This window comes from Rhopalosiphum maidis, chromosome 4 (assembly GCF_003676215.2).
Source record: "Rhopalosiphum maidis isolate BTI-1 chromosome 4, ASM367621v3, whole genome shotgun sequence".
NCBI lineage: Eukaryota > Metazoa > Arthropoda > Insecta > Hemiptera > Aphididae > Rhopalosiphum > Rhopalosiphum maidis.
Window position 1 is genome coordinate 42630572 of NC_040880.1, and position 72089 is coordinate 42702660.

General features: G+C 26.3%; 2 protein-coding genes, 1 long non-coding RNA gene and 4 other non-coding genes across 11 annotated transcripts in view; 6 read left to right on the forward strand and 1 right to left on the reverse strand.

Moving 5' to 3' along the window:
* The window catches only part of LOC113555895 (uncharacterized protein PFB0765w-like), a 14413-nt gene extending 11424 nt beyond the window's left edge, over positions 1-2989 (forward strand). For 3 of the 4 annotated variants that reach the window (XM_026960503.1, XM_026960506.1, XM_026960505.1), the window contains 5 exons: positions 1-82; positions 1450-1682; positions 1757-1834; positions 1900-1962; positions 2808-2989. The exon at positions 1-82 is cut by the window's left edge and continues 7 nt beyond it. In XM_026960503.1, coding sequence (XP_026816304.1) covers positions 1-82; positions 1450-1682; positions 1757-1834; positions 1900-1962; positions 2808-2918 — 567 coding nt within the window. In that variant the 3' untranslated portion in view covers positions 2919-2989. The remainder of the gene's footprint in view (positions 83-1449; positions 1683-1756; positions 1835-1899; positions 1963-2807) is intronic. The other variant, XM_026960504.1, reaches the window with a different exon arrangement.
* A 2291-nt stretch (positions 2990-5280) lies between these two features.
* On the forward strand, positions 5281-9345 carry LOC113556920 (tRNA selenocysteine 1-associated protein 1). 2 transcript variants are annotated; one of them, XM_026962150.1, is made up of 6 exons: positions 5281-5834; positions 5899-6087; positions 7116-7275; positions 7385-7550; positions 8651-8829; positions 8959-9334. In XM_026962150.1, exons 1-6 carry the CDS (start codon positions 5613-5615, stop codon positions 9078-9080), a joined length of 1038 nt encoding a protein of 345 aa, XP_026817951.1. In that variant the 5' UTR covers positions 5281-5612; the 3' UTR covers positions 9081-9334. The 2 variants fall into 2 exon arrangements, with proteins under 2 accessions (XP_026817951.1, XP_026817952.1); XM_026962151.1 differs by having other exon boundaries at positions 5696-5834; positions 5903-6087; positions 8959-9345.
* A 1963-nt stretch (positions 9346-11308) lies between these two features.
* LOC113559493 lies at positions 11309-11471 on the forward strand. Its single transcript, XR_003405993.1, has one exon. It is a non-coding gene; the product is annotated as a U1 spliceosomal RNA (small nuclear RNA).
* Positions 11472-19011: 7540 nt separating this feature from the next.
* On the reverse strand, positions 19012-19174 carry LOC113559492. The gene has a single exon (XR_003405992.1). It is a non-coding gene; the product is annotated as a U1 spliceosomal RNA (small nuclear RNA).
* On the forward strand, positions 19125-43950 carry LOC113558753. Its single transcript, XR_003405694.1, has 3 exons — positions 19125-19499; positions 29064-29220; positions 43423-43950. It is a non-coding gene; the product is annotated as an uncharacterized LOC113558753 (long non-coding RNA).
* LOC113559494 lies at positions 23431-23593 on the forward strand. The gene has a single exon (XR_003405994.1). It is a non-coding gene; the product is annotated as a U1 spliceosomal RNA (small nuclear RNA).
* LOC113559490 lies at positions 26392-26554 on the forward strand. Its single transcript, XR_003405991.1, has one exon. It is a non-coding gene; the product is annotated as a U1 spliceosomal RNA (small nuclear RNA).
* Positions 43951-72089: the final 28139 nt, after the last annotated feature.

Sequence of the window (72089 nt, forward strand, 5' to 3'; positions counted from 1 at the left end):
GTTGAAGAGAGCACTCGTCCTTACGATAATACTAAACGAAATGTGCCTGCAGGAATCGGTAAAAAATTCAGCTTATCGTCTGGTGCGTTACTAACAAAAATCTAACATTAAAATTTTTGCCTAATTAAAAAAATATTACGTTATATAATAATAATTAATTAATACTAATTATTTCAATATTCATAATATAAGCAAGGCCAAAACTCAGTGGTCTGTGGGACCCTCCCTCCTAATATATTTTTTCAATTACGGCCTTGGGTATAAAAATAGAACTTATATTAAATATTTTATTCACTATCTCAAAACTGATCATTTTTAAATAATATCATTTAAAATTATAATCTATAATCATTAAAAAATGCTTTTAAACTAATAACAAAATTAATTAACAAAACAATTTAAGTTATATAACTTTGAATTTGAACACTGGATTTGTATAATATATTAATTTTATTATAGAAAATGAAGTGATAAAACTGCTTTGCTACTCTCTAATTTATTAATATTCCTATTGAACAAAATTAGTTTAATATATAAACTATTTCTTCATGAACTGAAATAAATTGTAACTAAAAATAATGCTTTGATTAATAGTATTGGTTTACTTGTTATAACTGTTGCTTAATATGCCTTATTCATAAACTAAATATTATATTTTATCTCATATCAATCATTTTGTACAATATGCAAAAGATTCAAATTGTGGAGTTTATTATATATTATCAACATCACAAAATATTTATGGAAAAAAAATAAGTAAACAGTTAATTTTCTGTTGAAATTTAACTACTATTTTTTTAAATTAAATTACTTTTCAATTGATTAATTTACTAGTATTATGTAAAATATCTTCTCTATGTATATTTATACAAATTTGATCATTTTTTTAAAATTCATGTTTTAATTTAGTTGAGAACTTATTATTTTTTCGTTCTTGCTCTCATTTTATTTAATTTAACATTTAAGAACAAAACGTGAACATATTTTTAATTTGATTAGTTAAATCTGTGAATTATTATCATAGTTCTTGATTATTGTTATTTATGAATAATAAATATATTTATCAGTTTTTATACTAGCAGAATATTTAAATATATTTTTGATAAAAATCATTTAATTTAATATATATCAAAGTACTTACAGTTAATGAGATATAATAATATAATTTTGTATATCAATGGACAAAGACCATAATAAATATAATATCCTCTATAATTTTATCAAAAGTTAAAATTTATACATACATTATACACGTACAATTTTTAAACGATTATTTTGTAAATTTTTTTTTTTCAAATAAAAACTATTATATGTAATTATGTAAAAATAGAAGTTACATAATACTAAAAAAAAAATATAAATCAGCTGGTCTTCCAACTGATCTTTTGTCATATAGTCTCAATCATTGAAATTTAGGAAAAAACTTATATTCTTTTAATTTTGCCAAAGGTAAAATATTTCCAAAAGAAGAAGATGAGGAAGGTGAAATGTTCAACCACTCGTGTCTTTCAGATCTAAAACAAGGTAAAGTAAGACTCAATGATGATAAAAAACAACACAATGAAAGACTGTCAGAACTACAAGCCCGCAACTCGCTTTGCCCACCACATTTAAGAAGCTGTTACGCTGCAGAAACCAATTTCTTGCCAAACACTTCATTGGTTACAGAAGAAGACATTAAAGTAATTTATTATCATTTATTTTTCATAGCCAATCATAGTTATATAATAAATTTAATTTAAACCATATATTATAGACAACAGCTAATTTTAGTGATTATGAGACTGAAAACCTTATCCCAAATGATCGTACCAAGAAAAAAGATAGAAATCAGGTACTTATTATACAATAATATTTAATTTTTTTAGTGTGTTATATTTACTTTTATTTTATTTTCAGACATCCTATAAAAAACCAGGACCACCAACTCCAAGCAAAAATGGAGGTCGTGTTTCTTTAACGGTATTTTATTTTATTATTATTTTATTACTCTAATGTTTTTACTAATTCTTAATTTGCAAAAAAAAATATTTAAATTCCAGCATTAATATTTTTACGTTTTTTCATAAATTAATCCACATTGTAATTATCTATCTATAAAATTACATAAATAATATTGTGACTTTTTTTCCTAATGCTACTGACTAATTATTCGTGAGTAAATTAATTTTTTATTTGAGATACCAACTCAAAACTTATGATAAAATAATCATCAAATTTCATTATTATTTAATCATTAAGGTTAATTTTGTATTAATTTTCAAATATTATCTGCACCCATTTTAGATTTTGGACGAAATGATAAGTGTTTTATAATTCTACCGTAATAAAATCAAATTAACTTTTTATAACATAGGATGTTCACTTGCTTAATAATTATTTCTTTTCAAACCATTTTCAAAAGAATATTATTAAACATTTGACTTTTATTTTATTTATTCATTTATATAATTAATTTCGAATTTTCTACACATAATATAATTTCTAAAATATTAGACACTGGGCTATTTGTTGGCCTGAACATTTTTTTCCTATAAATGTCAACTAAAATTAATTTGCTTAGTCAAAATTCTTGTAAACTTATTACAAGATCCCACATGAATTATTCTTATATCTATATAAAAATAATAAAAATAAGTGTGCTCATTTTTTTTTATATAATATATGCATATGAAGTTAAAATTTTTATAATTCTTTAAAATCACAAAAATGTATTAACTGCTTGCTATAAATAAGGTATTCATAAAACTTTATAATGTGGTGTTACCAATAAATAGTTAAATGTAACTATCTTAACATGATTTCAGAGCAATCAAAAAACCACATTAAAAGAATCTAAAGAAACAAATACAAACAAAAGGCGAGCCAGTAGTACACCAAACAAATTATTTAGCTTATTTATGAGCAAAAAGAATTAATTATACGTGTGATGTTAATTCTTATGTTAAATTTTCATTATGTAAATAATAATAAATATTGCACAACTATATTTATGTTTTATTAGTTTATTACACTTTTTTTATGGTATTTTCATTGTCAATATTATTATTAAAATGTATTTACATATTTTTATTACTATAATTATTTGGTTGATTATTATTGATCAAAAAAAAAAACCTTTGGCCATTTTGTGTATATCTAATATCTATACTCCTAATACTTGTTGTAATAGTCAGCAAATTATCTCCCATTTAATAAAACTGTTTTATCCTTATTCTTGAGATGCAACCTTTGACTCTATAAACTATGTCATCAATATTAAAAAAATGATTTAACTTATTTTTTTCTTACACACATTATATAATATTATATTAATGTGTTAGAAGTCTAAAAGAATGCAGAAAAGAATAAATATAAAAATTTAGAGATTAGCCTTTCAATATAGTTGACTAATAATACATTTTTTTAGGACTCTATTCTAGTTGTTCTACTTAATGTAATTTTTTTTTAAACAAACACAGTTTCATTTATTTTGTTTACTGATATAACTTTTTTAATATTTTTTCCAGTCATTCCAAGAAATGTTCATTTTTGTATTTATTTATTAAATTTTCATTTATCCACTAATAACATTGATTTTTTTATTATGAAAATTGACTATTCACCTGATTCTACATCTACATACAATTTTCTAAAACTACTTTTAAAAATGGATTTACAAACTTGTTCTGATTTTTTTTTTCATACATATTCATGTGTAATGCATCAATGTAGAATTCATTTTATCAAATTAATTATTTTCTTACTTTCTAAAATATATATTTTATGCCACTTCTATTCCTTTTCACATTTTAAATTTGTAGTTTTGATTTTCAACTGAGAATGAATTGTTACAGTGAATTGGATTTAATTTGTACTTTAGACCAGTAAAAAATTATCAAGGTAATGTCAAATAATTTATATATTTTAAATTTTGCCCTTAAACATTTTTAAATTATGTAGGTACAAATGAAAATTATTGACAATTTTAATATAATCATAATCACCTTTTTAGTGCCTTAACTATACTATACAATTGATTGAATATGCAATTATGCGGAACAAATACAGTTTAGTTCCCACACGATTTTTTCGATTTTTTTTCTTCCCAAAATATATGTTATAAAACACTGAGTAGTGAATACCAAAGTGTAATTCAAAAATTCTCGCAAATCATTATTTTGGAAGTTATATCTTTCTAAAATTAACGATTTTACGCATTTACACATGCATGCGCAAAACGCTGTATACTTTGCTTTCCTACATTTTCGTATTGGATTGTCACCTCTTGGCTCATTAATTATTTTTTTTTTTTGTTATAATATTATTATCTAAAGAAGTTTTGATGAAAAATTTAGTTCAGCCCTCCCAGAAAAAAAATTCTGGCTTCGCCACTGCAATATCCCTAGGCAGTGACTACACGTGTATCAGCACTCGTCGCTACACTAATCAGCACTGTCGATCCGCTCCGCAAATCGAAAATATCCCTCGACTTGTTATGCATAATCACCTCATGTAGGGTCACAGGGTAAAAACTAAAATATGTACTAATAATCATTAATATTAATACGAAAATGTAGGAAAGCAAAGTATACAGCGTTTCATGCATGCATAAATGCGAAATATCGTAAACTTTGGAAAGGAAGAAGTTCCAAAATAATGATTTGCGAGAATATTTGAATTCGACTTTTGTATTCAGTGTTTTAAAACACACATTTTGAGAAGAAAATAATCGAAAAAATCGAGTGAGAACTAAACTACATATATATATACCAAAAAATCCAATACACAGATAATTTTCTCAAAATTTACTTATAAAATACAATTATAGTTGGATATAATGATTTCATTTTTGTAGAAATTTCATCCATTTCAAAAGGAATGATCAATAAGCAATTGGCTATGCAGGATATGGAAAGTTCATACATATAGAAATTTTATTCGAATTTGTTCAGAATTGTTTCGTATTCAAATAATTAAAAATCATTTACTTTTGCACTAACGTATTTATTTTATTTAGTAGTGTTGAAAATAAGAAAAGTTTTTTTTTTACACAGAACTATGACATAATGCATAAACACAGAATATAAGTAGGGCCCTATAAAGATCTCTACAGTGCTTTAGTATAAGTATATAAGTACGACATTTATTTTAACGCCATCTAGGTACGTATCTGGGTTTAGATCTTGTTGATTGGTGACACAGTATTTCCACAGAATATTATTATTATTATTATATTTTATATTATCTAGTTATCTACATATATCTCTAGTTAGATTATACAACTATTGGTTATCAATATTCAATCGTTTACAAGATTACAAATAATGTTTATTTAATATTTATCGTTTTAGTAGTAACTATAGCAAGCACAAACGCATTACGATGCAACACAATAGTATTTGTTAAATATAATTTTTCCATCACGATTTAAGTACATCGGTACTCGTTTAAAATTCACGTTTCATGTTCCAGTGTTCTAAAACGAACATTCAATGCATTTACATGAAATATAAATAATTTACTATAAGATTTGTATAATTACTTATATATTTGACTTGTGTTTTAGCAAATAATTCATCTCACTGTTCTTCTATTTGTGCTTTATAATCCGAGTTATATTAAAAATCAAAATGTATACAAATCAATACACTCCTCAGTATTCACAATATAATCAACAATATCAACAATATCCGTCTAATTACTACCAAATGTACAATTATAACCAACAACCTGCTTACAACGTTCCACCGCCAACGCAAACAGCTACGACGTTTATAACTCCAAATGTACCTGTTCAACAGCCACAAGTATCAACTCCTGTACAAAATGTTACAAGTTTATGGATGGGAAGTGTATGTCTTGTGAAAGAATCTATAATTTTTATCGTTAATTAACCATGAATTATTATTATTTTAGCTAGAACCTTATATGACAGAGAGTTTTATCACAGGTGCTTTTCAAAAGATGGGAGAATATCCAAAGAATGTTAAGTTGATGCGTAATAAAAATACTGGTGAAACTGCTGGCTATGCATTTGTCGACTTTTATGATCCAGTATCTGTTATGCACAAACTCAATGGAAAATATATTCCTGGTACTAATCCAGTAAGTAGTCATTTTGTTTAAGTCAATAATTTTATAATCTAACAGTAAATTCAAATGTTTTATTTTCTAAAATCAAAAGTAATATTGACCACAAAACTATGTAAAAAAATGTACTTATATTAGATCATTTTTAATTTTATTCCTACTTTTTAATTAGGTTTTAATATTATAATACAAAGCTATACTTTAGTATCTATTATAAAAGTGTTTATTTTCTCTCATTTAAAAATTAATACATAATACATACTGTATATTTATTCCGATTACATTTTTTTTTTATTTAAAGGTATAAATATAATACACATTTATTAGATATTTTACTAATGACATGCACAGACTGCTGAATGATTACCCTATTTTATTATATTATGATAAATAATTTTTAAACAGCAGAATATTTTAATTTGCTAACAAAAAAATATTAAGTTACAATCATTGTTACTGCTAGTTTCAAGTTTGTCAGACCAACCAATAATAACATAATAATATTTATAAATAAATTATTTCTGATAAACATGTTATGTATTTTAATTAGGTGTACTAAATACAGTAGCGTAGCTGGTGCTCAATCTAGGGGGGTTAATTATTTAAAGATTGTTATACACCATAAAATATTATGAGGAATTAAGCTCTAACAGTAATTAAAAAATTCCTCAGCTACGCCAATGACTAAATATGACTAATATGGCTCAAATTATTGATTTATATTTTTACTTTGAATAAAAAAAGTAATATTGTAGGTATTCCAAAATTAACATTCATTGATAAAGAAATATAAACAAGTTATTTCATTAAAAATATTATTGTCATTTTAATTTACTGATGTATAATTATGAATTATACATTACATTTTTGTATCATATATTTATAAGATGAGTTAAATAAAAGTTGATATTCTTATTAAAATGTTAAATAATATACATAACTTAAAAAAAAAAGAAGATAGGTACCTTAAATATTTTTTCTAATAAAGCTTAGCTTATTATATGTTTTAGAATTATTAAATAGTTTTGTATAATTGTTTACAGCCTGTAAGATTTAAACTCAATCATGCTGGAAATCCTGGAAAAATTACTACAAGCGATAGAGATTTTTCTGTTTGGTTAGGCGAACTTAGTTCTGATGTAGATGACTATCAGTTATATAAAACGTTTGCTTGCCGTTATCAATCTATACGTACAGCTAAAGGTAATACTTAAAAATATAAAATATATGTATACTGTCATTAAAAATGATATATTTTATAAGTATCATGTTTACCATAATAGCAGTTTAATATATAGTTAAAACTTTTCAGTGGTTTTAGACAGTGCTGGTTACAGTAAAGGATATGGATTTATTCGTTTTGGCAGTGAAGAAGAACAAAAACACTGTCTCAACAATATGAACGGTTTTCCAGGTCTTGGTTCCAAACCCATAAAAGTTAGCAATGTTATACCAAAATCAGAACGCCATATTGTTGTGTAAGATGATTTTTGTTTTTATTTAATTCACAATTTATTTAAAATATGTATAATAATATAAGTAATTTTACTAAAATTACAAGTAATTATCTTAATTTATTATTATGAAATGTAAACCTATAAATAAAATAAATTTATTAACTAATGGGGTTTTATTCTTTTTATTAGAATAATTACAATACAAATTATATTATAATCTAACTTAATTTATTTATTATTCAATAACTTAATTTTGTTATTTTTTACATGACATATAAAAAGGAAGTTATACTCTAAAAGTTCTTACAATTTATCAAAAAATATCAAAGAGCCTGAATTATCCCTAGAATAATATATAGTAGAAAAATTATAATACCCATACTATCATAATATAGTAACTAAACATTAAAAATTAAACTCAATATTATACAAACAATATTTTTTTTTTATCACTTCAACCAAAAAAAAATTTTTTTCAAATTCATTTCTTAACTAAACTTTTTTAAATGTGGTCAAAGAAGATTAATTAATATTTAATAATTTACATGAGCAAACGTTTATTAGCTATTAACAATATACAATTAGGAATCAACAATTTTATACATAATAAGATTTCCTTCATTGATTTATATAATTTTGATTGTTAAAATCTTGTTAGTAATTTTTGTATGGGATCGTAGAATTTAATAGAATTACTAAATTGATGTTCTTCTGTTTATTAATGTATAATTAAAATTTATACTATATGTACAATAAGAAATTTTAATATCATACAAATGTATTATATATTTTTCTCAAAAAAAAAATATTTTTTTACTATTAATAAAACAATTATGATTTAATTTTTTTTTTTTATTCTATTATAAATAGAGTAATACTCAACTACAAAATTCAATATTGTGCTAATATTTTATTTTATTAATTCTCTTTAATAATTTTATATTAATTATATTATATCATTTTAAAAATACAAAATAATTAAGTATTTTATCTCATAGGTTAGGTTATTTTGAAAAATGTAGAAATCATTTTTTTACTATTTAAATGATATAAAACATTATTAGCCAAATAAAATTCTAGTGTAACTATAATTCAATATAATAATTGATCAATTATTTCAGTGCTTCAAATGAATCTCAAGGATATAAGGCTAGTCAAGATTATGGACAGTATTTTGAAACTAACTATTGGCATCGATACTCAATGTGGAACCAATCTCTAAGTCAGAATTGTATGCTTAAGCCAGAACCAACTATTGATACAACTGCTATTAAAACTAATGGGAATTTAAATTTAGTTGGTACGTTATCATAGCTCAGCATAATATACTTAAATATATTTTAAACTTAAAATAAAGTTAAAAAAAACATACAAAAATATGTATGTATGTAATTTTTAAATATGTTTTTAAAAATTTAAAATTTTGCAGATTACAAAAAGTCAATTGATATAGATGCATTAAACAAAGACCTGGTTACACAAGATTATAATTTATGGGATGCGCTTGAAAGTTCTAAATGGCTACCACTTGATACCATAGAAATTATTTAAATATGAATCAGAACATCAAATATTTAAGACCATTTTTCTAAGTTTATTTGCTCAAATATGTCGTTTCTTGTATAATAATATGATGGTATTATTATGTTAATATACTTATATAATATGATGAATAATGATATTAAAATACTTTCATTTATATTTTTTTTAGAACATAAAAAGTACACTTTTGAGAAATATAACTTACGATAATTTTAAATTAATAAACAACTGATGATATTCTCCAAGTATCAATTTATTATTTTCTTCTTATATGTATATATAAAATATAGTATTGAGTCATGTTTAGATTAAGTACACAAAAATAATATTTTATCTATTTATATATTGTATTTTTAGTGTTACCTATTAAATAGTTTTAATCAGTATCATCATTTATGTTTTATCTAACCCTTGTTTTCTGAAATAATTCATTATTATTTCCATGTATGTTATATACTTGAATGATTAAAGGTCTGATAATTTTAATTGTCAGTTATGTAATTTTGTAAATATTTTTTAATGTATTAAATTACAAATTATTTAAAATATTAAATAACATTTCCATTGTCCATATTATTTTAACTTTTATTCTTTAATTAATATTAATCACTATTACACTAATTTAATAAGTATTTTATTCATAACTTTTTTTTTTATTAAATTACATGGTCAATGAATATAACAACACAAATAACTAAAAGTAATTAAGACTCTAAAATACAATAAAGTACTTAAAAGTATGTATTTTTATTATTATTATTTTTTGAGTAACTATTTTTACAAGACATTTAATCTAAATTTAAGTGCGATTTTATTTTTCATAATTCAAATTCTGATACTAAATCTAGATTCCAATTATATGTTTTACATTAACTATTAAGGTACCATTTTGTCTAAAAATAAGTGACTGAAAAGATCATGTATATTACATTGTTGACTTATACTTAAATAAAAAAAACTACCAATCTTATGTTTTTTTTTATGTGCTAAAATTATTTTGATTATTGTAATAGGTATATTGTGCTTTTGTAATATTACTTATTTGACTAAAATTCTAGGACAATATCTTTGTATTTTAGACTTTAAAAAGACAAATCTGTTTTGTACAAATGTTAAAATTAGCCATTAATATGGGCAAAAAACTCATTAATATTTTAACACGACAATGTATTAAAAACGGAATGTACCTTGAAAAAATTAGAGTTAAACTATCACAAGATGTGATATCAATAAATGTATGTTTCTGACAAGAATTTTTTAGTAAACTAGGTATAAGATGGGCACAACTTTGTGGGTATTTTATGGTGATATGCCCTTCCTCCAAAAAATAAAAAGTAAACACAAATAAAGAATACGTCTTTCAAATTAAATATGGAAATATTCTTTATATAACTAAGTAGTTACTAATTAAAATATTGACCAATCATTTATTTGAAGGTACATATCGTTAATATTTTTTAAGATAACTTTGTAGTACAGGACATTATGATGACTGAAAATTGTTAATTAAACTAGATTTTGAGATTCCATACATTCTCATTTTTTTAGGTACCTATGATATACCCTAATCTTAGTATCGATTATTGCAAGTATTGTAGCAATCACTATTCGTCAATTATGATACATTTCTATAACTTATGAACTTATGTTATTAGTAAGCCCGTGTAACACGAACACAAGAACGTTTCAAATACAAATTCACTTTTCAAATTTAACTAATTTAAGACAAAAATATTTAAAATAAATAGTAAGAAATATGTTTTATTGTTGGTATTCGTACAATTTGAAAACATATATTGGCAGAGGTGTTTTAGGGATCTGTATAATATTATAGTTCTAACACGCCACGAAAAATATTCTATTTGCGCGTGTGTGAAGACGTGTAGAATGAAGAAATTTATAATAGGTTATTGATATGGTGTTCAAATTTAACTACTTTCCTGATACAAGAAACGTCGGTGACAATATCGTGTGCCACAGATGGCGCTGTCCGCGGATTTGCCATCGGTCGGTCGGACGCGAACGTCTTACCGACCAATTTCCGCACAAGACAGACCATTACTGATAGTCAGTAAGGACGCGTAGATATTCTCGTCATTACGTCAACGTCCCGTGATGACCGCAAGACAATCGCCATAGAACTGAAAACCAACGGCGAACCTCACATAGTATCCGACTCGCGTCATGTCGGGTAGACCGCACAACACATATAACCGTTCCCGGGACTCCAAACTAGCATACTTACCTGGCGTGGAGGTTAACCGTGATCACTTTGGCGGTTCCTCCAGGGCGAGGCCGGTTCATTGCACATGGAATCGGTTGACCCCTGCGAGTATCCCTAATGTGGATACCTCGGGCGCAGAATTTTTGGTAGCTGGGACTGCGTACGCGCCGTCCCTCATTAGTCATCATTTTTAATATTCGTGACAATTAAGGAGTATAACTGTATTTTTTAACTCATTTGTGAACGTGATGTATACTTAGAGCAGTATGTTGAAAAAAAGTTTTATCGTGTCTATGATTTGCGTAACATTGTTCTACAATAAATTACTGCGTACATATCACCCCCCCCCTTTGTCCCTTTTAACTTATAATATTTAGATGGTGTAAACGTGTTTTTTACAAGGAGCGTCTAAACACAGGAATGCACCTTATGCACTCTGCGCATGCGCGTAATTTATTCACCACTATCATTGTTAAGCTGTTATCAATACATACCACATATTATATTTGAAAAGTTAATTATTTTGAATTTGTTTCCGTTTACTACATGTTGTATAAATAATATAATAATAACAATTTAAGTGTTAAAATAATTTAATACATATCATTTTTGTATAATTAAATCACCTTTATATTTTATTATAATTAAAAATATATAAATTATATATGTTATATACCTATTAAAATATTAAAATAAATTATTGTTATATTATTAACCTTGTTTTTTGTAATATATAACTGGATTATTTTCTCCTTCTTGTTTCATCTGTTCTACCCAAATATCAACACTTGTAGCATCATTTTTGTGTAATTGACCATCCTGTATGGTGATATTGTACTTTTGTTTGACATTGTGCAAATCGGCTCGTGTAATAATTATTTTTTGATTCATACTCTTTTAACCAGTTGTTAAATTCTAGATTTTAATGAATTATATATTATTAAAAATGATTAAAAGCATATTTTTATTAACTAAACCATTATACATACCAGAGACATTTGAAAAGTTAATAATTTCTTTTTCAATACATGTTCCATGATGATCATTTAAATGATTAATTAATAATACTTTTTTAGAAAATGTTAAATTAGAACAAGTAATACATTTAGATGATTTTTGTTTTACTTCATTTATTATATTATGTTTATTTTTCAAATGCCTTGTAAGTGTGCAAGTAAAATGCAAATTTTATGTTAAAACAAAAAATCATTACACTTTATATCTGTCATTGACAGCAATAACTATCTAATATGCTGAGATGGCTTTTAATAATGTTTATTTATATCTACATTTTACCCAATGTTGTCCAATGATATGTTCTATTTGTAAGTTGTGTGTTCACACATTTCAATGTTCTTGTCCTGATTACCAAATCAAGTCTATGATATGTAAGCACATACATTATGTTGCTCTGAAGACAATGTCAACAGAAAATTCTGAAGATATTGCTATTTTGTCAGCAGCAGATACAGAAAATATAAATTTTGATGCAACTTCAAACAAAGATGATGAAATACAAGTTCATATTAAGACACTTGAAAAAAAAAAAACAGAAAATATGCAAGAACAATTTAAAGAAAAGGCCATTAGTCTAGCCAATAAAATAAACAATATAAAAAACAGTGAACATCTTAAACAAGCATTAAAACAATTAAACTCTTTAGAAGCATTCATTGATGCAACATCAAATAATGACGAGACACATGAAGATTTTAGTAAGATAGTAAATGAACCACCAAATAAAAAACTTAAAACTCAAGACACATTCTTCTCTACAAAAAAAAAAAACAGGAAAAACCTAACGAATTAATAAAACCAACGAGAGTTGAAACTGAACAGCTCAATACTATACTACTAAAAAAAAAAAAATATATTTTAAGTTGTGACGAAACTGAACATTCTTATTTTAAGAAGTAAAATTAATAGATGTTTTTTGATTTTTTTTTAGCACTTTAAATATTATTATTATACTTTATACATTTGACATGTTTTTTAACAACTAAAATGAAATGACAAACTGTAAATTATTTTAACACTTAAATTGTTATTATTATATTATTTATACAACATGTAGTAAACGGAAACAAATTCAAAATAATTAACTTTTCAAATATAATATGTGGTATGTATTGATAACAGCTTAACAATGATAGTGGTGAATAAATTACGCGCATGCGCAGTGTGCATAAGGTGCATTCCTGTGTTTAGACGCTCCTTTTTTACATATTTTATCAGTAGATGGTGAGATACTGGGACATTATGTCTTAATAAATATTATGAATATTTTAATCGTATCTCCCCTTCCCTCAAAATCGATATCCGCCATGTTGACTATTTTGTGGTAGTATAAGTATACTAAAGTACAAGATTACGCATATTTTATTTTAAAAATGTATTGTGATTCTATTGATTCGTGGTAAGTCTATTTTACATTTGCACAATAACAATACAACCATCAAAATAATTTGACCTCAGAAACATTCAGTAAACTATGATATAAACCGTGAGAATTAACATTGATATATTACTATGGCAGGACCACACAACTAGTCTTAATCAGTGATCTTTCTTAGACTTTTAAATTTGGTAAGATAATGTGACATAGTATTATGTACCTATATTCTGTTAAAATACATTAAATATTATTATTATTATTATTATTATTTTTATATAGTAGTCATTAAAGATGAATAATCGTGTATATTAGTTTTATTACAAGGTGGTCAGGTCATTGCATTTTAACATTTATCTTTTAATGAGATATGAATTAATTTTTACATAGCCCTGTACACTAACCAGAAATATTTTAAATATTGTAGTCTTATACATATATAGGTACTTAATAAATTTTTCATGGCAACACATAAGGCCAGTCTAGTGTTGTTTAGTCTATTACAATTGTTTTTAACATTTTCTAATTTTATTGATTATTTCTATAAAAAAAAACCCACTTTATAAATAAACAAAAAATTATTTAATTTTCGCAAGCTAAACCGAATTTCATGATACACAAAAAATACTACACATAGTAATATTGATGTTGAATATAAATAAGTTAAATTAAGAAATATTTGCATTACAGATACCGAAAATGAGGGGTTGAATTGAGTTATTTAGAGTAATAACACAAAATATGTTTAAAATTATGACTAATAAATTTTATATTTTAGATATACATGTATGTCATGTTATTAATTTTTAATAATTAAAAAATGACAAATGTACATGAGTACATAATATATTAAGAATTTTACTTTGAACAATAATTACCTATTATTCTGAGTCAAATCAATATAAATTATATAACCCATTAATGTCATTTTGATTTTGACCACCAAAGAATGGATAACTATGACAATGTTAAATCAACTCCACTTTATTCTTGAAAACAACTTTCGATAAGGACTAGGGAGTAAAGTTCACTGGAAGTCTAAATTTAGCGTTAACTTTCCGCAGTCGCGTCTCCAATTTCCAAGATAACTGCTGTTTGTGTATCATATTATTCGACGTATGTGTGCGTTTTTCATTTTGCTAATAATCTTATTACGTTTAATGTGAATCATACTGAACTGGTGTTATTTCAATTCATTACCACATTTTTCCGTTTTCACAATAGTCACAATGATCACAGATCAGTATAAAATTGTAAAGCTATATATTTTAGTATAATATTATATTATATACATTTATAGTTTATACTACCTATTATTTAAGAATATGGACTTTTTTCTAGATCAATTAAGAAGATTAGTAAGACTAATTACACATGTCTACATAAATAAATAAAATAAAATTGAATTTTCAAAATTTTTATTTTTCATCAGTTAAGTTTGTTGAATCTATAATGACATTTCAAGTTACATTTATTGATTTTAACGATGTTCCTGTTGAGCTTCAAATGTACATAATAAATTTGCAGTCCCGAGATGTTCTTTAAAACGCATTCAAATAATCGCCTTAACTTTATTATAGTGAACTTACTGATAATTAAAAATATATCTGCAAAATATTAGTGTGTGTTAGATGTTAGGATCTACATACACATATGTGTGTGAGCAGGCCTTTTCTCATATAAAAAAAATTAAAACTCAGACGAATCATGCTTATTAAGAGAACGCTATATCCGCGTGTGTTGTCTCCGTCTTACAAAATAATATGTAAGACATAGCAAAAACTGTTGTGCGCGGGAAAGAACCGAGAAGGCTATATAGTTATAACTAAGAAACAAAATTTTCATCACATAAAGAGGAGAACTTTGGCTGTGAAATATCTTTTTTTATTTTTAAAATATCGTAACTAAAAAAACTTATTCAAGTTTAAAAACAATGAATTTAGAAACAATAAGAAATGTTGTTCGAACACCGACCCTCTTGGTGCGTTTCAGCCGGACCAAAGGTCATCGCGCGGCGCAAGTGACAGTCCGGTCATCACAGTTGACCATTTTGGCCATTTTCCCTTCCAAGTGGTCATGCTGTGATCGCCGCGCGCACTTGTCGCCGCCGTCCCGGTCGACTCGTCAACTTTGTCGCGCCATCTTGACAGCTTTGACAGATTCGTCAAAAACCGGTCGTGCTGTGTTGTTGCCGCGGTAGGCTCTACACATTGTACCTGTGTGCCCAGGTTTTTTTGTCCGGTGACACTTAAAAACCACGTGTTTTTTTTGATTATACGTCAAGTTCGCGGTTTTATTAATTTACATAACTTTATTTAATATCGTTGCGTCGTGTGCGACCCGATATATAATAATTGTGTCATATGTTGATACTCAACGTGCGATCACCTTTTGCAGCCCATCTATCGTCCAGGGTGTAACGTACCTTTTTCGGTCGTTGTAATACATACAGTATTTTTTATATATACATATTATATCAGTATATTGCTACGTTGTCAAGCTGGTCCTAATATTCGATTATACCACTGAAGATTCCCAACTTGGACCCAGGAAGCTTAGATCGACACCGCTACCGGATATCATCAGGTCTATTTTTTTATATTATATACTCTTTATTTGCCTTTAAGGTAAATTAATTATTTACGTTATCATTTGATGTAAAACTCATATTTTATTATTTTGGAGCCCCGTGTTATTATAATATTATATTTGTAACACTTTGCGACAGTGTCGTATTATTATAAATAATTTATTATCATAATATTTTCATTATGTATTGGTCACCCTTATCTCTTCCACGCGAGTCGAGGGAAACAACTGCCTATATTTATAAGATTTGCCGCGGCGACAAAACAAATGTTTTCATTTAAGTTATATTAAAAAGGTAAAAACGATATTTCACAGATAATGTTCTTAACTATATTATTTATCAATTAGAAGTATTAAATTTTATAAATTATTCGTTAATAATAATATTTTGACTCTGGATTACAATTAATATTTGAAAAAGTTATCAAAATTAAACAATTTCAATTTTTTCCTAAGATTGGGACATGTAGGCGTCCTGAAGTTTATTTTCGGGACACCGGTACACTAAGTCAAAAACCAGTGATAGCCCCGGAAAATTAAGACTTTTAACTTTCACTATAGCCTGAATGATTCTATCCCGCGCAAGATAGCTCTTTCTATGTCTTACATGTGTACGACGGATACAACACATGCGGGTGTAGTGTCCTCTGAACAGATGACCATCTGAATCGTGTGCTTAAGAGGACGCTATACCCGCATGTGTTGTCTCTGTCTTATACACGCGTAACATAGTTAAAAACTGTTTTGCGCGAGACAACTTTACTACCTTGATATTTATATCAAAATTACCAAAATTATAAATCCCATCGGAAAGAACTTTACCTGTGACGTAGCGTTTTAATTTTTTTGATAGTGGTAACCAATAATTTTTAATAATTAAATGAAAAAACCTAAAGTTCTCAAACCGATAACTTTAATTTTATTCATGTTATCAAAAAAATTGAAAACGCTACGTCACAGGTAAAGTTCTTCCCAATGGGATTTATAATTTTGATTGTTTTGATTAAAATATCGAGGGAGTAAAGTTGTCTCGCGCAAAACGGTTTTTAACTATGTTACGCGTGTATAAGACAGAGACAACACATGCGGGTACAACGTCCTCTTAAAGGGTGAATAAATAATTTACAATTTATAATTTTGACGTGAAAATAGAAAAAATAGTGAACAATGCCCAACATTAAATATATTCACAAGTATTCAAACAGATATAATTTCATTTTTTTCTAATTTCTAATTGATAAATAGTAACATTTTCACATAATGATTAAATATTTTTAAAATAAGACTAAAAATGAAACTTTAAATTTTTGAATACAGCCCTAGATTTTAACTAGGTTTCTGATTACCGGTATAAAAGTATTTATAATTATGTAATTTTTATATTATATATTTTAATAAAAATATCGTGTTTATTTATTACAGATAATATTAAATTTATTTTAACTTGGTGGCTACTAGTGTCTAGTATGATATATAATAATAATAATAAAGCTATGGTAATAATATAATACTATAAAAATATACAATACAAATGAATAATAGTTAATGTCAATTTGGAAATATTGTACAAATATAGTTGTAAACTGTAAAGTCATATTATAATACTATTATATAATAGTAGCCGTGGACACACAATATTTTAACAAGTTTTGATTTAAATTTGTATAATATGCATACTAATGGCTTTATTATTTTTATGTTGCTTTTTTCGTATAATTAATTTATTAATTCTTTTTTTTAATTTAATTTATCTGCTAATTTACACTAGATTACAATATTAAATATTGTAATATTAATATTTATGCCTAAATAGCTCCACACAAGGTAATAATAATATGAATATAATGCTAACTTATCCTACTGGTCATAATAACACACATTACTAATAATAATTGTTTAATATACAAACAATATTATTCCAGCCTTCTATCAGAAATATCTACCGGACTTTGCACTTAACGTAACTTATATATATTTTTTAAATGTCAACCAAAACCCACAACCCACAGACTATAAATTTAAAATGTAAATGGAATTATTTATTTTATTTTCATTGGCTCAATAAAATGTACAGTTATATTATAATTTATTAGAATATTCTAATATTTTGTTGTTTTGAATACTATTTGTTTACAATTAATAAATTATTTATCAGTATAATATACATTGTGTAAAATATGTACTTATTAACATGTATATTAAAAGCAGTAAACATAAAGTATTTATTTTTTAAACGTAAACATTTTGATGAAATCGTATGTTATACAAAAAGAGCATATTAAGCAAAAACCATCTAATAATTATGTTAATTTTGTGAATAATTATTTATTTCTTAATTAACATCACATAACGGCATTAAAATAATACGTATAGTAGACAAATATAATATTAATAAATAATAGTTGTACGTTTTACAATGCTTATTTTAATGTTTCGATTTATTTTTACTTCGCATATTACCATTTAATGTGGCCTGTTGTAGTTCGGCTATACCATATGCCATATGGCATAAACAACAAATATTATGAATCAATAAATTAATTTAAATAGTGAATATTAAAGTTTATCTTTGAATAAAAATTACCTAAGCACGTCTAAAAGTATGCCTGAAGTATGGATTAACAACGTATACGGTGAATATGAAATGCAAACTCTATTTAAAGACGATCATGGACTAATTGGCGGACTAGGAAGAGTCTATTGCACTTAGTATATACAAGTATTCATCAAATTTTGAGGGACGGCGCGTACGCAGTCCCAGCTAACAAAAATTCTGCGCCCGAGGTATCCACATTAGGGATACTCGCAGGGGTCAACCGATTCCATGTGCAATGAACCGGCCTCGCCCTGGAGGAACCGCCTAATTGATCACGGTTGACCTCCACGCCAGGTAAGTATGCTCGTTGAGAGTTAAACGAGACCTTATATGCTATGCTCTAGCCACCCAAAAACGGTACATGGCCGTAACACAACGATAGCCCCATCAGTCGCTCGACGATGACGATAATCGGCGATCGGTGCCGCGGCCGTTGAAGAACATTTTGATAAATATTAAATGATTGTAAAGATGCTAGAGATGTCATTACGTGCCTAGACAATACGGTAAGTGTCAGCCGTAAGCGCCGGCTGATACGCAGCGCCTCCTATGAGTCCCAAGATGCGTTTCTGAGCTCCTCAGTCCTCACCAATTGTGTTGACGATATTCACCGCCGGGCGTAACTGCGTAAGTGTTTTTTGTTTTAATATCATATCTATTTTGCAATTATTACCGTAACGGTATGGTTGTATAAAGCACGGAAATTTTATTTGCGATTATAATATCATATGAAATAATAAAATTGATAATTATATTACTCAATCATCGTAACCTTAAGGATTTCATGTCCATTATGGCCGTCATCTGATAATAGGTAATTAAGTAATTTATTATGTTGTTGAGCAATGGCTATTTGATACTTATGTTAAAATACCAGTATAGCGGTACTAAAAAATACAAACTAAGGACCAAACAATAAATAAACGCCTGCGATCCTGGCTTCTTTCAATAGAATCAAGACTTCTATCGGTTGACACTGATAACACTAACGAAAATAAGACACACTTTACACACTTTAATATAAACTCTATGTAAAGTATATATTATTTTTTCGTATATTTATAACCACTTATGAATACACCTTTTCTCAAATTATTATAAATATATATGAACTTAGCATTTACCAAATTTGTAATATGTTACACATTTTAAAATAAAAAAAAGAAATGTAAAATGTTATGATAAATAAATATTTGCAAGTTTATAGAATGGACCCAAGCAAAATCTCAGCATTATTATAATATATTAAAATATACAAACACACGAATATGCGATAGATCATAGATATCGATATTAAGAATTTACTGTTTATTAATTATTTATTGACTATAAAATTACAAATATAATATACCCATCTGGCGTCTAATGCCCAATGCAATAATATGCAAATAATAATTACAATATCTGTAGTATCTTTCATGACGATAGTTAACACTCTCTCACAGTGCTTTTTATTATGGTAGTTACTTGTCATCGCAACTTATTTAAAACCAACATTTTTGATTTATTAATATTTATTATTTTTTCTGTTATTTTTATAGGTAGGTATTCCTATTTTGTTTTACATTATACGATTAAATAAGGAATTTATAATACATGTACACTAATATTATTTGATTCTTGTTTAGTACCGACCACGATAGGGGAATTGTTTTTAAAGTGCTTTCATAAATATTATTATTTATTAAGTACGTAATATTATAAATTTGATATGTCGTATATCTATTTAATCCTGTACAAATCAAATAACTACCTAAATTAATTTAAGGCTGTCCAGAAGGCAACAACTAAGAAGTAATGTCAAGATGTATACATTGGGTATAATATATTTTATTCAATTTTATAAATCCTGGAAATTATATTAAGTCAATAAAAAACTTACCTAGTTTTTTTTTATTTGAGATAGATTCATGGATAAAAGAATCTTCACAGAGGTCTTCACTTTCAATAGATTCATTATCATAAGAAGATTTAAAAAGAAATACATGAATTATGAAAATATTTATCTATTTGGCCTATTTAGATAATATACTAAATTATTATTATAAATATGGAGATTAAGTTGTTTGCTCATCAGTGCTATTAATAACAAATTAACAGCTCATCATAACAACATTTTCTTTTCAAATAAATTGTTTTTTTTTTAAAAGTTATATGAAAATAGAATTCTTTTGTTCATATACAATTTATTCATAGAAATTTTTAATACAATTTACTTAGATAAGTATTGTGCAAACGAGCAAACGGTTCACCCCATGAGGCGATACCACAATTATTAAAAAAAATGCAATATACTTATTTCATAAACGTTTTAAAGTGTCTAACTTGTTAATAATAATAGTTTTTCTACTTGTACAGCAGTTGATTCTAAACATAATTTATTTTTGCTATGACATTTTATACTTGCAGTAGGAAAAGTGGATGGCAAATAATGTGGACACTATGGAGTATAGGTACTTAGATTCACCGTCAATCGTAAGGATACTGTAAATCATATTCCAAATATAATTAAAGACACTGAACAAAAAAATGGTATGTGATTACGTATTTTCTATTAATTGAAGAAGAAAACTACTTGCTCCGTTAATATTGTTTTATAGGCATTAGGTACAGCTTTGATAAGTATATCTTTCATTGTAGGTATATAAAGTTGTTCACCGTTATTTAGTATTGATAGATTGGTAAAATTAAATTTTTTAGCCACTAATATTTTTTTAAATATTATTAATGATTACACATTAAATTGTGTATGAATTTTATAAATTTAGAGAATAAAATACAGAATAGAATAATTATATAATAAAAAAAATGCTAACTATATCAACTTACACTGTAATATTATAATATTATATTGTAGTATATTTATAATGTATAATGTACTCAACGCCATAATTATTACCTACTATTTACTACCAACATCATTAATATCACATACTCGTTGTGACATTGTGAAACCGAAGTTGAAATCAAAACCTATTGTAGATATTTATAATTAAAAATGAACACTTTTAATATTAATACCTACCCCATATTAAATAGTTTGGTTTAAAAAAAAAAAACATTTTTCATATACTAACAATAATTAATACTTGTGTGACAGAAAAAGTCTCCCTAAATTAGTTTTAAAATTGTCTACACGAAGCGCTGAGTACCAATTTGACTTAATAAAATTCGAACTTATTATACATTTAGACTTATTAACTAAGTCAGTCAAAGAAATAAGAATACTCAGTCGTTAACGGACTTTTTCTTCGCAGTCGTTGCGCTAATGTAACATTCGATTGTCGATCAAACCGCGTATTATGGTGTGCGTTTGTAAAACGGACGTATATTACGTGGGTAACGTCCTCATACGGCACGACAACGTACCTACTATATTGACATTTTGAACGATTGATTGTAGTTGACGTCGCACCATATTTTTGTCCGTACGAAATAGAATTAAGTATTACAATATATTAGAATATCACACAGATATATAAAATTTTATATCTGTGACCACAGGTATTTATAATAAACGATTAAACGCGAAATAAATGTTTATTAAGATCTTTTACGCCATCTACGAACACAATGTATAACTAAATAATCTATTCTCTCGATCGTCGAGTGGGACTGCTATCGTTACGATTTATAAATTATCTTAAAAATGTTAATACATATATATAAATTATGTTATTTGGATGTATTATATTATAACGTTTCTATTATTATTCACGGGTACGGTCGGATTAATCGTTTCTCGTACTATACAACAACATACTATAATAAAACACATTTTACAGAACAAGAAAACGTACGCGTAGGTACGATTGAAAACGGCTTTACATAATATTATAGAACTGGTTCACTAATAATTAATAACGCGATCGATTCACGTACGCACATAAATCAATGCACTTTTTTTTACGATCACGAAACGGAAATTAGACCGAATAAAATCGTTAACGGACGAAACCACGAGTATGTAGTCGTCGTGGTACACATCTATAATATTATTTTTTAATATCTGCGCGACTTGAGAATGCGGGGATTTCACGTTTTGTCGATTGTCGATAGCGCGTACGAAATATCGATCTCCGACGCCGACATAATTGGTAAACGAATTCCGTTTGATTTTAAGAGATATCTTCTTTTGGCTATTGCTTGGAAGTGCAACGGGAATTGCGGCGAAAAGCTAATGTCGTCATATGATATAAGTCTGCAATATTCGTAATATGTTCACAAACGATCGATCGGTCAGATGTGCGATCGTGACGGTAGCGGCGTAAAAGGCGGCTAGTCTTTTCTCGCCGACAGATGGCGGCGCGCCGCTCGTCGTTTGTGGCCGCACTGTTTGCCAACCGATTTTCTCGAGATTTGTTGGCGGTGCGTCGCGCCCGACATCCGCTGGCGGCCGCGGGACCCGTCTGACAGCCGGTCGTCGGACGCGAACCGACAAGCGGCGGCCGATTAATCGTGCGCGATCGGGCAACTGGACCGGTGGTCGTACCGTCGAACCGCTAGGGCCGATCGGAACCGTTCCATTATATGGGCGACCGGCACTGCATCAATCGGCATACTTACTTGGTGTCGAGGTCAACCGTGATCAACGCGGCGGTTCCTCCAGGATGAGACCGTTCCATTGCACATCGGAACGGTTGAACCCTGCGAGTATCCCTTTTGCGGATATCTCGGACACGTAATTTTTGGTAGCTGGGACTGCGTTCGCGCCGTCCCTTCTTATGATATTGAATAATAATTATTATACGATTTTTGTCATCCACCTCATGAAGGTGATTACTCACGAACAATCGAATAACTGATTTAAGGGTATCGTGTATACTTGCTTTTGATCGTTAAACTTCTTTGACTCGTTGACCTAGTTTTTTTTATATTATAATATTATGCTCTTTTGTCGTCCGGTTGTTGTTAATATTAAGTTACTTGACACTCGTGTTTTCGAGATATTTTTTACCGAATTCACAGCTGTTCAAAGTGACGTGTTGATAGGCCGAGTAGGTGTTCGAAGGTACACGGCTTACATAGGTGTCGTCGACATGATAACACTGTGTTTTATTATTGTTTCACACGTCTGAGCGAGCAGAAGGCAGTTTCTATAATTATAATAATTATGCAACACGTCAATTAAGTCCAATAGTAAATTATTACCACTTATAAATTAATGTAATATTTTAGTTTTTCTCAGTCTAATCATTTTTTTTAAAAATGCATATTTTTTTCAGATGAATATTGATATTTTGTAATATGCTATCCCAGATATAGTACAGATGTATATAGGAAGGCCCCTTAATACAGTAAGATAAAAAAAAATCCGTAAGATGAAAATTATTATTATTGATTGGAGGAAAATTAAGTAACTAACAATTAATTTTGCACTTATTACGATTATACTAGTTTTGTGTAAATAATACGTTACATTATAAAAGGAATAATAATAATTCATTTAAATTAGTAACTATTTATAATATTTGTTCTACGGGTATTTTGCCCAAGTAGCCAAGTCTACCTATCAAAAGTGTTAACTAATTGTGTTCAACTCAACATTTTTGACCACCGTGCACTATACACTGACGTATATACAAATTATATAGAGTTTTAAATTTTTAAAAAAGTTCAACATAATTGATTACATGCAATTAATTAACTAAAATGTAAATGTTTACTCATCAACTATTGTCAGAATGTAAATTATCCATGTAAAACATAAAAACATAACGATCATAATGCGAAAAACAAATACAATTATCTTGATTTTATTCAATTTTAGTTTGATCTTATCTGTTGTACCTATTATAATAAAAAAATTAAAACATTAGATAACGCATTTAATTATTATTCTTTTTTAATATTTTCTGTATTGTCTATAACATTTTTAACTCTCAATATTTTAATTTATAAAAAAGTCGATCAATCATAAGCACAAGTTATGATATTCGATCTTTTAGTTCGAAATCATATAATATAGTATGCAAAAATCTACTTTCTGATTTTTGTGATTGTTATTACTTTATTAGTTATTTATTATGTTCGTGTTAAAACATGAAATTGTGTTGTTTCATGAACTAACTAGGTTAAAGATGATAAACTATATAATTTATGATTTGGCTAAATATTTTACAAATTCCCCGTGATTGTTTAGTCATAACTTATATTGTGTTCGTATACATCGCAAGTACCAATAGTTAGAATAAAATGATATTCTGCCGCAGAAATGTTCCTAATTTTGATCCCTAGATAATAATATACAATATATATATATACCTTATTTTTCAACATTATATTATATCTTATTGTTTCTAAAATGACATAATGTACGTATGTATACGTAGGTATTTTATATATTTATAATGTATTGGTGTTAGATCCCTCCCCCCCCCCCCCCGGTAGTTGCGCCACTGTTTCTGCGACGTGTAAATTAGTAGTATCATTTTCGTTATCAATAACAGGTATGACGATTAAATTGATTATTTTATCTTAATAATTATCAACGTCGCGTCATCAACTGCCGTAAACTCGTTATAGCGGTTGGTTTTTAATTTACAATTTGTTTATTTCTGGTGCGATATTGTCTAAAATATATGAGTTTTAAATATTATTTATTAGTAATATTGTCATCTATGAACTTGAGTTTTGGCGTTTTCACATCGGCGCTCCACTACCTTCTACATACTACTATGGTTTTAGAATTTAAAATAGTCGGGAACGGAATTTAATATAATAATCAGTAAGTTAAAAAAACTTGTGTTTTATTATTTCTCGGATGTATTTTAAAATTTTAAAACCAAATAAATAAAAACAATGTTAATAGACATTTGCACATATTCGTGTATAGTATAACACTATTCAGTACATATAACTATATAAGTATTTGCAGTAATGGTATTTATGAATATTATTGTTTTTAAATTATGAATGAAGCAAAGGAAATATTGGTTTGTGATTTTGTTTTAAGGTAATGATATTCGTATAATAAATACTTTTTCAGACAAATGTAAATTTTTTAAAAATGTCATATAAACCTTCTATAAATTGGATTTATACATATAGTCACGTAGTTACACATACGTAAAATATCTTAGTTAGTGTATGTACAACAAACCTATTTACCGTACAATATACTATACGTTTGAATTTTTGAAATAACTGTTGCGAATAAGTACACTTTGTTAAAAAGTAATTTACAGTATTATGACATACAGCATTTACATCGACTATCCGAGAGTAAATGCGTAAAATTTTCGATAGCGAATGACAACTGTTGCACTCATAGGTAGCGCTACATATCGACCGACGTTTTCGACTTGTGCTTTACCTTACCGTATAATTACGTAATAACGTATCTAAAAGCTACACAGATATTTTTAATTTTTCAAAACTTTTTTTAACAACTATGGTCCCAGGTGAAGGTTAATATCGCCGTCATGTGACTAACGTAGTCATAGGTATGCTTCATGTACATACAGTTTTTGAGCAGCCAGAGTCCTGTATATAAGGTCTTGGCCAACCCTTAACGAGCATACTTACCTGGCGTGGAGGTCAACCGTGATCAAATAGGCGGTTCCTCCAGGGCGAGGCCGGTTCATTGCACATGGAATCGGTTGACCCCTGCGAGTATCCCTAATGTGGATACCTCGGGCGCAGAATTTTTGTTAGCTGGGACTGCGTACGCGCCGTCCCTCACTATTCATTACAATCACTCATCAATTGACTTCCTTATCGAAGTAGTATATTATATTATAACTACTGACACAAGTTAAGACGCTATACCTGCATGTGTTGTCTCTGTCTTTATACATGGGTAACATAGTTATTAACTGTTTTGCGCGGGACAATATTACTCCCTCGATATTTATATCAAAATTACCAAAATTTTGAATTGCATTGAGAAGAACTTTACCTGTGTTGTAGAATTTTAATTTTTTTGATAGTAGTAACCAATAACTTTTAATAATTAAAAGAAAAAACCTTAAGTTTTTTAACCAATAACTTTCATTGCATTTATGTTATCAAAAAAATGCAAAAGCTGTGGAAATCTTTACCAAACAATTATATTCAAATATATTTTAAAGGTAATAATATTTTTTAGGCCCTAGGGCATCTTATAGGCTTTTATTGATGTAAAATATTAAGACTTTAAAATGCTCGTAACTCGCTTAAAAATTAAAATATCAATAAAAGCCTTTGAGATGCCCTAGATAATATTATTTCCTTTAAAATATATTAAATGTATTTTAATATAATTGTTTGGTAAAGATTTCCACAGCTTTGCATTTACTGAGTTTTTGTAGGAAATTCTATATAATTGATACAACGCTTTTGGTTAAGGGGATTGGAAGCGGTGACTTTCTATCTTTGTCTAACACACGTGGAACATAGCTTTACGCCTGACAAAAATTAAGGTACTTCTAGTTGTTCGATTTAAAATATGTACAGATGTTTTAATTGGTAAACAAGTTTACTTTGCATTGGTCGAAGCACTTTTTCGATTGTTTTATTATTTAAAATAAATATTTTAAATTTTATAAATATATTAAAAATATTAAAAATATGCTTCGAACGATGCAAAGTAAACGTGTATACCAATTCAATCATCTTTACATATTTTGAATCAAACAACTAGAAGTACCTTAATTTTTGTCAGGCGCGTATTGCTATTTTTCCTATGTTCCACGTGTGTAAGACAAAAACAGAAAATCACCGCTTCCAATCCCCTTAATACCTAAAATTAATAATATAATTATTACTGTTATGGAGAATCTGCAATAGAATTATTCAGTTACACTGTTCTTTAGCGATGATAAATATGAAAAAAGTAGATGCTTTGCATAAGTAAAAGAATGACGAAGGTTATAAAATGTTACACTATTTATTGGTAAGTAGTAAGTACTATAGAAACTATATTATAATATATAAAAAGGTAAATTATTGTCGATTGTTTCAAATTAGTGAGTTAAATAAAGCGGAACGGTCACGGCGAGTGGCGTATTTTATGTGGAGCAAATTATATCTTTGACGAAATCATTGACTGCTGTCTACAATATAATGTATTATATATTTATATTACATCGTTGACCTTGTTTTTACTTAATAAAATAATTAGCAACCTTATAAACGTAAACTATAAGGATTGTGCACAGCATGTTACATAACAGTCGACCACTTATGTATAATTATTTACATAATTAAAAATATTGAACATTTAATCTGATACATAATTTTATAATACCAAAAACTAACTTTAAATACATTCTGAACTTACGTGTGATGAAATTATGTTATATGCGGCCCATGTGGGTAACATTGTGGTTAATATAAAGAGTGTGCTATAGAATTTTATCTCATCAGTCATCGCATCAACATAATTTATGAGGTTAATTTACACATCATTATGATTTTATATTTTTTGACTCAAAGTATTCATAATATAATTTAATGTTTGTTCTTGAATTCTGAGAGTGGATAATATATGTATTAGTATGTTATAGTTCATAATATTATTAAATGTCTATGTATTCAAGATCAAGGATATAATAATATAAGTTTTATTTGTAGTTTATTTTACTTTTAGTTGATATAGATATCCTAGGTATTTTCATGTTTTATTTTAAATACAATTATTTGCTTATTTATACTTTATCTATGCGTATATATTAAAAATATTTACAAGTATTGAAGTTAAAATTAAATATTTCGTATTTTTAAAGGAGATGTTAAATTTCAACATAGTTTAATTAAAAAACCATTATGAGAATTCATTATTTTATTTTTGAGTAGGTACTAATATTCTAAAGTACTTGCCATTATTATGTTTATAATAAATTATATGCATGTATTTTGTAAAAAATAAATTTAAAGTATTATTAAAAAAACATTTTAATTTAAAAATTAATTAATACTTTTAAATAATCATCCATTAATATATTTAATATTTTAGTCGAGTCTCAGTAATTCAAATTTTTTTATTGTCCCTAGAAAATTCCTATACATTTATGCAATATTTGCTGCGATAAGTTAAATGTAAAAACAGTTGGGCATACATAACTCAAATTCAGTTATGACAAGTATATCTTAAATCTTATATTCAGGATTGGTTTACAATTATGAATGTATAAATTAAACTATCACTAATCACTATGTACAATCGCGTTGTAAAATAATCGACAGATGTCGTGTATCTCTGTTGTATAGACTTAAAGATGCTGTACAACCGATTCCTAAGTATGATTCAGAAGAAGATAAAGAAAAAGATGAATATTCAGTAGTATTGTAGTCGTCTTTAATAAAGAAACGAAGGCATCGCTTCATCAAGCGATAATAGTGTTCATTTAAAAAACTAAAGATACAGGTGAGATAATTTTCAAGTACTAAATACTTAGGTGAAATTTAAGACTTTTTTTTAAAATAACTCAAATATCAAATTCTTATTTCAAGTTATTTTTCTAAATACTAAATTGTAAGAATTATACACATAATGTGTTTTCAAATGTAATCTTCTAATTATAATTATAGTTAATAAATATATACATAATAATAGTTAAGTTGAATTTATTAGTATTTTTAATAAAAGAGTTATGTTACTTGAAAATTGCACAGGTCAAATTAATTTTTACCTCTCTTGAAGTAAAATTTATCGAGACAACTAAATATAATTTATAAATTATGTTTTATTTATGAATTTATGATATATCAGATGCATTAATCGTAATATTTCACAGTTTAAATTGATTGAGTTTTAAATATTTTCATATCCGTTTTACTATTCAAAAATTTGAATATTGTATAATATTGTTATACATTCCTTGATTTTCATAGTGAAGTATAGACTAAAGTAAAATGTACCACCAATACCTCCAAACCTTTAATAGATTCCCATTCAGAAATTGGTTGTAGTATTCATTGAAGTTCGATTACCTCTTACTAGTAGTATGTTGAATTGCATACTTGACTATAAATAAGGCACGATCTATTTTTTTACTTATATTTCAATAAAATTAATAATGATTAACAATGATTAATAAAATTGTTTTACAATATAATAATAATAATTTTTATATTTATATTAAATTATCGTAGTAGGTATTAAATGCTTATTAACATATATTATAATTTATAATTAAGTAAATACTAATGAGTATTGAGTAATGATCAATCATCTGTTAGCCTTAGCAGATAGTTGATAATAATTGTCGATATAAATTATGTTCTGATATTCAAGCAACACACTAACATTTTGTATTAGATATATGTTTATTAATTAATGATTTGATGATTTAGACATAAGTAAAGTTATAATTACCACACTAATAGTAACCAAAAAATAAAGAATTTAGTATGAAATAAGAGATAACAATGATTAATGATTATTACAGAATTTGAGTAAATTTTTTTTAATAGTTTTTAAATTGTTTTCCATACTTTTTATTTCTATTACGTCTTAATAATATTTGTGTTACACATATATACGTACACAAATAATTCTATTAGGAATTTCCATATGATTTTTTTTTTATAAATATGTAAAATATTTAAATATGCAATGTGTTTATATTACAATTATAATACTAAGATACACAAAAATTGTAAGCTTTAATTATATGATTTAGAAGCAAATTTTGTTAATTAAATCGTGTATAAATCATTGCTAAAGAACTTAATAAAATATAAATAAAAATCTGATTGTTCCTTATTTATAAATGTGTAGTTTATTCAATGCACATTCTCAATTTACTGAAAATATACTAAAAATTATAATAAAAAAGGGGGAAAGTATGTAATTGCTCTGCTATAAAGTAGGCGTCGTCATTGAGTAAGTCACTGTAATTTATATGTTAAATTTGAATTTAATGATAAATCTTTGTATACGAAAAATGATTTTGAGCAATTATGGTTTATCATAATCCTATATTGTACAGTATAATTTTTGATATATATTTTATATTGCTATTTTAATAATTTATTTTAAAATTAATAATACATAAGGTTAAATACATTTTTTGCCATAAACATTGCATTTATTATTTTATTAATTGTAAATTATCATAAAAGTATGTATTTATGTCATATATTACTGTTATACATTTTAGAGTCAAAAACTGACTTATCGTAGAATGGTAAGAATTGGTTCATACCATAATTAGGCAATAGTATAAAATTAATATAATAATATAAAAATAATCTATATATTTTTAGGGTTCAGTATGAATAATTATGGGAAACTTTTCATTCAATTTTCAAGCTTTAGCTATACAAATTGAATATTATGAATACATTTTCAACTATAAAATAATTTGCAAATTTTCTTGATTTTGATGAATTTTATCAGTTTAAACTTGAATATTTTTTAAAAAAAAGTCATCACAATGTATCATCTTTAAATAGCTTAAAAAAACTTATACGAAATCTGGTATTAAATTTTCAAACCTTAAGGATGAATACTAACAATTACAGGATTTTTTAGCAACATAATAATTTTCAAATTTTTGCGATAATAAAATATGATTTCTTACGCTCATATACAGTGGACTTACACTAAATTCATTTTAAATTTCAGTAAAAACTAAAAAGAATTTATCTTGAATGTTGTATTAGTTTTTTCAAAATTTTTGACAGAGTGTAAATTATTTCACTAACATTTATAAATAATAACGACTGAAAAATCGAAATTGTCAAATGTTTATACATAGCTAAAAAAAGTCAAACTGCTTTCAAATATTCACCAAACTTTGCATAACTATACTTGAAAATTGATGATGTTAACATTTGCCAAAAATTTCTATATTAATTCTTTTTTGATTTATACAACAAAACAAGAAAACCAATTTTGCTAAAAAGTGAAAACTGTTAAAATTCTTGTTTTTCCTAGTTACTTTAAAAAGTACTGTGAATTTTTAATTTTGATTTCTTAAAAGTACCAAATAGTTCACTTTCTTATCACAAGATCTATTATTGAAACTGAAAATTAAAGAATTTTTTTCTACCATAAATCGTGTGCTCATACAAAAAAAAATTAATACAAAACAAACACACATCATTATAGAATCAATACATTCATCATTCCACTCTGAATCTTAAATTATATTTATAAAACATTTAAGTATGAAAATAGTGTATAGTGATGTGTAAAGTATGTATATTATTTAGCGAAACGTAATTTTCATAAAATCTATATTTACCTATATATACATAATCACTTTAAGGAAAGAGCGATTTTTCAAATTGATGTGATAGATATAACTTTATACATCGCAGATTAAACGCATATATTATCACAATGTTTAAATTACTGTTTTTAAGTTTTCACTCGTACTTTCACTAATGTGAAACGTCAACTGGATAGGTTATAGAGAATACAACTTTAACGATGACCGCATTAATAAAATAATAACAATTATACAGTAAAAACGGCAAATAAAATAAAATACACATTACTGCATACTTGTAAGTCATTGACTATGGACTATGGTAAATAGTAAGCACTAAGCACTATAATTATATATACATACCTATATAATATAATATTCTGGACTAGTATTAAATAATACACTTATTTTATTATATATATTGCAGTATTTTATAATCAATGATATCGTAATGTGTTAATATAGTAAATGTATATTATTTTGTAAGTTAGGTGTATTATTATAATTTATAATTAAAATAAATAACATACGTTTGTCGTCTTAAAAAAATAACGAATAACCATGACATTAACACGGCAATGATATAGTCTCGTTAGCCTTCAAGGGTTTTACGAAAAGAAGTGTTTTTATTTTACCTATACTTTATACTTCGCACTGCGCCTAAATACGATGATGTCAAAATTCAAATGAGATTTTTATGTAAAATTTATTCATTTTTAAACTGGTTTTTAAATTCTGAACGTAGTGATTAATCTATATTGGTTTTAAAATTGTATTTTGAAGAAATAATTTTTATATTGCACTTACAGTAATTTATCAATTTAGTATCCCAATTATTAACCATATTTGATTGGTAAAGTCTATTTAGTATGTATACAATATATATTATACATAAACAAAAATGAGAGAGACCCAGATTTTCATTTTGTAATACGTCTAATCCACTGGACCATTTCTACTTAAGGGGGGGGGGGTAGTTAGATTATGTTCAAAGTGGAAAGGGGTCCCACTAATGCAAAGCATTTGAAGTTTTAATTTGAAAAATAATTATAATTCATGTTGGTAATGATTTATAAACGTCTCTTTCTCTAATTTTTTTTTTGCACGCGGTTATTAATCTGTAAGTTCTTGAGACAATTTCAAATAGTAAGAAAATCAGATGAAATATAAATTTACTCAATTGCCGATTTCATGGTAACTTGATTTTACCATTGTTAGTCAAGTGATTTTAATGTGTTAATTTTTTTAAAGACAATAGGGAGGATTAAAATGAGGGAAAGATTGGTTAGGATATAAAGCTTTAGCCACAATATTTGTATTGTTTGACCTAAAAGTTGATTAGTTGAAGTATTATTGCATTCACGTGATTAACGGAAGGAAAGATGAATTCGTACCGGTTTTCCTACTTTCAGAACGTGTACAGAAAAATTGGCGATTTATTTTTATTTGACTGTTAGTGCCAAGTTTTTGGGTAAGTATATATTCTAATTTAAAACAACTGTTTTGTGAATGCGCGGTATACCGTTATTATGGATCATGTCTGCAATTCTGCATACCGGTATGCAACAATAATATATTATACATGCAACGAGTTTACGGAAAATTGGAATCTTCCAATTTGTAAACAAACGGCTTTTGGTTAGTTAAAATTCAAGGAGATTATGAATGATTTATTTGGGAAATATCATATAGAATTCTTATCTTATATATTTTTATAAGTGAACGACAATAATTGTGTTTTAAAGGTATATTTGACCTGTAATTCACCATGAAATTAACGAAAATACAAATGTTTATTTATACTTCCGTCTTCCGAGGAAAATAAATTGTATAACTTTTTATACCTTTAGGCATTTCAAGATTAACTGTCTACTTATTTAAAGAAAAATATAAGCATATATTTCACATAAAGGTTTCTAATGTTTATTCTCATATATTTATGTATATTATATATATCTACTACTAACAATGTTTTTAGAGTTTGTATCTCAATATTTGTATCAGTAATATACTAATATATAGTATAGGTCGTGACAATACAAATTACAAAGACAATACTCTTACATATACAATAAAATATATGTATTGAACGTTAAAGTCTTAATTTTATTTGACTGCGCTATAGGCTTGTTATTAATAAAATGAGGAATTCGTGGAAGAATAATGGCCAGTTTAGTTTTAAATTTCTCTTTATATCTACATTGCCACACTATACGTGCCTGGTATAGTGGTATATCTATATATAAAATCAGTAATCTGCTTATTAAAATATTCAATGATATATATCACACGTTAGGCATGTTTAAATTCTGTATATTACTAGTATATTCTAAAATTTAAAATTCATAATAAGTATTATAGATTTATGTAGAATATAATATATGTGATAGGTTACTAGTAATGAACACGTGTAGTAAAGAAATCAAACGTGTGATTTTAATGCAATTACCTTATCATGGATTATCTAATAGATTTATAATTTATGTGTAAATTGGCGCTGAAGTATATGTTTATATTATCTTAACCATACAGATATTCAATTTGGCTGAGAGATGAGTCTTTAACTGTGGGTCAAGGAGATGTTTGTAATTACTAGTTAGCAATAATTGGCAACCGATTTTTTTTCTCAATCATATATTTGTAGGCGAATGGCCAATTGCCATATATGTAATTTCTTATTAATCTTCGGCGCCGCTATTCATATATATTATGTGTAGTGTGTTGGATAAATAGCCTGGTATAGGTACGTATTATAATTTATAATATATTAATATGTAACATATCGTGAGGTGTAAGCTATGAGTATACGTAGTTACAAGCTAATGTACTATAAAGAAAATTATATATTTTCCTCTACGTGCTACGCATTTTGGTTATTATTATTATTATTATTATTAGCACAAAATTAAATTTAAATAGGTATTTATGCTACTGAATAAAACAATAATTACATATAATTGAAGTTCGTACTATTTTTACCATAAAAAAATACATACCTGTCTTTAAAAAAAAATGGATTTCTTTTTAAATACAAAATAATTTAAAAATGCTGTGATTTTAGCGAATTATAAACATTTGTTAAAGAAATGTCTTTACATATTTTAATAACTATTGTAAATACAACTTATGAGAAATCAAAATAAAATTTTCAAGCTTTATTTTGGCTTGTATAAATCAAAAAAGTAAAAAAAATTATAATATGTTAAAATTATTAAGTAATAAAAAGTAGATTAGATATATCTACAAGAAATTATTTTCTATGCGGATATATTTAATGCATTCTTTATATCTATAAGCCAGCCTTCTTTTACCATTTATCTTCCTATACTATTATTTTATATTAAATTATACACGTTCATTTCAACTTATATTGATTAGCCAACTGGTATTTAAATCATATTAAGCATTCATTTCAATTTCTCAAATATAAATATTTGGAAATGGCATGTTGAATTTTCTTACCTCATACGTTGTGAAAGTTATTATTTAAAATCTGTAGGTATAAAAACATTATCTAGGTATAAAATAAAGTACTATATGTAATATGTATATTACATAACTGATTTTATATTTATAGAATAATTACCTATTTAATTATCTTAAAATTTTTATTGTACAAAAACTATTTAAGAGTAATAATTGTAATAAGTTAATGTATACCAAATGTCCAAATTGCATTAGGTTAAGTTTCTATTATTACGTAAGTTGAGAAAAGTATTAAGATAGTTATAGTGATTGGGGGGCGACAATAACGTAACGAATAAAATGGCACTGCGGAAATAAAGCTACAGGCTCGCGACCAAAGATGTATTGAGACTCAACATTTATTATTGAAAATTAAACATTTAAGTTGTTATAAATATTATAAAAAGAATTAGGTAGTATTTTCAATGAAAAAAATATAATTTTATTTCAATTTATGATTACTTTTTTTGCACCATAATATTTTACCATCAAAATACGTTTGAACACATTGACTGAGTGTAATCAATTTTTGCAGTTTTAGCTGATGATTAAATGAACAGTATTATTATAGGTGTCATATTTATTTTATCAATATTTTATAATCTGTTGATATGTATGTCTTATAATATTTTAAATATTTTGAAATGTTTTTTTTTTAAATAAGTGTAGAAGCTCGCTGCAGGCTTATTTTGCCACGAACAATGTTATCTTAGTTACGCCTATACTGTTGAGCAGTAATTTTAATTTTGCCAAAATTCAAGAGTTTTACATATTTTTCTTATTGTTGTTCTTAATTATAACTTGGATTACTGAGTAGCCGCAACTATATGTTCATAAGTTACATTTTAAATTTACATTTTTTTAAACACAATATTAATAACTTCTCCTACATTTTTTGTTTTAATGTTTATTGCAGGATGATTTGTTTTATAAAAATTTATATATTGCAAAAACATTGTTTTTTATTAAACTGCTTATATTCTTGTTGAAATAATAAATCGAGAAACATACTATTGAATTTATATATAATATAGAATAAAAAATATTTTTTTATTGAATATGTTTTAGCTGGGAATACATTATTATCACGTTACATAAAGAAGCACGTATTTTAACGACTTACATCACATAAGACAAGTATCCATGAAATATTGTATAGTACCTACAGTTATATTATTGTTATGTTATTACACGTAATCAGTGTATGATTTTGTTCAGACAGAGTCTGGTAGTTCAACTAGTTCTTCTGATTAAAAAAATTATTTGGAAAATATAGCCGATTTTGTCATTGTAAATAGATTTTTTAGATAAATAAGAATATTTTTGAGCATTGAGGTGACGATCTAGCTGCGTAAGGTGGAACTCGAAGCTTGTTTTTGAATTTCTTAATTTCGGCATGTAGTACAAAATTACTTAATGGCATTTGACATATTAATTTTAGTTTGTTCTACTTGTGGTAATTGAACTGTCATTTTTAACATGTTTAGAAAAAAAATATCAGTTACATTCATGTTTTAAAATTAACTGCGAACTTTTAGTTTTTTTTAAAAAAACCTTTTATAATTTTAAGCATTTGGGAACCGTATTATTATTCTTGTTATTGAATTTTTTGATTATCTTAAAGTTATGTAAGATATAACTGTTTTTCAATCTATTCACATGATTTTATTTGTTCTGTCTCAAAATTTCCAAATAATTCTGATTACTCCTATCCACATTTTTCTCTCGCAGAGATTCTTGATGTTGTTTTTTAGTAAATTGTTAAAATTAAATTTTTAAATAATAAATTTTTCTATTGGAAGTAAAAAAAAATGCATTCAATATAAAAAATAAATATACTCAAATAATTTTATGGAAATTATTAAATACACGTCCAATACTAAATAATACTGGTTAGGTATTGGATACAAATTTATAAGATATTTAAATTATGAATAATTTAATACGTATAAACGTATAAATAAGTAATAACTACATCAGATTTTCGTGTTATAGTAATCGTAACATAAATAAACCAATAATGTTGACAACAAATTAAAAAAATGAAATGGAAATAATTGAGATTAGCCGCTTAATAATAATTTTATTCTTGTAAAATTAAATTAAAATTCTTAATATTTTTGATATAGGAAATTATATTTAATTTATTATGTAACATAATTTAGTGATTTTAACGTATTACATTAAATTACTCATATTTCAATATAATGTGATTTACAACTTTCCCCCAACTAATTTTTTTTTATGAATTAAAAAATATCATAACTACATCATTATATTTATCTATTTTTAAGATTTAAAATTGTAAATATATAAATGAAATAGTTTTAAATATATTAAATAGATATACATTTAAGTGTAACATACTTAAGATTTTTAATCCCTTCCCAATATCTTACCACGCTGTCAGAACTGTTTATATTTATAACCAATCAATTTATAATTAAATTATACTTTATGAAGTCCAACTTGTTTAATTAGTTTTTTTTTTTATAATTATACATAGAGATTAATAAACTAAAACCACGATGTCGTGATATGAAAATAATAAAAATACAGAAAAAGTAATATCTCGTGGGTGAGGGTTGAATTTCCCTATAGTACATGAATTTCAACTATGTGTATTTATATATTTCATATTAACTTGCAGGTGACGTACGTGACGTGCGTAGTCGAAATAGCACATGAATTTGTGTAGGTAGTGATAATTAGAGTTAGGATTTTTATATAATTATATGCACAAAAAATGTATGAATTATCACTGATAATAATATGTTTCTCGCTTAAGTTTATGTATATTATAAAATTAATATATAATGTTGTGGTTATTTAAAGCTTTTAAGGTATAAAAATTTTTTTATATTAAAATTTTTTGTCGTTACTACGACGGGGTGTACTACCAAATTACAAAGGTTACAATGTTCATATTAATAACAACCAATCATTTTGTACTAAGACGCACTCATCATATTCATTCATATTTTTAATACATAAATTATTCTATTGTTACTATATTTACGTACCTATATTTGTTATAACCTTAATATTTTGTTTTGTAAATATTTTTATCAATACTTCTATAAAAACCGATTGGCGTTAATTAATATAAAACAAAAATTAAAAAAATATTTATACGAGTATATAATGTTATGTATATTGTTATGTTTAAACGTTTAAATAAAATATGAATTTTGTTTTGAGCTGATACTGTACATAAATTGCAATATAATCACTCTTAATAAAAATCAGTCATTGTTGAGCCGCCCCACTTAACGTGCTCATGTAATTAATGTATATAAATCTTAAAAGAATTATATTCATAAACATTTTATAAATATTGAACTATTAAAGCTATAGGTAATATATCTATTTATTTATTAAAATAATAAATAATTAAAAAATATATATTTATTTATAAATACCAACTATAACATAATACGATTTCGGGTTACGGTTAAACACAAAACCTTGATTCTTAAAAACCATTTAATAGTATTATGTTCATAGCGATAAAAAAAATAGGTACTAAATAATAAGTGCTTGGCGCTTAATATTTTTCATGCGACGAGAAATCTATCTATTTGGCATTCGTCCTTTCTTCTGCTCAAGATAAACTCGCTATTTTGATAAGAAATTTGATGGTCGTAATATTTTATTACACATAATTATATAGATCGATAGCTTGTAATATTCAAAATTCAAAGTCTTAATATCTATAAATGTAGTTAAAATTTATGAAATGACGTGTTCTCTAAACAAAATACGATAACTATATAATTGATAATGTAACAAATTGGATTGTATAATTATTATGAGGTTATAAGTTAGTTGTTTTGGTCAATAGTAGTGAAACTAGATGGTGAACCAAATTCAAACAAAAAAATAAAAATATTTATTATTTAGTGTAACAACAGTGGGCTAAAGTAAAATTAATGTCAAATATTGGCAATTAAAAATGTGTAATAATCTTTGTTACCAACAAATTTGGATTTACTTATGAGAGTTTTAAAATGATATCCTATTATAAAGCTCATCATGTTAATAAATTCAATTATTTTATTTAAACTTAATAACATATAAAATATTATTATCTCGTGTTTTAACAAATTGTATAAACAACGATTACCTATACAAAATGTGCCAATGTATGTTGACATTTTAAATCGTTGAAGAACAACTAATGAGATAAATTATCTTAAAGTATTTAAATTGAAAATTATATGAATTTTTACTATAAAATAATTTGTAAATTTTCGTAATTTTAACAATTTTTTTTTTTAATTTTTAATTTTTATAATTTATTAAAGTATAATAAAAATGTATTAAATAAAATATTTTTAGGTATTAAATTTGTTACGGGCAACGCACCATGCAAGATCAGTTAATATTAAATATCAATACATATATATTTTAACACAAAAAATAATTATTATTTTTATTATATTTATAATAGTATACTATAATTATAATGTAAAATATTTGGTACTATCTTAGGCTAGTCATTATATTTATAAATTATAATGGAGTTCGAAGTAATTATTCTTTGAATAATTAATATATACAAATTTTATTATAGAAATATAGATTTCAAACAAATAGGTATACAATATGCATCAACAGTATATCAAATTGCTACCCGGTTTCTAAAATACAATATTGTGTATTGTACTTCACTGATCAATGATCATTATTTAGATTTATTGCTTAATTCAATTTAAACAATTGAACCAAATTTACTCATGTTTGACACAAGTAATTGAAATGTTCAATAAATAATATTTTTAAATAATCCTGAATTTAGAGTTCTATTTTTTTTAAAGTTGACTATTGTTATTATTTAGACGTATTTTTTTATTTTTACATACTAACTGTGATGAAATTGTGCAAAGTTGTGCAAATGGTTTGGCTTGACGTAGAGTTTACACTAAATTTTTTTTGTTATTAGAATGTGCCATAAATATGATAACCTACTGTGGGTTGTGGTATTCTGACAGTGGCATCCCGAGCAGAAGGGGTTAGAGGTTTATCCTTCTTTAAGGGTAGATCCTTTATCCCTCCTCAAATTTTTTTTAGGTGCTCTATCTCTTTTATATTAGAATTGTTATTACTTAAAAGTTAATACTTCCTCGCTAAATCAAAATTACACGATGTGTAACTGTTGGATCACTCTTTATGGGTAATAAAGACTTAAACCTGTAATGTCTTGCCTTTGTACACTCCAAGTTAATGACCCGTATCCAAAAATGAATTTGACCAGTACTGTCAATTTATCGTGAGATATGATGGTATATACATTTATCTCTTTACGCTTGCTCCTTTTAAGATCTCAACGACTCATATAATGATTTGCATACCCAAAGTCAATTCAGTCCTTTTAGATAAAATGTCACGAACAAATCAAATGGTACTCAAAGCCTTGATCAGTCTTAAAGGTTAAGCGCTAAATGATTGTAAAATCAAGTATTATAACACAAATATACAATTTATTATTATAACTATTTTACGTAGGTATGGCAGTTAACATTTATTCTTACCGAATTCTACAACAACAAACCAGCGGTATAAATAATATAATATTATTTGCTTCTCGGGCTTAGCTTATGTTAGTGATTTATACAATAAAACATTATAATATTGTGTCCATACGCATTATACACACACACACACACACACGCACACAATGGATTTAATATATGGAAATATTTAAATTAATTTTATGCTATTGCTTTGAATAAAAATAATATATGTATACATTATATAGATATAGTTTATATAGTATTAAAATAATTAAATATTAATTATAACATAATAAGTGCAATGTGTTATTAGATATTCAACCTATCATATTACTTATAATAGCAGCATAAATATACCTTAAAATATACTTAGTGTTATAAGCTGACAGACCGTCTTCGTTCAAAATCGTTTTTCGAATGTAAAGATTAATTATTAAATCAAAATTTAATATATACATTACACATACTTACTCAATGACGAGATATACTTGGAAACCTACTGTAAAGCTAATGGTTACATACTTTCCCTCTTTTTTGTTTAGTTTAAAGTTTTAATGTACAGCGACTCGGTGTCCTTAAAAATATTTAGATATTAAATTAATTTTTGATTTGTAACATTATAATCATTAAAGTATATTTAAACTACTGCTGACAAAAATATATAATTAGAGTTGTTCGATTTAGGCTACGATCAATATTAATAAGAACAAGTCTACTCCCTTTCTGTTTTGGTAAAAATATTTGCTAAGTGTATTTGAACACATTTTCACAACAGATGTGTTTTGTAATAGTTGACATATGTATTTAAAATTCAATCAAATAAGTTCTCCTAATTTCCCAAGTGTTTTTTTCATTACAATTTTTTATTCATGTCAATTCAACTAACTTACTAAACCCGATAAGCCTTATTAATAATTAATATGAAGATATTTATTTATCAAAAAAAAAAAAAAAAATTACTCTGTTTTCGAGTAAATTGTGAATCAAATTACTTTTTTTGAAAATATTGATGTGGTGAGTTATTTATCTTCATGTGCTACTTATGGATAATAAGTCCCATTGGTACTCTTCAAGAAGCTATAAAAAATCAAGAGTTATAATACTTTAAATATTGTAATTATATTAAAATTTCAGTCATATATTATTCTATGAGTTATAATTTAGTGTTAAATATATATTCGGATACTACTTACTAAGTTTAGAAAACTGATGTTTAGTTCAAGTTGATCAACTATATTATTATTTTTGATTTATAAATATCGTGTAGTACGAATATATTAATCATAAGTAAGGCGTTTTTGAAGAAATCCTTCAACAGTAATTATAATATTCAATTAATAAAGGTAACGGCACTGATAATAGCCCTTCGTTTTGAAAAGGCGTGACGATAAAATTAATTTCATTCATTTCAAAAAACGTTGCACATATTATACATTGAAAACATACATTTTTACACATATCATTATTTTGGCAACAATTATCTGAGTTATGCATATTTTTAATTCTTAATTTAAAAAAAAAATCTACAAGCTACATCGTTAAGAGAAACGTTTATTGTAATTGTTATAATATTCACAAAAACTATTTGAAAATTTAAAAAATTCCAATTTAGAGAATAAAAAGATGTTTTACTTTAAGATACCTGATTTATTTTTTTTTCCTAAAAACAATGTACATGTCATAAATATATTTTTTGCTCAATTTGATTTTTAAATTATCGTGAATCAGTAGTACAGTACTTAATTAACATATCCAGGATTATTCATACTTTTAGCATAAATATATGCCACTGTCTTCACTGACACAGTGACACCAAAAATACGAAAAATAATTCCATCCGCTCATAGAGAACATGGTTGTTTTTCGGCTACGACATATTATCCGTAATATTAATATACTGAATTTATCGGGATGACACGAGTGTCCGTATTGGTCCAGGAGCCCTCGTTATCATAACCGGATATCTGCAGCATAGTTGTATATACATTATAGTATACGTCATATACGTTATAACTTATAATATATAATGCAGTCTGGAGCACAAAATGTGACTGCGTTGATTCTCGGGTTGCCCGTGGCTGGTCACGCCTAAGGTACGGTAACTCATTCGGGTCACACGCTGAAAACCAGCTGTAGGGGCTATATATCTCAGTGTCCCACACAGAGCGGTGACTTTGGAAGACACTCCCTCAGAAATAAAAACATATTTAAATTAAAAAAATCCCAAGGGCGCCACCCCCGAGTTTGTCATGTCAAAGTTCACTCCCGACCCTTGTGTATATTATTTATATGTATGTAAAATATGTATATGTACACAAACGTATAATATCAAATCTGCTCAGTCTCCGGTCATCTCCAGGTGGCGATTCGACCACTCCGTGGTCTATTGACGTCGTTGCATATTATAAAATCTTGCTGTTTATATAGGTAAACCAGTGCGCATAATATATATCACATGATATAAATGCTAAGCTCGTGATTCATAGATACGTCGTCATTTGATTATACTCAGGATAACGCGGCACTCAAGGTCCTGCAGATGAACAGATCCGATTATACCAGAGGAATTATACGATCCTCGACGTTTTCACGCCATACCAACGTCATAACACTGCTGATGCAATCAGTACATCGCGAAAAATGGGATCGATAGAACGACGATGGACTGATGGATGATCTCGGGTGATATAATCTGATTTTCCTATATATTTTATTGTTATTATACCTTTTTATAAATTATTTATAGTAAATTTTAGGTATCTTATTTTTTTAAATTACGAATAGTTTACAGAAATATTCAGTGTTATAAAAACGCTGTTTTTAATCACGTGTATTCAAATTATAATACATATAAGTACTCCGCGAGTAATTACGCAAATTTTTCGCGATTAATAATTATTCCGAAACGATTTTCAGTGGAATAATTTAGCTGAATACCTGCTTTATTTCTTACAGCGAAACATTGAAACACTGTAATTAATTATAATTTATAACTTATTATGACAGATATAATCATAATATTATGTAATTAATACAATAATTAATATCGATTATACTAATTTTTAGCTAAATAGTGGTTATTATATGTGTGTATTTTCTAACTTACCTATTTTATTTATTATATTACTCTCTAACTCAGTGGTTCTTAACCTTTTTCGAACGATGGAACACTTAAAATTTTATTAGATTTTCGCGGAACACAGCCGTAAAATGCAACAGCAGATATATACATTTTTTAATATTTTTCTTAGTGATTTTAAGATTTTGGCGGAACACTTGTTCCAAGTACACGGAACACCGGTTAAGAGTCACTGCTCTAACTTAACTGAATATAGTTTAAAATATTTCTGAATTAAGAAGCTCGTTATACGCTTCAATCTTCTTAAATTATTATTATTATTATTATTATTACTCGTACATAAATATGTCTTTATTGATTTTGGAAGGTTTTAAATTTTAAATAAGTACTATAATGAATTCCAGTTATTAATTAATAATCTAAAAAAAAATTATTCATAATGTATATTAATTATATAAAATTGTTTAAATTGTTTAATTGTTTATGTTAAAATTGTTTAAACATAACTTAACATTTTTACAATGTACTTTTAAATTTAATTTAAAACACTAAAATAAAGAGAGAAAAAATGTTTGGTAATAAAGTTAAAAATAATATTGTATAATAATGTATTTAAATAAATGCACAAAATTACACAAAATCATTTTGATTCTTATTTTGATGATAAATGACAGAAATCTTGAGGATTGCGTGATAATTCAATTGGCTATGTTTCGTTTTTTCCCTAATGTTATATTGAAGAGAAAATTCAATTCAGTTGATTCCTAATAATGTATTTTGATTTTTTTAGTTCACTTCATGCATTAACAGGTTTGATCTTAGTGATCTTACATATTTGCACCGATTGTAAATTAAATAAAAATGGTAAACATATATTATATATCATGTATTATTTTTATAAGATTACTAGTTATTAGTTTAATTTATAAATTATTAAAGAAAAAAGATTAGGATATTAATTAAAAAATGTAATTATAGTTATGTACTTAATATAAAAATAACTAACCAAAAGTACCTAGTGTTAAAATATATTTATTAATTAAGTAGGATGAAAAAACAATTTGGATTAAAATTATAATATACTGCAAGAATACCTAAACGTCATGTTTTTTTGTTAATCGAAATTCGAAATTGAAATTTCACTTTGAAATAAATATATTGAAATTAATTAAAATCATATCAAAATGAGTATTCTGTAATATATTATATGTTAAGTTATATAATTGTGTAACAACTACATTTTTATATATTTGTACCTATAAGGCTATAAATAGTTATCAAATTGATATTAAAAAAGTAAAAGAATATATTTCAACTTTATTTATTAACATAATTGTAAACTAAAATTATATATATATATATATATATATATTTATATATAATTATCATATATAGGTTAACACATGCAATGATGTACTTAATTTGGAGGTCTCTATTTCACGTGTGTTTATTTATGCGGATACACGTGTTTTTGAAAACAGTGTTAATTCCATGAAAACATAACACACAAATAAATTAACATTAAAGTCCATGTACCGATAATATTTAGTATTTCAAGTTTTTATCATTAAAACTTTATATTTTTAATATAATTTATACGTGTACAATAATTATTTAAATACAATAAGTAATAAAATAATACATTTTAAACAAAACAATACAAAATATAACAACAATAAATAAATATATATATCTAAGAAATATTTTTTCATACTTATAAGACTTTAAGATTTTGAAACAAAAATACTAATATGTTAATATTTTCTATTGCTGAACAGCCCCTCTTATTAGGTATAACGACATTTCCAGATGTGGAAAAAAAACATTCTGAACTAACCAATATTGCTGATAAACATAAATATTTTTTTGCTATTTGAGCAACTAATATAACACCTAAATATTTTTCATGAGTTTTCCACTTTTCTTTATTCAAATAGGTATAAATCATATCTGAGTTGTGACTTCGTTAAGAAATTTTAAGCTACTTATACAATGACTTTTAGTATATTATAGAAATAGACATACAAGCGATTTATCATTCAATTTAAATTGAATAGATTTATTACAGCGTAAGTCACTCTACAATGAACTTGAAACCTACTAAACAGTAAAGCATCTTCCTTAGGTTTTTTCGTTTTTATTTAGGTAGCTGATATATATGAATAAATAAATAAAATAATGAACAATTCATAATAAAACTAACATAAATAAAAAATGTAAAAAAAGTTATTAAAAGATTATAATATGAAACTTTATTAGATTATGATACTTGAAATTTGAAAACAAAAATATTGTTTAAATTGTTTACAACTATCATAATAATATGTTATAATATGATATTTATGTATATTGCATACATAAAGAATGAAGAATTAATGTAATAATTAAAATTAAATTTATTAAAATATCATCGTTTTAATTGTTTTTTGTTTATATTTACATTCATACTTAAAATGTTACAATATTTATTTATTTTATATTTATAGGTCTATATGTTAATTGCTAAACGCGTAATTTATGTAGCTTTCAACCGGTTATCGTTTTATCCGTAGCTTACAGGCATTACTGTAGGTGCACATGGGCAAAAACAAAAATTATTTTTTTTTACTATGTTAATTCGAGTATAATAGACTATTTTTTGATTTTCAAAGAGTAGGTGACCTTATAGATTAATATTAGTGCGGCTAATATACCTACCATAATTGTATTTTGTCCTAATGATTATATATTAACTAATAAAAAAAAAAATAATAGAAACTCGTAAAGGAAGAAATTATGAAGAAGTTGTTAGAGGTATTTAAACGAATTTCACAAATCCATTACAATTTAAAAAATACCTGTAGCTTAAAACTCATAGATATAATTATTAATGGCGTATTCGTTTATTCCATTAAAAAAGTTGAATAATATTATGAACCAATAATATGGTAGATTTTCTATATGATATGAATTATATTAAAAAGATATGATTATTTTTAATAGTTTAAGTTATTGAAATACATTTTAAATTTAAATCAGTATTTTTTTTTATACTATATTGTGTAGGTACAATTATTTTTGAATTGAATTTTTAAATTTTGAAAATTGGTTATTTATTTCTTTATTAAAACGGGTTTACACACTCAGTATAAACTTTAAGGTAATGGTTAAATAATAATAATAAATGTATAAAATAATATTAAGACTAATATCAAAGTAGTATGATCAATGTGGGCACAGGGACAGTGCAATTTTAAAAAACGCTTATACTAATTTACTAATTTTAAAATCCATAGTATTTACAGACATTTTCAATTTTCAAACTTTTTTAGTTGCTTTCAATGTTATATGTTGATAAAAATTGAGTTTCTCCTTAGAAACGCTGCAAATGTAATATAAGGTTCACCATAAGGATGGTCTTATAGGAATAATATATCGATAGTATAGAGGCATGTAGTTTTGAATTATTTATCTTTGTATATTGAGGATAATAGATTTAAGTTTTTAAAGGGTATGATGAGATGAGTGATACCTATACCAATTACCAGTTATTATGATATCGATTATTGGATCTATATATAGTTATTTTTCTACATATAATGTACAATAATATATTGGTAATATCAATCATATTAGTCAAATAGTTAAATGCTCATACAGATCATTAGAATTAAACATATACATTATTTATTTTTGATAATGAATACTTTATGAATATAATATAATAATATGTACTGTAAAGTATAGTATGTATTATATTATAGTGATTGCAGCTATATTATTTCGGTGCAAAATATTGATAGTTATACCTGCTTATTATGATGTGTCGTTGTGCTCCTGTGAAAAATTAGTACAAATTGATCATACGCTTATGCCCGAATCATGTAACAGGTAGGTATGCTATGTAATAAACTATAATAATATATACTATATTGTATTTTACGTGTAATTATCTATGTATATATTATTATATTGATATTTGCGGTATAATTATTAATCATTGCATATTAGATGAAAACCGCTTGTTTATATCGGAATGTGTGGCTAGCACAATTTTTTTAATACTTAATATCATACCGTATAATAATATAATTATTGCAATACATAACGAGATAATTGGTGGATACGTATAAATAAAGGAAGTGGGCTATTTCAACGTGTGGTTACGCGTCGAACGTATATCTACAAACTTTCGCGTCATATACTATTATGATTGGTCCAAATATCGATAAATATATTTTGGTAATAATGAAAATATCACGCTTTAATATAAATACATAATATTAATAATACCTCGGATTTTTAAAATTTTTATTGTTATTGTTATTTGTTTCAACCACGAATATTATTGATAGTTATTTTTACACTATGCGTAAATCAATAAATCATATTATTCATACAGTAGTGGAGTTTCTATTGGTAGTACTCACGGGGTAGTTATTGTATTTTATTACAGAGCTTTAATGTTTAATTATATCATACACTCGTATTATCGAGGCCCTCTAAATTTCACTATTGACTTTTTAATAATATTTTGTCACATAATACAATAAGTTTACTGTATTGTTCATAATATAATATTAATTATTAATAAATCATAAAATAATTTAACTGCTTATTACAGTTATTTTTACAGAGAATGTCAGCACTCGGTATATTAATTTACAAATATAAAATTTAATCTCTCCGACACACGGGCAAGATAGTCAATTTTTGTTTAACAGCGCGAATTTCGTGTTTTTAGCTTTACTATTACAGTGAAATAATCTATTACCAAACATAAAGTAGTTAAGAGAATATATCTGTGTTTGTACGTAGGATTTTTCTAAATATTTTTTTTTTGTGTAATATATGAGAAATATTTTACATATTCTTAAGAAAAAGGAAAGGATATCTACACGAATCGACTTATTCCGTGATATTAATAGTTAACAAGCATACCAATCAACTATTAAAATTTTACTTTTATTACTTTTTTGCTAAGTGAAATTTACTCTTTTACGATTATAAGTTTTGAAGCGCCATTCGAGTTGTTTTTAAATTGATCGGCACAAAATAAAACAGCGATTGACATTATTCTTGTTAATTTGTTATGCTCGTTTATGTTTATTAAGTTCAATCTCACAAACAGTGAATATTTTTTTAACAATAAGTGTATGTTTATGGGTTTTACATACCTATAATTAAAATGGGGACATATTTATAACATAATATAAAAAGAAAAACAATTACCGTTTCTAATTGTAATACTTCTTATAAATATAAAACAATTTAAATTATAAGTTTAAAATATATTATATATAATACATAATAATGAGTACATTATACTTATATATAGAGTATAGACACATAGGACATAGACATTAGAAATACTAATAGGTACTTAATTTATAGACTTATCTAAGTAAAAAAAGCTACAAATGTTGCTGTAATGATTGTCAATCATCATCATCATATTTATATGTTTTTATTTATCATTGTAATCCCGATTTCTTTTTTAAAAATGTAGAAAAGTTTTTTCAAATATTAGTCTTTCCTAATTTTATTACATCCGTGGTGCGCTAGTTAGTTAGTTAGTATTCAGTATAATAATATTTTTTTATAGTATCATTTTGACATATCAAAAAATTGACTAGCATGAGTCATGACTATATACAGGGATATAGAAAAAAATAATTTTAAACCGTAGTAAAATCTAAAAATGTATCCAATACCAAATATTAATCTTAATATTTAAAATACTCTCGAATAATAAAGAAAAAATAAACATTTATTTTATAAAATCTGGTTATGACATTAAAAAAAAATTGGATTATTTATAGCTCTATAAATTGACGCGTATAACGAACAACTTAAGAACGATGCATAATATTACGAGACTGATGACGCGATATTTTTATAATGTATTGCTCGACATTAATATAATATCGTCGGCCAAACCAAATTTATAATATGATTATAAAAAAAATAGCCCGAAGAGTAGCAATGCAATAAAATATAATGTCTTATTACTCTAGCCTAGATGGACTATCGTAAACTACGTGTTCATTCACATTTCACGCAAAATATAAGTTATAAATTATAATTAGCGATAATAATAATAATAAAAATAATAAAAATTTAAAATAATATATGGTGTATTGCGGACTATTGTAATTATTTCACAAGTGAAATTGGGTCAAATAAAATAATATAAAAATAGTTAAATGAATAATATATTTTGTCTATCAAACACCAGCAACCTATATATAAAAATATAAAAATCGAATTTTTGGGTAATTTTTAAAGAATAACAGAACGTTAATAATTTACTCAAATAACTATAATACTGTCTAATTATTTAAATTCGTCTATTCGCTACATTCCTTATTTTTATTATCAATATATACAATTATTGTTTATATTAAAAATATTACAATGTTTAAAGTACCGTAGTGATTCGCAATAGTTGTTTACAGTGTTTAGTGAATTACACAATATGTAAAACGTGTTCTACATAATATATAAGCGTCCAAAGGATTTATATACGTTTATGTCTTATGAAAAATCAATAAAATCGTTTCATTACGCCTATTATGTTTTTACAAATAATATATATGTCCAGAGGCGGATCTAGGATTTTTTTATGGTGGGTGCTATTTTGTTAATAATAATAGTCCTAAAATACTTATTTTGTACAATTTGGGGGAAAAAAATTGATAATTTGGTATTTAAACATAATTAAGCAATATAAAAATTTTAAATAATTTAACATACATTACTTTTTTTAAATTATTAGTAATTTTTAATAAAAATACGCGGAACGGTGAGTGCTTCAGCTCCCAAGCACCCCCTCCCTAAATTCGCCACTGTATATGTCTACTTATAGTACATTTTTATAAATTACGTGTATGTGTGTGGTATGGCACGTCATGGCCCCATCGCGTGTTTCCAGACTATTTTATATTTTAACGGGTTTTTTTTTTTATATAGTATTATTTATTTTAATGTATCCTATACGTCATCATCGCGTTGTTATCGATCGGGTTTCCAAACAGTTATTATAATTTTTATTAAATTCATAGACCTTAGTAGTAGTATAAGGTCTATGATTAAATTCAGGTTTTGGTCTTCAAATTGTACACGAAGATACTGCATCAATAAAGGTGAGTACCTAATATTATAATTATGACAGTATAGTTAGGGTGTGTGAGTGTGTGACGTCGATGTGACGTAGTATTCATATTAATTTGTTTTCTATTGAGAATCGTCTAATAAAAACATTAGCATAACGTCGATTGATTTTTCACCTATGCGTTGGAGCAAAATATTTTTATAATTACCGGAGACACGCTAAACTTACTTTAACAACAATTTTATCTATATAATATACAACATATAATAATATGTAGATATAAATGTATAAGTAAAAAACTATTTAGATATTCGTATTAGTATATATTATAATAACTAATAAGTGAGAACATATAGTTTTTTATATGTTGCTAAAGTATGGTTGTTATACGCTCAGTTTGGCTGAGACTGGTTTTAAATACATCGTCTCGGTGGACCGATAAAGTATCTAGAGACGGTTAAGTGTCTCAAAATTATAAACTTTAATAATTTATGTTGATAGTTTGTCTTCTACTAAACATTTTAGTAAAAAAACAATATTGCTTAATATTTTGATAAATGGTAAAATAACAAAGTTGATTACTTGATTGACAGACGATATATAATTTAAAATTTTATTTTCAGGTCATTGATGGTAATTGTTGACGTTTATGTTTATTGTTTTCCCGTTCCATCACGACAATTGTTGTAATTACTAATCGCTATTTAATAATTTTGTCGGTTAAGAGGTGATTGGTAGGTATACTTGATACGCTTTTGTGTAACCAGAGTGGTTATACACAGTAAATGATTACCGTATGTTGTACTTTTTAAACACATTTTTCATGAACATGGCATAAAAATATAACTATAGTTACTTAATTTAACTATCGTGAAACGTTTGGGGGACTGTTTATTCAAAATATGTAAGCGCGAGCATTATGTCTTGTAGAAACCCGCCTTAACAGTTAAGGATGCGCGACGTATATTATAGTGATGTGCTTATCATAATTTGTGTGATATTACAGTAATTCAGTTACGATAAAATATGATGTTAAAACTGATGATCGACCGCGGAGGAGTAGTAATAGATTTTCCCCATAAAAATTATTCAAAAACTATTTATCTCAGTTTAAGTAAAATATGAAAACACTTAGTTAAGTTGTCATTGTATAAAATGTTTGACTATCAGTCAAAAAAATTTTTTCTACCACTTGTTTTTTCACTAGATAAATTAAATTTTTAGGAAAAACATTGTGATGAAACAAACAAGTATCCTTTATAGACTTATAATAATCATTATTCCATAAATAACTATGATATAATAAAAGCCACTAAGCAAAATATAATTTAAATTATTGTATATATTATAATTATTAATCACTTTCTAGTAAATTTAAAAATGTAATATGTTTATACAGGTTTTCCAAATGAGCAAAAATGTTATAACAATAATATATGCAACCAGTTTTATAATATTTAATTAACGTATTAAAATTTAATGGATAATTTATGTTTTTCCCGAAAATAAAAAGTTATACTTGCAGGACGGGGAGAAAAAATATAATATACGATATACCTGCGTTACCTGTTTTAATTTTCGATGCAATATATTATAAGTATTACCTATATTTTTATTTTGTTAATATTTTCATTACCTTTAAAGGTTAGGTTGCGCAATTTATCATATTATATGCATAAAGATATTATATTTTTTAGACTTATCACAGTCAATTTACTTATTTAAAATTTCGAGACTACAGTATAGTTATAGACGCATGATTATCAGATTATCATTCGATTGTACGAATGAAATATGCATAGACATAACATTTATTAAAATTAAAAAGGATAGATGTATTAATTGTTAGTAAATTTATAAGTTTAATAATATACTTATTTACATAGGTATATTATTAATTTACTATCTCAACTACATGGATTTAAACACGATTTCAGTTAAAAGCACGGTTATGAAGAACCCTTTTTATAACACGCCTATAATTCAAACAAATGAAAATGGAAATTGTTCTACACCGGTACGGTACCACACAGATACTAACTATTTAGGTATTTTCTGAGAGTAATAAATGTAATACTGCACAGTAATGAATAATAGCTACATGTCAGAAACGGATGAACGAAAGGGGTTTAAATTAATGAGTTTTTACGGAGGGAGTGGTTAAAAACAGGCGCCATTTTATAAATCCAATAGAGGTATGTATATTGCATGGTATATAAACAATACAAACGGTGACACGATTAATAATATGCTACCACCATATTCTTTGTGTTATGTGTCTCATAACAATATTTTCAGTAATGCTTAAAATTAGTATATATAATATAATTATTAATTTAGTCATAATAATACATAGTAATTTTCTTTGAAGAAAAGAGATAGTATTATAATACATTTGTTTATATTCACTGGTATTCTATTATTATTTCACCGATCAGTTTAACATGTTTAAATCATTTTATAGTAAAATTAAGTCAATCATTATACTTAATTAATTTAATTAGTTAAATATCATCGACAAATATTAACAGTCTGGTATGTTTTATATAAAGTTAACTATAATTCGCAAAAATGATTTAACTAAGACTGTTCTATCAAGTCGGGATAGTTTAGCACAATAAATTATACAGATTGTTATAACTATGGAAATGTGTATCATGCGATCTCTTGGATTTTAATTGTCAATAGAATAATTTATACTCAGTGTTAAAATGTATTTTTTTATAAATATATCTATTAAATACATCACTAGACACGCCCAGTAAAATTATTAGCACTTTCATCGATGAATAAATTACTTTTAATTTATCTTTTCTATATAGATTGGGGTGACTTTGATAATGAAAACTAAGAGGTGGGTTTGATTCGTAGCATTTTCATTTTTATATACTTTTTTACATTTGAACATATTTTAACATTTATTAATTTACGTTTATTATGTGTAATAAGACTAATATGTTATCTGTACCTCCTACTAGTATATTTTATTTTATCAATTTTCTCGAGAGCCTTTATTATTTTGCTTTGTTTTTTTTTCAAATGAATCAATTATTGTTTAATTTTTTAGTCAAAATGTTGAAATAAAAATTTAAGATCGTAATGATTCCCAAACCGTGAGGTACGCCTTTCTTGGAAGGCACAAGCATTAACAGGAGAGATATACACGAAGTAAATATTGATATTTTATACACTATACTACTCGACACTAATAAAAAATGTTGTTTCATTTATTCAAGGGAGGCGTGATTATTTATTTTTTATTTTTGGGAATGCATGAACCGATCTAGTTTGGGAATTGTCACGGTAAACATCTCTGAATGATGAACAAAGGTTGGACAATGTTGTGGTTTTGTATTTTTTTTTAATAACTTTTTATTTACTTTAATGCTTAATGATCAAACTCATATGTGTATTTACACCAGTTTCTATAACTAATAAGTGGAAAGAATGCGTAACTATCGAATCCTACCCCCTGCAACTCAATATACGGTATAAAGATATATATGTGCTGAATATATAATACGAGTTTATAGAATAGACACTTAGCTGTATTGTTAATTAGGATTAGAGTAATAACATAGTATAAAAATGTGGAAGGAAAATCATATAGCTTCGGTATTGAATATAATATCTTTATTGTGTATTTTAATATACCTATAGTTATAATTATTTGACTTTCTGCACATAATCAGCATAAAAAGCTTGTGGATCAATTATACACGATCCCCGAATAACTTATTTAAAATAAATATTATCAATACTACATCTGGTATTTATTTTTATAAATTATTGAACTTTTCTTTTTTTATTTCTAATAATGCATTCAGTACTTATATTCTACAGTAATTAATCATAATTTTTTAATTATTGAAGATAGTATAATTGGTACAACGTTGTGACACTTATAAGATTCAGTTTAATAAACTAGTGTGTTACAATTTCACATTTTAAATAATTTTCTTAAACTTTTATTTTGCAGTAAAACTAATGATAAAATAAAATTGGCGTGTGTAAATAACGTCCTCGTTGGTCACGATGTTTATGGACAAACCAAGGTTTTAACTAATGTTTTCATATTTAAAAAAATCAAGAGAAAGACAGAAAGAATATAAATACAAATTTAGGCCAAAGATTTATAAGATATGCATTTTTTTTTTAATTTTAATATTAAAAAAAAGCATAAACTCATCCGTTGTACAACATTGTTTAAAACTGGTTTTAAGTCTTTTTATTAAATTAAGGAATCCAGTCCACTAAAGAAACTGAAAATAAAAATATTTTTTTCTGTTATGTATTCCTATTGTACCTAATTATTTCCAATTAAAATTAAATGTACTGTCTCAAGGACATAATATAATATAATATTGGTGTATACTTGTCAGAGATAATTTTATTGTTTTATGTTTCTCCAGAGTTCAAAAAAACTTAAATTGTATTCAATACTTAAAATGTACGAATAATTTTAATTTGCGATAAGAACTAAACTAAATTAAGTTATTTAATTTTAATAATATAAAGATTAAAGATAAATTTATATATTAACATGATAAATAAAATAAGAAAATGTGATGAATAGTAAGTTATGAAGTTTAAATTAATATACTGAACAAATATCTGCTTAGAAATACTATTTTGGTTTAACTTATAATTTATATTTATGTTTGTGTATAATGTGTATAATTTTCACACATTTTTACACAACAAAATAAAGCAATAATACATTATTTTAAACCCAATTAGGTATTAAGTCATCTCCTAAATCAATTTATTTTATACGTTTAAATAAAATATGGTTTAAATGTTTACTATATTTATAATAATCGAAAGTAAAAAAAATCATAATTATTGCCTATTCGTTCCTTTTGAATAAATATATAAAACACACACACACGTGCATACACATATATTATGATATGAGTATACTATGACGTAATAGGTTTATAAGCTTGTTTTATTTTATTTCGGTATTAATAATTATGAGCGTGTGACAGTAGGGTGTTAACAAAATTCCGCTTCTTAATTGCAGACAGTTCAAATACAACACGAAAAATAAATTATTAATAAAAATTATAAAATTTATTTTGTAGTACCTAATCATTAATTTTTACGTAAAAAAACAATCATAGACGTTTAAACGATTCTATAGCTTTACTACGCTTAATACTAATTGAGTTATTAAAACACATATTAATTACGCATAAAATATTATATACATATATAGTTTATAAATATTTTTGTTTTTTTTAATACACGTGTAAGAAAAATGTAAATTTAAAATGATATGAGCAAGTTAAAATAATAAAATTATTTTGTCATAGGATTTCGTAGTCTTCGGTCAAAGTTACAGATTTACGATTCGTTTGATTTAATTTCATTTATAGATTCATTTCGAATGATCGATACAATAAATCACATTATTCTGGGTACTGACTTGTTGTCCTTAAGTCATAACGATTCTTATTTTTTATTGAGAACGATGTGTGTGATAATTAAACTACTACATTAATTATTATTTAATAACGTTGAAACTTGAAACAATTACATGTTTTTTATGATTACAGTAACAATTAAACTTATTGTATCTATTTTATTAAAGAAAATATAAAAATGGGTCTAGATTGTATAAACGTATTTTTCGGAATGAATTGAAAAATATAATTTTTTTTAAATAAATACAATTTCAAATGAATTATTTTAAATGATAAAAGATATTGTATGTCGGGCCATGTTAATGTTCCTAAAAAGCTTAAAATATTAATTTGCAATTATACACGCACCAAAAATCTTTGAAATATTCTATCAGGCTCTAAAAATATAAAAGTTATAAAATTGCAAATACCTACTTATCATTAATAGTGAAATTATGAGTATGTCTCTGGTACATATTAGCTTTGTTTTCTATGAGAAATTAACGATTTTTATATTGTAAATAAAATATTATAATAATAATTGCACTATATAATAGTATAATATAATATCTATATTTATTCGTAAAGCGGGTTTTTGCTTATATATGGGTAGGTATACAAATAACGGCTTAACTCCAATCAAGAAAAATAATATAGGTATATATTATGTATTATTATTTTTATAATATATTTTTGGGTTTCACAAAATTATTACTGTATCTTATTATTTTGGAATATCGTGATATAATTATACTCAACTTACTCGACCACACCTATTCATTAAAATTAAATGTTTTTCCTTCGTAGAGTTTCACTTTAATATTTAAGTAGTTGAATAGATTCATACTTAAGCTATTCAATAACATGTGTTTTAACAGATCATAAATTATCCACAATGGCCGCCGACTTGATATATAAAACTTAAGCATATTTTTCACATTAATTTGCACCAAAATATTTAGACGTACGTTTGAAATTGATAATTTAGTTCACATTGAAATTATTATAACAAGATAGCGTTTACCTGCAGTAGTACAATTTAGGGAGGCTAAGCCCCTAAGATTATCTGTTACGAATTTGACCTCCCAGATTTAAAAATATAATAACATTTTTGTATTTATGATAATATATATTATGATAATTTTACTGATTTCCAAAAATATATGTATATTTTTTTTTGTACACAAATTATTTTAACTTTGTGAAACAATTTTGGAAAAATATTCATTATGATTAGTAAATGCGACATTGCGTGTTACTTTGAAATATAATATATATATATATATATATTATACTGATTAAATGCGTGATTTGTGGTAATATATACAATTGTTAAATATTGTAAATATCGTAACCTTAGGGAGTGCAGTGAGCATGTAAGCATGAAAATATATTGGGCTCAAGGTATAGCCCCCCTTCTCTTTAAGATTTTAGATCTAATTATAATTATGCCAGCGCACATAAAACAAAATGTAAATAATTTAGAACAACTAATATTATGTACTATTAAAATATATTCAGTATACGAACATAAACATTATTCTAAAACGATCGAATACATCAATAAATATACTACTGTCGGTTTTATGTAAATATACGATGAAGTAAAAAAACATGATCGATTGAAAAAATTCGTTTGTAAACCCAAGTCACGTGTAATTCATTTCAATCGCATACATAAATACATATATCGACTCTTCCAAAGAAGAAGGTCGTAAACAACATTTTGGCCGAAAATGAGTTAATAGAATCTTGGTGTAAACGCCACGATTCTCTATCGATAGAACCAACGATTGAATCGATACGATTTTTTTACGAATTACTATCGATTTTTAAATATTTTGCGTAAACGCCATTAATTATCAAGTGTGTAGTTATATTGGGCATAAACGACTTTTATCAAGCCTAAACGACTTTTGTCAGGCGTAAACGAGTATTAAATATGTCGGTTACGCTTTTTTTTCTTGTACCCGTTGATATGATGTTGTGAGATTATCTTGAGAAATAATGGGTGTAAGCCCCATATTATCGTTAATAAGCTAATTCCTACCGTAATTATCAGTAAATTTTATAGCTGTAAGTAGAATACACTAGAAATATGATCAATTAATAGATTAATACACGAATTATACTTGTAAGTGATATTCCTATAGAATAGGACAGAAAAATGTATTGTATCTTTATTTCGGCTCTGGTGTAAAATTACGAAAATGTCGTTTACGACCTTCTTCCCTGGAAGCATCGATATATATTCCGTGCACGCTTTAGACAAATCACAGAATGCACGCATGTCATGTCAAAACATAATATATAATATATAAGTATACATACAACTGCTATTTAAATTGCTCGTTGAACTGTTGGAATATAATATATATATATATAAATTGGTGGGCGCACTTAATCGCGTCCGTTGGAAATAACGCGTAGGTAATACGTTTTATATACTCTTATGTACGAATATACATAGTTGTACAAAGAAAAGATCGCAGTAACCGTTTGTTGTTGATGATAACACGGAGGAGTTGTATTAAAATGTCCTCATAGACCGTTATGATGCGCGCGTAAAAAGAATAACGATTATTTTTATTATTCTTTTACTTTATATATTATAATATATATATATATAAATATTATGTTAATGTGTGTGTATTTGTTCCAGGTGACCAAAACCAGTATTGGGACGTTTCGATACAATATTATATGCATTACACACACACACACACACACACACACACATTATATATCGCATTGTTATAATATATATATATATACATATAACAAAAATGTATAGGTGGTGTATGTATATTATGCGCACTCGTGATTCATCTTCGCGACTGACCATCAGCAGACACCAGCTGCAACGAAAAGAGCGAAAAAAAGGGTTAGCCGGACACGACGATAATAGTATACGATATTCTAATCGTGAGAAAAACTGCGCAACAACGATAGGGACTTGCGCACCGAAATCACAACGATTATAATATTATAATGTATAACGCATACACGATGATTACGTACATATATGTTATATATAATACGAGTATGTTTACCTATATATATATGTATACTGATTTTGCCATCGGCGTGCGCACCGGCGCGCGGTGGTCCGTCTTCGAAAATCGTAACGCTCGCGATACATATTATACATAATATTTTATTACGATATACACGCAGAGGGGTGGAACGCACAATGGTGTCTATCCGAGGGGATGTTCTCTAAAGCCGGTTTGGGTTTTTTTTTCAATATTTTTTTACGCTCGATCGTGCCCGCGCAGGCGTCTACAGCAGATATACATTATACTATATATGCGTGTCCGTCGTCCATTTTCTAAAAGGCGCACGTCTTCCCCTTCCAATGTGCACGTACTGTACTGTATATGTGTGAAATATAAATCCCTTCGGGGATTGACGGACGATTTTTATTTGTTGTCCGTTTTTTCTTCTCTCGTTTTTCATCTCTTTCCGTGCGCCGTGTACGGGCGCGCACTCGCAGCACTTACGTCGTTTTGGGTGGTACGTAAAACCCGTTTTCGGGTTGTGAAAGTTTTGAAAGGAAAACGTTGTATAGACGCCGTGGTCGAAGGCCCGTGTCAAACGTGCAGCAGTTAGCATCAACAGCACCGTGTTTCGCAACCACGAGTCATTATGTTATACATATATTGTACGGATATGTAGTGTATTTTTTAACGGCGATTTGTGTATTTGTTTCATTTCAGTGTTATATATCGGCATTGTCTCTTTCTCTCTCCCATTCACCTTCGCTCCGAAGAAAATACTGAGAACAAAAAAAAATAAAAAATAAAATAAAAGCTATCAAAATAAAAATACCGGTATTCTGTCTAACGGACTCTGCTGAAGAGATGTCAACCAATGATCAAGAAATTCGGTTAATTAACGACCAACTGTAGAGGTTTCTTTTTATCTTCACGTCTATTCCCGAATCTGAGACGGCGTCTCATGAATAAAATATATATATCAATACAATTATTTGGGTCGGCCAACATTTTTTTTGTCCGAACGAATGTCGATTTTGTAATTCGGTCCATATAGCCTCTCGTTAAAATTCTATTCGTATTTAAGAATTATAATCACCCAATTCAACAAAAGAAAAATAGAATACGTTTTTTGTTCTTTTTAACATATTATACCTATATGTTTTTTGATATTAAGTAATGATCTAGAATTTAATCCCGGATAAAACCTCGAAATCGTAGAGATTGACTTAGATAATAAAATGTATTATTAATAATATGATGATAATGACCGTTGGTCGACATATCGATGTGTATAATGTATATTATACTTAAAGGCGCATAATAAAAAAAAAAAATAGAGTATATTATATAGTTGTTAATTGTTATTAGTTATCACTATACTATACATCAATATCAAATAATATGTTCGCATTATTTTATCAACATCTGGTATCTGGAGTATTTACATTAAAGTAGTGCGCTACATTAAAAAAAAAAAAAAATAGCAGTAGCGATAACGAACTACTTTTTATGGAGTATAGCTGTAGCGTTAGCGGCTATTAGTGTGTTACAAAAAAAGTAGTAGTGCTTCGAATACTGAGTGTGTACAAGTGTACATAATTTCATAACTTAAACATTTTGGAAAATGTTTATTTAACCTTAAAGGTTATTAATCACTTATTAGATATTATTAATAAAAAAAAGTAACGGGCAATAACATATTGAACTAAAATATTGCACATTTTAGAGTGCCAGTATTAGCAGTTTCCTCCTCCTTATGAAATATTTATTATGTTTTAATACGTTGAACTCATTATCATTTTTTATTTTTTATTTTTTATCTACGTCATTAATTGATGCTTATTGATATCTTGTATATTCTAATGCGTGTATAGTTGTAGTATTATGATAAATACTATACTATACGTTTCAATGTTACTAAAATTACTTTAATGATACAGATTATAATTTAATATTTTGTATATCGATGCAAATTTTAAGAATTAAAGCAGATTTTGTTACTAAAACATATAATTTACATATTTTATAGACTTTAATTAAATAAATTAGCGTTATACTTCTAACCTCTTGGTCTCTTTATAATGAAACTAGAATTTATGTTAATCAACAATTAATATGAAATTATCATGGAAAAAATTTAGTAATCGAAAAAATATCTATTTTTTTATTAATATAAACTTTTCTTCTACTCTACTGAGTCTACTGTAGACTGTAATATAGAAGTTAATTATTATAATAATAAACATAACACTAATTAATACTTGTATGCATTTAATAAAGATAGATATTCAACTCTTGAAACAATTTTTGTATACATGTATTATTACATTATAATGTTTGGTAGAAAATTACAGAAAAGAAATAATTACATGGCTGCTACCTCAGTTTTGATGGATGAACCTGGTTTAACTGTCTCTCCGTGTTTGTTATTTATTAATTTATATCAGATATTAAGAATTGTATATTTATAACTTTGTGTATGGACCAACAATTAAAGCTAATATTATTGTTATTTTAATTTTTTTAAATTAATTTAAATTGATTGTCTTTTTTTTTTTTTTGATTAAAAGTCTAAACACTTTCTAATAAAAATACAAAATGTGATTTTCTTAAGGTTTGTATTTATTTAATTACGTAGACAATCTAACAACATAAACCTATACTTAAATATAAATTTTGTGTAACTTAGATTTAAAAAACATAACGTTTTTTTATTATATATATATATAGTGTACCTATATTGAAGCATATTTTTCTATATTTATGATGCATATTTACATCATATTTCACACTGTTTTAATGCATATCTATAGATATTTAGATTTAAATCTTTAGTTATAAATATTCTAATAGTTGCGAAACTACTTTAATTTTAATTGCATTTATAATTTCTATATTTATAAAAGTTTTTGATTTTAAAATATATTATTTAAATGTAATGTTATGAAACATAAATTTTTTTTAATTATAAAGCTATTAATGAAAGTTTAATTACGTTATTTGTTTTTATTATACTTATTATATCTACGTACATAAATAATTTTGAATGGTCTAAAAAAATTATGAAAACTAAACCTTAATTAAGTATGTATTATGATTATAATTTTATTGTAATGATTATTATTTTAGCTGCACGTGGTACAAGTTTAATAACAAAGTCTGTTTTCGAGGCGACCTGGGTTCAAAAACATTAAAATTGGAAAATTAAAATATTTACCTATACACTTGCATAAATAATTAATAAACTGAACCTAATAAATATAATATATTCAAGCTCACGCATTTATATTTGAGCTATAAACATGCAAATGATGGAATGATACAAACACCAAATACTTTTAATGATATTGTCATCATTTATCATTCCGGCGTGAGGACAGGTGACGATAGTATCATGATGTATTGGTATACGGTTAAGTAGTGTGTAATGTATAGGTATTATGTATAATAGGTACCTACGATTGTATCTATTATTATTACTATTAATGTTAGGTACCTGTAAACACTGCGGTCGCTGTTTCCGGCAAGGTCGTGACCAAAGTGCAACCGGTCTAACCATGGTTGCGGACGTGCATGGTGGCAGACAGACACCCGATAATCAGGTATAGGTACGCCGGACGTGGAGGGTCGAACGCGGAAAGTAAACGAAACAAATTTGAACAAAAGTCAGGTGCGATAAAAAAAACAATAAGGTAATACTTATTATTATTATGACACACATTATATCATTATTATATGTATATTATGTTAATAACGTGACTCATGTGTACAAATTAAAACGGGTTTTCAGTGCCCTTTAATCGTCTGCTGATGACGCACACGAATGGTATATAGGCATTGGCGACGCAGCTGCAGTCGTCGTATATCTAATTCGATAAACGGAAGGTAGTGGCTTAAAACAATATTTCTTTACACTTCTGTGCGCGCGGTATATACACATCGCGAAATCCAACCAAAGGTATTTTAATTACATAGTAGGTACTTACCTCTAGTACATACACATACACATAGTAACCTACGACAGCCCGTGCGGCGAAGATGTATCAAACCAGTTTCGGGACGCGTGCACTGTCGGCTAATCCACCCACGGTCGACACCACTGATATTCACGCGGTATATTGCGCAATGTCTATACAACCACGTCATAATCATAATATTATTATTACTGTGCTGGAGCCTGCAGGAGAAATACATTTCCCGCTTATATTTTTCGGTTAGAAATATTTGTTTTATAGACTTCATTGTATCCGCAGTGGTGCGGTATTGATATGAAGTAAAGGGAGGGTGATATTTCAGTGGAAAAAACTTAACCTATATAAACAAAAATACATTTTTTTAAGAATTTATTAGGTCTTAAAAAATGGCCATGTTATAACAAATATTCTTATTACTTGTAATGTATAACTGTTTTTGAATATGTTGCGATTAATTTTGTGATTTCGTCAATAAACTAATGAAAAGTTATACAAAAAAAAAAAAGGAAATATTTTGGCACTAGATACTAAATGTATAAAAAAATTGCATTTTACTGCATAATATTGTTTTTTTTTTTATAATATTTTATGAAAATTTCGGACTTCGAGTATGTTTCAAAATATATTTGTTGAAAATTCTGTTTTATAAAAATGTCACCAATATAAAATAAAAATCTGTTTAAAATTAGGCCGTACTTTAATATTGTGTAAATTATGATATACTTTGGAGTTTGATTTTAAATTCCGGGTTAAACAATAAATTTAATTATAAATAATAAGCTTTATAATTTACAATAAATTTAAACAAGTAATTAAATTAAACAAGGGTTTCAAAACTGTCCAAAGTTTCGAAAACCATGTCAGGAGAAGAAACAACAATAGATAACTACCGTTCGCTTGTATTTGAAAACCTGTCAAAATCCCTAATGGTAAATTGTAGTTCTTAATTTTTAAGGTATAAATACAACATATTTTATAAATTGTGCATATTTTCGCCCTTTTTAATTATTATTTCTACAAAAACGTAACAGTTATTTTTTTTATTTGTACATCGTACTAAAATAAGTATTGTCGACTGTCGTATAACATTTATTCATTTTTATGTTGTGTTGAAGATATGGTCTATATTAAATTATTATTTATTTATTTGTTTATACAGTACTTGTGGTCTATGGACCGCTGATAAAATCTACCTACAGTAATAATAAATATACAATATGTCCTCCCTTAGTATAAAATATCGAACAAGTTTGCAATATTTTTTAAATAGTTAATACTGAATAATGATACAAAATATACTCTGCATGTAAAACAAAACGTACAAACAAATAGACAAATATATATTATGTAAAATCCCTATGTAAATTGTAAAATTTTAGATATAGCAATGTAAACGTGTTTTGTAAAACTTTTAGTAATGAGTATTTAATCTAGAAAATTGTTAAAAAACTTGAAATAATAGATTATGAAGTAATTTTTTTTAATTTTATTTATATCTTTAACGTTTATTCCGCCCTAAGGTACTTACCACTCGATAAATATTAAGAGTATTTAAGACAATCTACAATCACGTACCACATTATTTTGACGGTTAATAATTTTAAATTTTGGATAAATTTAATTTTATAGTTGTATACCCTTACAACGTACGCTATATCTGTAACGGCATAACATCCTAGTATACCTATACTATAGTTTATTAAATATGTTTTTATCTTATTTTCTGCGTTTAAACGATAATAATATGACTAGACTTTAAGAGTAACTATGTTATATGCACGATGAGGAAATACTTCAAAAACAAAATTGTTACCAAAGAACGAGTAGTTGAGTTGTTTCAGGAGTTTTTCAATAGTGATGGGATTTGTGCAGTGCGCATGTTTAACAATATACCATTGTATTATTGTAGGTACTATCATGACGATTACACGAGCATTAAACATATTGTATATGTACACGTACTTAAAATATATGTTTAACGAACGCGATTTTCATCTCAAATGTCATTGTGGATATATGTTTTTATTAACTACAATATTGAGTGGTATTGTACCTATAGAAACGGGTGAAGAGAGTTAGCGAAACTAGTTTAGCGGGTTGTTGAAAATAAATTAAAAATTTCGCTGTCAATATCATCTTTAGTAGAATGATTCCGCTTTTTATATTAGATCTTATATATACACCCGTATTGTGTCATAATTTGGAAAAAAGTGAAAACTCAATAAATATTTATAATTCCGAAAAAAAAAATGAATAGCCCATTAAACACAAAACTCTCACATTTAGGCAATAGTGCGTTAACGACGTTAATAATATTTACATTGCTCAAACAGATTTTAAATAGGTATCTTATGCATTAGAAAATGGTTTGTTAAAGAAATTGAATTAGTATTTTATTCTATTTTATGCTTATCTATACGTGTACAAAATTCTTGAACAGTGCACTACTACACCTTTAATATTATAGTGTATTATCGTTTTTTTTTGTCATTGTCATTAATACCCGAGACGAATATATTTATACCCAAAACTAACTTTTTAGCTTTCACCCAGATTTTGATTTTGCTACTCAAAAACACATTGCATAACACGAACATTATTGTTTGACTTAAGTCCATTGAGAAATATTATTATAATATAAACAAGTAATACATTTTGGTGACCATTGGGCACGTATGATATACGTGTCATGGGGATCTGCGAAATTTCGAAATGCATATTTTATTAAATGGGAAATTTCTGATTTCAGATAATCATACTATATACCGTCACGACAAGATCGGGGGGTTGTACCTTTTCAGCCGTAGTGTGTCAGTAGAAGTTATGTATGTGTAGTCGTGTGTTTTTAATGTTGTGTTTGTTTTATTTATTAATAAAAGATTTCTGACCATATATTATTTGATTTTTTAGTAGCCATTACCATTTTTATCTTGACGTTGATTTGAGCTTTTAAAGTTAAGTTTTAAAGGCATGAACTTGAAACATAACTAACTGAAATCGTCGCTTCTCGTGTTAAGTCAAGTGGTTAATATTAGCGGCATTCGATTTAAATACTGTAACAGTGTACAGATTAAAGGTTTAGTTTTAGTGTATAGTTTATAGATAGTCTATAGTGTATAGATCTATCTATATTTTATGATAAAATCGAAGTTTGCTGATAAATGATTGGTCTTTTGATACTAAATTATCTAAGCGTTAAAATGAACAAAAAATAACAGTTGATTGACGATTTGAGTGCGATTTGCATTTATATACAACATTATTCCGTGTAAAGTCGTCATTATTGATTACCAGTATATATTATTTTCTACATACACATACACGAAGTTAGTAGGTTAAATAACTTAAATAATACTGTTATACCTAACTATTTCATGTAATTACTAGCGATAATATGACGTATTGATATTATATCCATCATCTCGTGTTAAATTTAATTACAAAAACTGATTAGCTCTGCACCCTTGAAGCGCTGTCATTATCGGTTATAATAGTGACTATACGTATAGTCTCGCACGCAAACGATTCTGCTGCAGACTGCAGTAAGCATTTCATCGCGTGTATGTCTATTATTAATAACAAACCAATACAATATAATGTGTATTATATACTGCATATTGCAATTTACATACATTATATTATACCTACGGCAATGGCCGTCGCCGGTAATATTAAGAATACTATTATAGACTGTGTGTGTATGTTCGTATTTTAAATACTCTAGAATACAGTATATAGGTATATAATATATAAGGTATCACTGTGGTCTGTGATGCCCATCATTTGGTTGCATGCAGAAAAGTTGCTGTATTTACACGCTAATATTATTACGTACGCACGTAATACGTAATACATTTCGATGACGGCTACTAGATTTAATATAATAAATACATATGTTTTAATAACACATTTTGCTGGCGTAGGATTTCAAACGACTGCAATAATATTATTTTAATAATTTAAAGTTAGGTATTAATGTAATCTTTTTGGAAAATCTTGAAGCATAAATTATAATTTTTAATTTTGAGAATCTAAGTATATATATATTAATCAAATTTCTAAAGATTAGTTATAACTACTTAAAAATATTTAACATTTAAAAAAGTAGAAAAGCCGTGGTTAATAATGGAATTCTATAGGTATGTGATAACGGCAGATTATTTTAAATAATCAGTCCTGTGTTAGAAATTGATTATTAAAATAATAATTATTTATAATACGTGATAAGTATAGATATTATAATGTAACACCTATGCTATAATTGTAAGTATACTTATGAATTTTACGAAAAAAAAATAACTTTTTAATCAAATTTATAATATGTTTCTGGTATAGGTCACGTTTCCCGTGTGAAGATTTAACCGTTGCGCAGATAACGTTCTGAAGTTAATGGTCGGTAACATACGTAAAGTATTAAAAAAAAAATACACATGCAGTTAGGATAATCGCACGACGCATAATATTACGATATTGACCAACGCGTACCTATACATATATTGTAATACGGTATAGGAATTATTTCAAAACGGAATAGGCATATACTACTGAATACAATAACCCTTTACCGGACATTCGAAAACCGGATGTTCCGAAAACGAAAACGATCATCGGGCCATTGTCTGAAGCAGGAACCGATACACCGTGAGTTTCCCATCACACCGGTTCCCGTTGACGTTCCCACACCGGGACACCTCGCACGATATTATTATTATTATTCCCAATCAGATATTATATTATGATTTTTTTTTTTATTATTATTATTTCGAAGAGGACACCGTACAGACATTGCGATACACACGCGCGCACATATTATAATCACACCCGGGTGTCCACTACGGGACAATGGGACGATTTCCCACGGACACCCTAATGTATAATATATGCCTGTACGTATCGACAATGATGACCCTTTCCCGCTTCGGTCGACCCTTTTCTGGACACTCGCCGGCCACCCTTTTTTTTACATTTTTTTACCAGGACACCTCATACGATCGTGTGACCTACACGAGCATAACCGGTACTCGCCAATCCGTTTCGTTATTGTTGTGTTGTTAATATTATTATTATTATTATTATTTTAAATCTTTTGAGTCAATTAGTGTTTCTCGTTAATGAACGCGTGTTAAACAATTAGCTCGTGTCACGAAGTTATTGTCTTGCGCGTGTCTGTGTGCCCCATTAATACCGCCGTTTATACTATATTATCGTCGGTTTTTTTTTTCATAGCACGTGCGATGACGTACCACTCGGAAAACAATAGCGGGAAGTGGAAAAAAAATTACCTACTGTAAACACATTATAATATTATATAATATATATATATATAGAACATAGGTACATCGGTAATGCGTATAATACATATACGTATAACGAGCGGGTAAAAGATTATAATATAACATAAATTAATTCACCTACACGTGTGGGTGAAAATATTCGGGTAGTTATTACAAATATATATTAACTGAAAAGTTGAAAAATAATTTTTTAATCTCATAATCAATTATTATTTCTTATCAAAAATAGAAGTACCCAATCCTGTGATTATAAATTAATCACATTTTATCTGTACCCCATACACACGAGTAAAAAATAGTACCTATTAGACAATTTATAGGTAGATAATAGGTATGCATTACGTTTAAATAATAATAACTAAAGTAATATTATCATATAACATACCGTTTTTATAATCTCAATATTAATATATTGCTTATGAGCCAAAAAACTTGTAAAATATTGTATAGTTACTAGTAATATACATCGATTAAATATATAATACTTGATATTAAGTAATAGCTATAATGTGGTTGTTGTCTACAATACACAGACAGTTTATTTAAATTTATTACAATAATGAGGTAAGTTCTAAAATTATTATGACAGTAGTCCTCGGTTCATATAACTGGCGAAAACAGTTACATGAATAGAATATGATTCACATTTATAATCTCAAATACTGCAATGTAATATAATTACTTACATATATATTATTTACCTATATAGTATTCTTCATACAAAATTATTTTGTGTAATAAGAACGACCATTTTTGTCAAATGTATGAAATCAGTTTGTCCCCGTAAAAGAAAATTAATTTTTTAACTTAAATAGCATATTCAAAATCTACGATCATCGACTCTATGCATAAAAATATGTCCTTATTACCGATCTATTTTTTTAAAATTATTTTATAATAAGTGGTGTTTAAATAACTTCTCAAGTCTATTTAATAGAAACATACCCACATAAAATTATAGCTGGAGCTTAGATACCTAGTTAAAAATAAAAATTATATATTGCTATACAATGCCGTTACTAATATAATATTACTATAATAATTATTAATAATTTACGCAAATAATTGTAATTTATTACATTAACTTAATGCAGTGCTAAATTGGTTTTGTTAATAATATATTTATGTAGAACATAAATAAGTGTAATTCATTACTTTAATTTATCGCAGTATTAAAATGGTTCCGTTAATAATATATTAATATGAAAAAACGTTATTATCACTGACCACCAATTTTAAAATTAGTCGGACCTATTAATTATATTTTAATGGTATTTTAGCTATAAATAATAACCATCGTACCATGTGGAGATCAAGTTAATATGGGGTAGAACATCAAATTATAAGGTCCATGCAGTTCATTCATTATAAAACCACAATCGGGGAGATTAATTAGAGGTAGTAATAATTTTGATTTTTATCAGGTACAAAATTATAACACCTAACATAAACTTTAGGGTTCTTTATAATTGTTAGGACTCCAGTAGTAATAAATGTAATGATTTGTTGCTCGGGAAAACATTTTATATGCTTGAACCATGAATTTTTTCCAAAAACCAATATACGTAGTTTTTTTTAAATTTAGAAATGCAGTTTCCTATTAAGTTAAATTGTCGATTGGTTGATTTATTTTGAAGGTTCTTTTATATATATATATATGTATAATATGATCTTCAATAATCATACGAAGGACATGTCATGATGATTAACATTAATAAAAAGTATCCTCCCTTTATGATCATGTATAATAAATCAGGTATCACGTGATATACATATGGGAATATAAATATAATATGTAATTTTAATCGCATTAAGATAAATATTAAAGGTTAATTTTTAATCATAAAAATAACTTTATAGTAAGTACCCACTAACTTACCTATATTACTAAGAATTAAATAATGATACTAATACATTATAATTGTGTGGATTGAAATGAAAAAAAAATTAAAATTATTCGATTGCAATCAAAACTTGTAATTGTTAAATAAGTTTAACAGCTTAAATTATACGATACGTTTTCACATATACGTATTATGCATAAACATATTATTTTCTAATTAATTATTTATGTTTATAATAAGATTAAAATGGACAGCATATTTATCAATTATATTTTACAGCAGTAGTCTTATACATATAAGTAATGTTTTGTATGACAAGGACACGAAAATAATTAATTGTATTATTTATTCCACTTATTTTAATATTTTTTAGAGTAATTTATTTTAAACGAATTTAATATGAGTAGTTGAAATATGAATAGTAATGAATTGACCGGGCGAGAAAAAATTACAGTAGTAGGCATATGTTGTAGGTATTCTTATGTTATATACTTACCTATATATACTAATACACTTAATTTACGGAGAACAACTGTTAATGACGATATGACGTTAATGGTTATGTTTTATTCATATAAACGAATAATTTAAATGATAAACCAATATCAATAATTATATAAATTAAAACATTTTTTACTTTTAAAATTTTATCTTGTACTTATAAATTGTAGTAGGTGACTTATAAAAAGTAAACATTAAGGAAAATTAATACTATTATTATATTGTTGATAATTTTGAATACAGAATAGATTAATAACAAATTTTAATACAAATAAATTAGTATAAAATGAAAAATAAATGTATAATTTATTAATTGACACAATATGTACAGTGTACCTGTTTATTTTTTGAATTAAGTTTATTTTATAACTTTAATTAGAATTGTATTTAAAAAATGACGTAACTTAGAAAATATGTAAAAAAAATTGTCTTGTTACATTTTAAGTTTAAATTAACGTTAAATACACTATGACTAATTGTAATATGTTATAATTGAAATAGGAAGAATTATAGCAATGTAGTTGGTACTATGAAGTAGACCAGGTGTACCTTTAGAGCATCATTGAAAGTTAATAATAATAAAAAATAATATATATTTATATAAACATTTAGGCTACAAAGAAATGTTTATGTTTCATAATATCTATGAATATTTACGAATTATAATTTGACCAATAAGTATGTTAATTGATAGTAGTTTATTTTAATTGGATTTTCAATGACTAGGACGTATTATTAGATAGACTCAAGCCCAACCAAATAGGTATAAATCAAATTTTTGAGGTGCATAATTATTTTGGACATCGAACTGATATCTATATATTATATGTGGTTTTAGTTTTAAACGATTTTGTATTTTTCTCGGGTGTCATAAATTTGCATTCAAATAATTGAACAATTTT

Bases quoted from the DNA above. Each gene is read 5' to 3' on its own strand.
- LOC113556920 (XM_026962150.1), top strand. From the start codon at position 5,613: ATGTATACAAATCAATACACTCCTCAGTATTCACAATATAATCAACAA. The intron at 5,835-5,898 runs GTATGTCTTGTG...TTATTATTTTAG, and splicing joins CAAGTTTATGGATGGGAAGT to CTAGAACCTTATATGACAGA. The intron at 8,830-8,958 runs GTACGTTATCAT...AAAATTTTGCAG, and splicing joins TGGGAATTTAAATTTAGTTG to ATTACAAAAAGTCAATTGAT.